Source organism: Sciurus vulgaris (genome assembly GCF_902686455.1).
Source record: "Sciurus vulgaris genome assembly, chromosome: 14".
In the NCBI taxonomy this organism is placed as follows: Eukaryota; Metazoa; Chordata; class Mammalia; order Rodentia; family Sciuridae; genus Sciurus; species Sciurus vulgaris.
The window spans coordinates 24,656,909-24,716,908 of NC_136475.1; the positions used below are offsets into that span (position 1 = coordinate 24,656,909).

Sequence of the window (60,000 nt, forward strand, 5' to 3'; positions counted from 1 at the left end):
GCTTGCCTCCCAAGCATGAGGCCCTGGGTTCAATTCCTAGCACTACAGAAAGAAAAAAGAAAAAAAATTGGAGTTTGCTGCAAAACAAAACAAAAATCTTCAACTGGGTTGTATTCTGTTTTTCTCCCACTTATTTCTATTGCATGGCTTTTATTTTTCTACACATACTTCATAATTCATTTGTTACTTTTTATTTTGCATTTAGATTTCCCCCCATGTTCTGTTATAAAGTAGGTTGCAATGAGCATCCTTACAGCTATTTTTTCACAACTACAAATTTTTCCTTGGGGAAAACATTCTAAGTCAAAGGGTTTGTGTTTTTTAAGGTGTTTGATACATATTATCTAGCTGCTCTCTGAAATGGTGGGACCAACTTATATTTCCTACCATGCTTTTGTCAAGTCTGGGAGAATCACTAAAATCTATTACAATGTATAAATGCATTCTACTGTCATGCATAACTAATTAGAACAAAAAGTTTAAAAATTTAAAAAATGATTTTGGATGTAAAAAAGATCATTGCAGTGACACACGTGTTATAACAAGTTCAAAAAATAAACAAGTGATTTAAGTATAAAGTGAAAACCCTGTTCCTTACTTTGCCACTCATGACCTGAAACTTTGGGTATATTATTAATAGTTTTGTGCGAATTCTGCCAGACGTTCCTCTGTGCCTGTGCAGGTGGGAGGAGGTGATTAGGACATTTTGGCATCTGCTTCTAATGTGTGAAAAGAACCCCGTTGAAATACAAGATACTGGTTTTAACGGAAAACATTCATTTACCCTCTTTAATTTCCTCTTGCATTTTACTCATTTCTGTACTGTTTGTATTATTTTCATAATCCCAAAACCTCACCGATATATTTACAAAATATGTTAGAATTAGGTTCATCTGTAAGAATTGTCAGTTGTTTCCCCAAACAATAAACAGGAAATTTTTTATCATGTTGTGTATGCATATTTCAGAATACTGTTTAGAAATTTAGTTGAGGATTTTTCTGTTGCTGTGTAGAGTTGATAATAAAGGATCACCCTACATTCTTTTGTCTAATCTGCAAGGAACAAGACTTCCATTCACTAGATTACACTGTTATGGGGTGCAACTTAAAAACAGGCTGATCACCACTGAGAAGTCCAAATTTGAGAGTCTTATTAAGCCGGCCAGCTGACTGTCTCACACAATGCCCCCAAAAATGGCTATTGGGAGAACAGCCCTGACCATAGAGTTGTAGAGGTTCTTATACCAAAAATTACATTACTCATAAGTGTCTGTTGCTATGATTTGAAATTACACATTAACATCATGAGATCATTGACAGAGGGGGAAGTGGGTCAAAACGACCCTTACCTAGGTACAAACTAAAGAATGGTTACTAACATCCACACAATCACTGTTCACATGGTACATTGTTTAGGAGCAATAGGAATCAAAAGAGAGCAATTTTTCTTTACATAGGAATTATCATTCTGTATTGTTAAACATGTCACACTAAGTAACTGAGGTGGGGTGTTCCCATGGGAGAAGCTTATTTCCTATACAACATGGAGTCTCAGAGCAAAATGGAGTCTGTGTAGTCATTTCCCTTAGGGTCTGTTCTATAACATTCTCATGGAGCCAGATCTGTCAGCCCATCACAACACTAGTTTAAGAGTCAGAAAGTTGTAGTCCATGGGCTAAATCCAGCTGGACACCTGTTTTGTATGTTGTGCAAACTAAGACTATCTTTTAGAGTTTTTTACAGTCCAGAAAGAATATTTTGTGACATATGAAAATTATATGGGACCCAATTTCAGTGCCCCCAAATAATGTTTTAGTCTGTAAGGGATGCCAGTTGTTTCCCAAAACAATCAACAGGGAGTTGATTATCATGTCATATATGCATATTTCATATGCATATGAATCACAGCCACACTCATTTATTTATGTATTCTTTGGTGACTATTATAGTTTGTATCTTAAATGTCCCTCAAAAACCCATGTGTTGAAGTGTTTGTCCCAGGGTAGAACTGTCGGAGGTGGTGGAACTTTAAGAAGTAGGGTCCAGTAACAAGGAGGTCTTCAGGTTATGGAGGTCATGATCTTGGAGGGGATTGCAGTACTCTTGTCACTTACTTGTTCTATTCTTGCTTCCAGGTCATGAGATGAACAGTTTTGCTCTGCTGTATGTTCCCACCATGATAAGCTACTTCTCTACAGGCCTAAAGCAATCAGGCCAACCAATTATGGGCAGGAACCTCCTTTACCTAAGGTATTTGTTATAGTAACTCGAAGCTGACTAACTCAGTAGCTTTTGTGCTATACTGGTAGAGTTGGGTATAGACCTCATGGTTCTGAGAATCTGAAATACTTATTACCTGGCCCTTCACAGAAAAAGTGCACCAATCACTGATTTAGATTTTCAAATGTAAAAGTTGGACTACTCAGTAGAAAACTCTGTTTATCAATTTAAAGAAGAGGAATATCCACGGTGTCTACTGGAAAGGAATCAGAGACTTTGAGGTGCAGGTCAGAAGTGGAATCTTGGAGACTAAGTGGATACTTAGAAGAATTAATGGTCCATTCTGGAATGTGCAAGTGTGGAAAGTAGATTATCCTTGGGATGAGGAGTGGGTCTGTCTCACAGCATGCTTTTAAAAGTTTGAAAGTTACTAGCACATTGTTCTGCAAAGATGTTTTTACTACTTCATATACTCACTAATAGTAAGTGGGAGTGCCCTTGGATTCTCACTTATATGAAAAAAATTTCAAGTCTGATGGGCAACAAATAGTACATTCTCATTGTTTTAAGTTGCATTTCTTTTATTACTAGTAAAGTGGAGATTCTTCTTTGGCCATTTTGTAAAATGCTTTTGCATGTCGTTAACCCATTTTTCTCTTGGGTCTTCTTTTTTCCTACTAGATTTGTAGGAGCTTCTCATGTATTATAAATAGTAACTTTTTGTATTTGATGCTTATTTCAAATGTGTTTCCAGGCTGCCATTTATGCTTAAACTTCTAAAAGACTAATACTAGCACTAAGCACTAATACTATTTACTAAGCACTTACTATGTACTAGATACTCAGCCGGGAGCTGTGCATATATTCATAGAAACTTGTTGAGGGTGGGACTACTCTTTCAGATAAGGAAACTGAGTCACAGAAAAACCAAATAACTTGCCCAAGGTCAAATGGCTAAGAATAAACAGAACACAGTAGGCTCTTCATGACTTTTCCACACTACCTTCCACAGGTGTTACTCAACATCTCATTTAATCCTTTTTTTTTTTTTTTTTTTTTTTCATACCAGGGATTGAACCCAGGGGCATTTCACCACTGAGTCACACCCCTAGCCCTTTTTATTTTTAATTTTTTTTTTTGGTGCTGGGATTGAACCCAGGGCCTTGTGCTTACAAGGCAAGTACTCTACCAACTGAGCTGTATCTCCAGCCCCTTTATTTTTAATTTTGAGACTGGGTCTCCCTAAGTTGCTCAGGGCCTCACTAAATTGCTGAGGCTGGCCTGAAACTTGAGATCTTCCTGCTCAGTCTCCCCAGTTGCTGGGATTATAGGTTGGCGCTACTGCACCCAGCTTCATTTAATCTTTATAACAATAGTCCTAGAGGTGGATACCATTGTTATTCATGTTTAACTAATGAGGAAACTGAGACTCAGGGAGGTATAGTTAAGTGGTAGAACTGGAATTTAAATACAAGTCTGCATTTGAAAAACCCATTTTCTTTTCTGTATTATAATTCCCAGGCATCTTTCTTGTACTGAAGGACCTTTCCTGAAAGGAGGAGGTTGCAGCTGGGTTGGCTGAGCTGAGATGGGCTTGGGAACAATTGGTTAGGAACTGCTGGAGTCATAGGGCTTTGTGTCCAGGCTTTCTAAGCTCCTCTGGAGATCTGCCCAGTTTTCTGACTGAGCTTATTTAGAATATTCTTTTCCCCCCACCCCAAACCACACATGCGTCATGGTGTGATACAATGTTAGTACACTACGGCCATTCTCTAATGGGACATGAATCTAGGATGCTTGCATCTCATAGTATCTCTTTCCCCTTGCTCTGGACCACATCCTGCCTTACCCACTTCTGTTTTTGCAAACAAGTTGATGTGAATGGGGGAGGATGGTGCTAAAATAAACCAGCTCTGTGACAGGAGACTTTCTGTATTATGGGCAGCCTTCAAGAAAATTCACCTTCTATCAGGACCTGGCCATGAGATGGAAAGCACGTGGCAAGAAGATGGAATAACCAGTGGGAGGGGTCTTCATCCTCGGTACTACAGAGTTGTGTAATGATACCAAAATGCTTTGACTCACTCTGTTATATGAGAATTGAATAAATGTACCTTGTTTAAGCCTCTTTTATTTTTTATGTGTCACCTACATGCGAAGACAGCTAATCAGAATACAGAAAGATGTTCAACTGTATTAGTAATCAGAGAAAATACAAATTAAAACCTTCAGATACAAGTTTACATTCACCAGATTGGGAAAAATTAAAAAGTCTGACAATACTAATAGTTGACAGAAATATGGAATGACTAGAAATCCATTAATGAAAGAATAAATTTGTAAGTTTTTTAACATTTTCTTATAAAATACAATCCAGTAGTTCCAGTCCTTAGTATATCTCCAACATAAATGAGTACACATATGCAAGAAAAGACAAGTACCCAATGTTCATAGGATCAGTATACAAATAAATAAGTGAAAATAACTGCTAATATCTATTAGCAGGAGAATTATAAATTCAGGTGTATTCATATCACAAAATGTTAATCAGAGGTATAAATGAATGAATACACACACAAATACATACCTCAACCTGGGTGAACCTTCAAATTATAATATTGAGTGATAAAAGCAATTTGCGGAAGAGTGTATATGGTATGATGTTTCTATTCATTCTCTGAGTTACTACTTATGATAATTATTATTTTTTGTCTTGCTCCTTGCATTATTCTTTTCCTACAGTTCTTTTAGGATTGCTTGTTTGGTTTCATCTTAACGCTTTTCTTCCTGTGTCTGGCTACCTTTTGATACCATTCATATTCAGAAATAAGGCACAGAAAGTCTGCTTGTGCTTGGGCGGAACCTGTCAACTTATGTCGTTCCTAGTGGTCGGTGGGGCAGAGACCTGGCAGTTTTGTTGATAGTCTCCTCAATTGTTGAGGGCCGTCTTGGACAAGATGGCACCTGGCAGTGAGCCAAAGGGCACTGGCTACCAAAATAAGGAAGTACCCCAAAAGGCTGCTTGCTTACTAGTTCCTTGGAGACTTACAATGTGTTAACGCCAAGCTCAAGGATTGGCTATCTAATATCATGCCGCGTGTGGACAGCTCGTGATTTATATAGTGTTATGCTGGCATTCCTCTGCATGCTGTCCTGCGTGAGAGAAAGCTTTGCTATAATTGGCTGATAAGCTAGGAGGAGAGGGGGAGGAGAGAGGGAGAGAGAGGGAGAAGGAAGGTAGAGAGAGAACAAAGGAGACAGAGAAACAGGGAGGACGCACTAAATCTTGTCAAACTAAAGATTAGTGTTGTCTCCTTTCTCTGCGCCGGTTCTGCTGGACGGAACACTCAATGTCCACCTAATGGTCATTTCCCCAGACAGGAATCCTCCAATCATCTTGCAGATGGGTGTCAACCCAACTGCCAACAGGCTGTGCCCAAGTAGAGGGCAAGAGCTTGCTCTCAGGGGTTGGGGTGCAAACAGTATCCTTCTGTTGTCAGGAAGTGCTCTTTTTCCATTCTCAGCTATGATGGTTTTCTCAGAATCCTCTTGTCTTTCTTGTTCATTCTCAAATGAGCAAAGTATAATCCACAGGCACTTGAAGGGTCTCTCAAACTCAGTGGTCTATGATATCAAAACTATCTTCATAATAATACTAAAAGGCTATTTGACTTTTAAACTGTCTTGACCTTTGCCTTGATAGTACAAAACAATGGTGAGTAACATTGCTGACGCCTTTGTCTGAATCTAAACGGTTAGTGCATTTTCCACCATGATTTAGCCAGGGTGAGAAAGAGAAGAAGGGGGAAAGAGAGGGAGAAGGAGTGGGAGGGGGAGGGGGACGGAGAGGGAGGAGGGAGAGGAGAAGGAAAGAAAGAAATATGATGTACTTAAAGACATTAAAGTTACTAATTTTACTAAATCTTTACACTTGAATACAAGTCTTCTAAATATTCTACAAGGAAAAAAATATTTGTGTGATTCTTGGAGTTGTGAGCTGAACTTGTCGCTGTTTTTTGAGGAACATATAATTTTTACTTTAAAGAAAGACTGGCAAGCTATTTATTCTGATATGGATATTCGGCAGACTTTTTCTTGTAAAATGATTACAACGACCCTGTCACTTTGGAGAAAATGATATTCATTGCCTATGACATAATCCAAACTTTCAAGTGAAAATTGCAGTAAACTTATATCTACGACTATTATCTTGACAGTTTCTCAACAGTTTAGGACTATTTTGACGAGTTTGGTGACAGCATTTTAAAAATGTGATTTAAAAGCATTTTAGAATAAGCTGTAATCACTTGGAAAATCTGCATGTCTTGATAAACCACTATTTTCCAAATCACCAATGCATAATGCTATCAAATTGTGCAGGAATAAAAAAATTATTCAAAATACAAGTTAGACTAATAATTTCAATGTAATAGAGTATCAAAAGTTTATTGGTATGGCTTCAAAATTTTACATGACAACTAACTTTTAAGAAATTATGAGTTTTGGTGTTTGTAAGAAATATATACACGATTTTCTAAAAAGACTGTTAAAATGACTGCTCCTTTTTCCATTTCTATGTGAGGTTGTATTTTCTTCAACGAAGTAACATGTCACAACAGTTCAAACACAGAAGCAGTATGAGAACGCAATGCTATTTTAATAAACTATGTCTTGAAGAGCTTGGAAAAAATACAGTAGTATTTCTCATCATTGATTTTTTTTTTTTTTTTTTTTTTTTTGCAGTGCTGGGGATTGAACCCAGGGCCTCAAGCATGCCAAGCAAGCATTCTAACACTAAGCCACACCTCCATCTCTGATGTTTGTCTTGGAAAACAAAATGCTTTTTTGTGGGGGGCCTCTCTGCCACATCTTGTGGGATGAGAAAAGGGTTAACTGCCGGAGGATGACGTTGGCAGTTTTTCTATTACCCAAAAAACTTATCTACTCAATAAACACACAAGAGCCAATACTCTTTTTAAATGAAAGGGCGCATGACGGGTCTGGCCACACCAGCTCTGACATCTTACAACAACTCACCCAACTCTCTCTCTTTTTTTTTTTTTTTTTTTTTTTTTTTTGCGGTGCTGGAGATTGAACCCAGGGCCTTGTGCTTGACAGGCAAACACTCTACCAACTGAGCTATCTCCCCAGCCACCAACTCTCTTTTATTTATAATATACAGATAAAGGGGGCCAGGACTGGAGGAGCTTCTTCTGTGATGGACAGGATAGGATGGAATTAGGGGAGCCATACTCTTAGGGGAAAATTCCAGAAGGAGACAGGGAACCACTCCCATGCAGTGCCACGTGCTTCCCAGCAGTTCCTAGAAGTCAGGCCTCTGCATCCCTGATTCTGCTAAATAAGGACGGCTTCCCACAACTTTTTATAGTTTAGTATTGTAGCTCATTTAATAAAGGTCACATTTGAGGTAGAGTAGCTCCAAGATTAACAAATATTCTGTTATTTCAAGCAGTGGGAGAGTGCAGAAAAGATGTATCTACAACCTGAAATATATTAGAGATGATGGCAAGAATTCTTTTTTTTTTTTTAAATTTTGATTCATTGTACATAAATGGGGTACAGCTTTCGTTTCTCTGGTTGTACACGAAGTAGAGTCACACCATTTGCCTAAGCATACATGTACATAGGGTAATGATGTTTGATGTTTGATCTTAACCCAATACCACTAGTAAATACAAAAGTTAATATTTATTCATCACTTATTATGTGCCAGGCAGTATGAGCACATTACCTATTTTATTTGCAAAACATTTTTCATCAAGAGATGTCACTTCTGCTATCATGTGATGGAGTTGGGGTTATTATTATTTTTGAACAAGCGAATAACTTTGATTTCTCAGTTTTTAATTTCTAGTTGGTAAATGTCAATATATAGACTCCACATAAAACAAAGCTCTTTGGGGTGCTCCGTAACTTTTAAAGGTATAAAGGGGTAGTAAGATGAAACATGTGTGAGAATCATCGCTCTCTAAAGTAAGCCTCCCAATCCGTATATCCCGGTAGTGGGGGCAGTCACTGGGCTGTGCTGGTTGGGAGGGAGAGGGGCTGCATCTCTTCCATAAATACATTTTTTTGGCCATGGCCCATGTTCTGGGTTTCAGGAAACAGGCTTCTCACTGACTTCACTTTCTACAAATAATTAGGGTCATTTGGATAATTTTTTTGTTAACTCATGTATGTCAAGTCCCTTTCTTTCTCTCTTTCTCTGCATATGGGTATAAATATACTTGCCAAATCCTGAAACACTTGAAAATGTCTTTTCGAATCTTTGAACATATGTGATCAATTGACTGTGAGTCTGGGAAAAATTTTGTAGCTAGTTTTCTGATTCATCAATTTGGCTTTCTCCAACTTCCATCCATTCTTTTTTTGTCAAATTATTGAACTTGCAACATGTTAAATTGAATCTTGGAGATTTGTCAGCAGCTCCAAAACCAGAAAGTATTCCACTGGAGTCAAAAACCTATACATTCTGAGGAACGTTCTAGACCAGAGCCAGCGTACATTTTCTGTAAAAGACATGAGAATAAATATTTTAGACTTTGTGAGTCATATGATCTTGGTCAGGACTACTTGGCTCTTCCATTTTGGTGTGAAAATGGCCATAGACAATATGGCAATGAAGGAGTGTAGCTGTGCTCCAAGAAAATTTTATTTATGACATTAAAATGTGAATTTTGTATAATTTTTGTGTGTCACAAATATTATCCTTCTTTTTATTTGGAAAACCATTTTAAAAGAGAGAACCATTCTTTGTTCATAGACCCTACCAAGACAGGTGAAGAGGGGGAAGTGACCTACAGGTAGAAGTTTGCTGACCTCTGGGAGATCATTCACCATTCCCACAGGACTCGCACAAAGGACAAACAGGCATCACTCAATCATCTGGTTCCTGCTGCACACTGAGATTGGGAAGATAGGAAGAGAATTTCTTTGGAACCTGGTCAGTGTGTTCTTTTACCCCTGTATCTCCTCGTTGGGGAGGGGAAGACATGATGCACTCTTCTCACACCAAGTGAGAGCGTTTTCAGGGAAACATTTCAAGTACTCCCAGACTGGAAGGTTTAAAGAAGGAAGACCTGGGACAGAGCTGTCCTCACCAGGACACAGAGTTGAAAGAAATATACTGGATAATGCTGCTTTCTCACTGCTGGAGGCTGAAAGGTTGGCTTCTGGGACTGCATGCAGACCCTTTGAGGGAAGCCTGCTAGGGTAGGTTTTTAAAAAATTCTCTCCAAGCTGGGCATGGTGGTGCACACCTGTAATCCCAAGGACTCAGGAGGCTGAGGCAGGAGGATCACAAATTCAAGGCCAGATCCTTGACAATTTAGCAAGGTCCTCAGCAACTTAATGAGAACCTGTATCATGTAAAAAATAAAAACAGCTGGAGATGTAGCACAATCTGGATCTGGGTTCAATCCCTAGTACCGAAGGAAAAAAAATTTTAAAAAGGATCCTGTCCAAAGGGTCTAACAGGAGGGATGAGGAACCCCTGACAGCTTGTCTGCTAGAATGCACTCCACAGGCTGAGGGTTAGACAGGAGGCCTGCTTTTGTACATCATGGGAATTGTCATCAGTGTCTGAGGGCAGAATCAGCACGGAAGGAGCTGACCATGGCGCACGTGCCACTCAGCAGCAGAGCTAGCCAGGCAAGACTTCATCCAGGGCTGGCCCTATGGACACAGGCATGGGCAACTGAATAAGTGGAGCTACTCATGATAAGGTCACTTCAAAAGAGTCTGTGCTGTAGGGGATTGTCTGTGGTCCTTTAGGTGATCATGAAAAGCAGAACTTCCTGATGTATGAGTAGTGAAGGCATAAAACTTAACAGATGCCCTTCTCTGCAAGCACTGGAACTTAAAGCAACTCTCCCAGATGTTGTGCCCTGGGGGGAAGGCCTGACAATGTGTCTTTCACCATATTCATCTTCTTCCTGAGACTCTGGACAGATCACCAAAGGCACCTAGCAACGGGACTGGAGAAGGAGCCAGGCTAGTGTGATGAAACTAATTGCAACCTTCTGCCTCTACTCCAGGTTGAAAACTGGGAGCAAGGAAACCCTGGGTTTTTTTAAAAAATATGTTTTCAGTGTTTTACATTATTCTGGACAAAAGTTATATGTTTATTATTCTGATTTGGATTTTTTTAAGGCTATGCGTTACTAAGAAATCTATGAGTCCTGCCCAAGAGTCCATTCAAAAAATTACTGTCCGAGTGAGGAGTACTGAGGAAAAAAGAAAAAAAAAAAAATTAAAAATAGGTGGCTCTCTGGTTGTGCTTGTACAATGAATGTATATGATTCGGGGCTATCAAATCTTTTCCTAACTGCTGATTTTGTGTGTTGTCCTTCAGGAGGAGGATCTATGTATTTCAGGGATAGAGTTATCATAAGTTTTGTCCCTGGTCATGACATTCAAGCCCAAACAAAGAAAGTAGGCAAAATTTTAGTTTCATTATATCTGGGCAGGAGTGCTTCACCGAAGGAAGGTCCTATTGCACAAAAGGTAAAGGTACCCCTTCCCCAGTGCCAGTCTCAACTTGTGCTCAAGTGCAGGGCTGGGGAGCCTCAGCTTGGATCTTGGCGACCCCTACCCCCAGAGCTGGCCATCATGGTGCAGTCAGCAAAACTGCACAAGGGTTCTGTATGCCTGCAGCTCCCCCTAGCATAGCTGTCTTTAGAAAGATCACCCTCACTCCCAGACAGGAGAGCCACCCTCCTCCTTCAGATGGCATGCTCCCCGTGCCAGGTGGGATCTGGCAGGCATTTCCCAGCGGCACTCTCTCGTGGACCCTGTGTGCTGCGCTTCTGCAGATAGGCTAGCGGAACTGACCTTCAGCATGGACTCTCAGCGACCACACCTCCAGCAGGCATGGCTGTCCACTTGTCTGTGTGAATGGAATTCTTCTAGAGGATCCACCCTCTTAGTTTTTGCTTGTTAAGGGTATCAAAATTTTATTTAATAAGACTTTTTTTTTTTCCATTTGTCTTGGCAATGATTTAATGGGTATGACACCAAAAGGGCAGGCAACAAAAGCAAAAATAAAAGTGGGACTACAGCCAACAAGAACATTTCTTCACAGCACAGGAAATAGAAATATGAAAAGGCAACCCAGGAAATGGGAGAAAATATTTGCAAATCATATATCCAATAAGAGGTTAATGTCTTATATATATGGATATTTTATGACTAAATACCACAAAGAACAACAAAAATGAATAGTCTCATTTAAAATGGGTAAAAGATCTACATAGACGTTTTCCCAAGGAAGATATACAAGGAAATTGGTCAACAAATACATGAAAAAGTTCCCAACATCATTAATCATCAACATTAGGGAAATGCTAGTCAAAACCACAATAAGATATCACCTCAGTGCTATCAAATTGTTAGCATGGATATTATTGAAAAGCAAAGAGATTACTTAGGATGAGGACAATAGGGAATGTTTACACATTGTTCATGAGAATGAGAATTGGTATGGCCATTATGGGAAACAATATGGAAATTCATCAAAAAATGAAAAGTTGAACTGCCATATGATCCAGGAATTCCTACCTCAAAGAGTAATTTTCATTCCTGTGTTCATTGTGGCACTATTCATAGTAGCCAAGGTATGCATCAACCTAAGTGACAATCAACAGATGAATGGATAATGAAAATATAGTGTATATACAAAATGGAATATTATTTGGCTTTAATATAGAAATCCTGCCATTTGTAACAGCATTGGTGAAATTGAGTGAAATAAGGCAATATGCCAAAAGACAGATACTGCATGATCTCACTTATATGTGGAATCTAAAAATATTGAACTCATTGTTACTGTAGTTAATAGTAATGTAAGTTTGAAAGGCGGTAAGAGAGTAGATCTTAAGTACTATCACCACAAAACTATAAATGAATAGGTATGTTAACAGCTTGACTGTGGTAACTATTTCACAATGTACACATATATCAAAACAACATGTTCTGCAGCTTGAATAAATATATATACATATATATGATTTTTGTTTGTTAAATATGCCACAATTAAGAAAAAGAAATGTGTCATCTCTAAATAGAGGTAGTTTTATTCTTTCCTATCTGAAAGCCTATTATTTTATGTTATTCCCTAATAGCCCTGTAGAATATCCAAATATGTTTAAATGTGAAAATGACAGATATCCACATTTCATTTATGATGTCAGGGAGCTGACATTAGAAGAGTTAACAAACTCTTTCACCATCGTGCATCATGCCAGCTGTGTTTGCATGCAGGTGTTATTTTTCAGGATGAGGAAGTATCCATCTATTCCTAAGTTATTGAGTGTTTCTGTCCCTTAAGTATCTGAATTTTACCAAATGCTTTTACTGGACCCTCTGAGACAATCTTGTGCTTTTTTGTCCTTGATATAAGATATTTTTAAGTATGAAAACAATATTGCATTCCTTGCATAAATTACACTTTGTGATGTTGTATAATATTTACATATTATTTAATTCCACTTACCAGTATTTTTGTTATTGGATTATTATTTTTTATTTATCCTTTTTGGTTATATACACCACCAGGTCGTACCTGACATAATCACAAAAGCATGGAAAGCAACCTACTCTGATTCAGTCCCCAGCACTTCCCCACTACCCCTCCACTGATGCCTCTTCAGTACATTTAAAGTTTATATTTTTTAAAATTAGTGGCCTGTGGATACACACAATACTGGGACTCACCGTGCCACATCCATGCACGCACATACGAAAGTTCAGTCATATTTCTTCCACTCTTCTTTTAAAAATCTGAAATCTGAATACATTTCACCTCCAGACAACCAGAGAGGTGTACCCTGCATTTAAATCTTGAACTTAACGAAAGCACCCCCTTTAAAAGGCAATCTCTTTTACTTTAATAACTCTCTGGGGGTGAGGAAGAGTGGACCAACGTCCCCACAGCAAAATCCACATTTACTTTGGTTAGAGTCTTGTTGAACAAAGTATTGTAAACATAATAATATGGAAATGTTTGCATCACAGTCTGCAGTTGTATATGATGAAGCTCGAGAAGTTGAAGATGAATCAGAAATGCTTTCTTTTTTTATTAAGATGAACTTTTTATTTTAGAGTAGTTTTATTTATTTATTTATTTTTAGAATAGTTTAGATTTGGGGGGAAATTAAGATAGTACCGAGTTCTTGTGTACCTCAGGCCTTGTAAGTAAAAGAACTCTCTTTTTTGATATTTGCATAATGAACAATCGCTGTTTCCAGACCAAAGAGCAAATTTGTTTACTTTCCAGTGTAATAAAGATAACATGTCCCTAAAAGACAGCACTTGAGGGCAAGGAAACCAATACAAACATTTAACTTATCCTATTTACTGTGCTGGGAGTCACTAAGTTCTTTGTAACATCAAAAATCCTTTACTCCATGTACAGAGAATCAAAATGCATACCATTTGTTTACAATTAAAAAAAAATCCACAAGTCTCTGGGTGTGGTGTGCACACCTGTAATCCCAGTAGCTTCGGAGGCTGAGGCAGGAGAATTGAGAGTTCAAAGTCAACCTCAGCAACTTAGCAAGGTCCTATGCAACTCAGTGAGACCCTGTCTCAAAACAAAAATCATAAAAATAAGGGCTGGGGATGTGGCTCAGTGGTTAACCACCCTTGGGTTCAGTTCTCTGTATAAAAATATCAGACTCTTCACAGGTTTGACACCTTTCCCTTAATTTAGGGTTAGTACTAGTACTGATGTCTCTCAGCTAAATTTAAGTCTTTTTGAGTTGCCAATGCTAAAAAAAAAGTTTTAAAGAGGGATACAACATATAAGAAATTAAAATTTATCAAAGTTTTAACTTCTGAATGGAATAGGGAACCAGTGAGACGTCACAACTCATTGGAAGGAGAGATTAAAGACACATTTATATGAAGTAAATGAATGTTGAAATCCAATTCTAAATGGACACAAAACTGTTTTTTCCATGGGAGGGGCCTAGGGTGGGGAAGAGGGTGGAGGTGATCTAGGGAAATGGAGTTTCCATTCTTGCAAGAATTATTTGCATTGCTATCAGTTATCCACAATTTAGAAATGAAAAATGATTCCAAGACAAGGAAAATTACAAACACTGTAGAAGGTTTGCTGTAAATAATACAGTTTTGCATAATAATCTTTGTTTTTTGCAAAGTCTTACTTTTTCCTTACACCAATGTGCTACAAGAATGTTTCCAAGGTTATTGATCAAATGTGACAGAATTAAAAGGACAGGATGAGGTTTGAAAAACTAAGCTTATCCATATACATAGGAAAGATATTGGAAGAAGTTCTAATGATCAGATCTGGGCCTGGGGTTTGACACAAGAACATTCTAACAGTGGTATTGACTCAGGCAGTTCCCTCTACTGACCACAAGGTGTTGCTAAGCAGGCATGATGACCCAGGGCAGGAGGGGAAGGAGCCCAGTGGCAATATCTAATCCATCTGTTGTTCCATTGATTCACACATTTGGGGAGTCCCAAGATGTTTTTATTCCTGCACCTATTCCAAGGTCTGGCACATAGTAAAGTACTCAGTCCTGTGTCTCTTGAAATGAATTATTCAGAACACAGGGAGTGCTTTTACACTGTAGGCATAAAAAAAATTTAAATCACATGACATTTCTGTGTAAACCTAATATTATGGTTTGTATCTTAAGTGTACCCCAAAGGTCTGTGTGTTAAGGGCCTGGGTCCCAGCAGATGAAGCTATTGTTGCCAGTGAAACTTTAAGAGGTGGGGCCTGGTGCAAGGCAGTGAAGTCACTGGAGGCATGTCCTTGAAGGGGATTACTGGATCTCTGTCCCTTCTCCTCCTTCTGCTTCCTGACTGCCACGAGGTGAGTAGTTTTGACCTACCACATATTCCCTTGCCATGGTGTTCTGCCTCACCACAGGTCCATAGTGATGAGGCCAAGTGACCATGGATTGAAACCAAAATAAACCTTTCCTCTTTTTAAGTTGTTTATCTCAAGTATTTTGTCAGAGCAAAGGAAAACTGACTAATACATTATCTGATCATGCTAGGACAAACGGAGAAAATATTCCAAATTAGAATCAGCTGGTAAATTCAAAGGAGATAAATGTATCCATGAATAAGACTTAGTCAATATATCGATGATGGTTTCTATTGCCTGTACAGATACAGCAAAATACTTGTTTGAATGTAGACACAGCAAATCATCCCTTTAATATTTTGTTTTGCTCAGGTGCCATCAAATGTTATTTCTTCTACTTCCACCCCCAATGCTTTCTAATAATTACTAATGAACTTCAGTGTAATGAGAAATGGGTTGGCAAGTCATCTACAGTTTTATGTGATCTATATTAATATAAAAATAAATTGAAAAATAGAGGAGCCATGACTGGTGGTTAGAAACATAGCTGGAAAGAGGGAAGAGAATGAATTAGGAAGCTCTCAGAGAGTCTTGAGTATAGAACTTCTTCCTTCCCCTAATGCTTCTGTCTCCTCAGAGGCCCTCAAGAACATCTGTTGATTTTACCTGTCTAGGGACCTCTCCTTCTTCTACTAGTTCTGCACCTTCATTTTATTTTGGGGGAAAATTCCCTGCCCCCATGGAGCATGGCCTCCTAGGGCCGTCAATCCACACATTGCCCCTTCGGATTCCTGAGAGGGAAGCCCCAAGTTGAACTAGGCCACTCAGAGCCTCGATACCTGGAGATCGCCACAGGGCCCAAAACCCACTGGAATACTTTCATCGTGGTGCCTTAAAGAGACGGGCTGTTAGCTTCTCTTGGAATCCTGCGGCTGCCCTGCTTCCTGTCCCTCCAGAGACACAAGTCTTCATTTTTCCTTCAAGTTCATGAGTCATCCTATTCTCTTCCAGTAAATTCCTATTTGCCTAGAGTAGCCAAATTTGATTTCAATTATAGTCAAAGAACACTGACTGGTACAAGAAGGAAAGGGAACTAGTCAGAAATCTAGTCCTGTGATTACTTCTATAATCTGTTGAACTAATTTCTGAAAAAGGGCCAACTCTGGGATAATGGAAGATGAGGGATAAATGAAGATGAGGGAAAACTAACATTTATGGACATTTATTATGTTCCCAAATGCTTCTGAACACTTTTGTGTACTGTTTCATTTAATCTTCAGAACAACCCCATTGGCTAGGTGCTATTATCCCCATTTTATAGATGAGAAGACTGAGGCACAGAGCAATTAAATAACTTGCCCATCTTCAATGTCAGGTTTTCAAAATTACATTAGTTTTCTAGGGCTTCCATAACAAATCATCACATAGTGGGTAGTTGAAAACAACAAAACGTATTGTCTCAGAGTCCTGAAGGTTTCAAGTCAGCAGGGCAATGTTCCCTACGATGGCTTTAAGGGGGAGTCTTCACTTGCTTCTTCTAGCTTCTGGGATTGCTGGCAATACTTGGCATTGCTTGGCTTGTAAATTCCTCACTGTGACCCTGCCTCTAGCATCACATGGCTGTTTTCTCTCCGTGTGGCTCTCCTTTTTCTTTTCTTATAAAGAGAAGAGTCCTATTGGATTAAGGACCCATCTGCTCCAGCATGACCTCATTTCAGCTTAACTATTTACGTCTACAGCCACCCTATTCAAAAAATGTTGCTTTCTGAAGTACTTGAGTTAGGACTTCTTTTTTGGGAGACACAATTCAATCCATAACCGAACTGTTAATAGGCGTCGTTCAAAAAAGATTTCTGTGGTCAAGCAAGTTTGGGAAACTATTATAGCAATCATTGATGTTCAATTTGTTAATCTGTAAGATCGTTTGCCAAATTGGAACCATAATGAACAGTTTCTCAAACAGGTTTGATTCCAGATTTGTTTTTTTACAGGCCTGTTTTGGGGCGAGTGTTCACGGTGGGCACGGTTCTCACACCCAGTGGGAGGCAGGGGCACCCTGTTGTGGTTCCTTCGTTCTGTTCTCTTTTTAATTGTTTGTTCCATTTAGTTATACATGACAGTGGAATGCATTTTGATTCATTATATATAAATGGGGTACAACTTTTCATTTCTCTAGTTGTACATGATGTAGAATCACACCATTTGTGTAATCATACATGTACATAGGGTAATAATGTTTGTCTCATTCCACCATCTTTCCTTCACCCCACCTCCTCCCTTCCCCTCATTTCCCTCTACACAATCCAACGTTCCTCCATTCTTCCCTTAACCTCCCCTTCCCCTGTTACATATCTTCATCCACTTACCAGAGAAAACATTTGGCCTTTGGTTTTTTGGGATTGACTTATTTCACTTAGCATGATATTCTCCAACTCCATCCATTTACCTTCAAATGCCATAATTTCATTCTTCTTTATGGCTGAGTAATACTCCATTGTGTATATAGACCACAGTTTCTTTATCCATTCATCTATTGAAGGGCTTCTAGATTGGTTCCAAATTCTAGCTATTGTGAATTGAGCTACTATAAACATTGATGTGGCTGCGTCACCACAGTATGCTGATTTTAAGTCCTTTGGGTATAAACCAAGGAGTGGGATAGCTGGATCAAATGGTGGGTCCATTCCAAATTTTCTAAGGAATCTCCATACTGCTTTCCAGAGTGGTTACAACAATTTGTAATCCTACCAGCAATGTATGAGTGTACCTTTTTCTCCACGTTCTCACTGACATTTATTGTTGCTTGTATTCTTGATGATTGCCATTCTGATTTGGTAAGATGGAATCTTGGGGTAGTTTTGATTTGCATTTCTCTAATTGCTAGAGATGTTGAACATTTTTTCATATATTTTTCTTCTGACACATCTTATTTTATTCAGATAGCTATCTGATCACATATGGTCCAAGAAAACTCAAACAATAAATCAGATATAATCAGATGTTAAAGACTGGTCTTCATGCGTCATAGCCAACGATGCCACGCTTGCCTATGATCTCTTTGATATAAACCCACATCCAACTTCAGTGGCCATCAAACCATTCCTCACAGCTTCCTCAACTGTGAGCTGTTTGAAGCTACCAGTTTGGGCACTGTTGACTTTTTTTTTCTGAATAGCTGTAGAGATCTCAGCAGGGGTTGGAGGAATGAGCTCAGCCTAGCATAATGCTAAAATGTGACCAATCAGGGCTTCCAGGAAGTCCCAGCAGTGTTCACCAGCGCCGGGCCTTCTCTGCCAGGTAACGCACAAACTGGGCCATGGTTCTAGGGTAGAAGGTCTGTTACCCCAAAAGGTTGGCTGAATGTCGCCCCCCTGTATAACTTCTTCTATGAAGTGTCTGCTCAGTTCCTTAGTCCATTTATTGACTGGTTATTTGTAGTTTTGGTGTTAAGTTTTTTGAGTCCTTTATAAATTCTGGAGATTGGTGTTCTATCTAAAGTGCGGGTGGTAAAGATTTTCTCTCCCACTCTGTAGCCTTCCTTCTGTTCTTGTTTCACCTCCTACCCACTATGTCATCTTGAGACAACTGCTTTTCTTATCCGAACCTGAGTCGCCTTATCTCTAAGATAGGGGCGAAAATAGACTTTCCCTACCGGGTTCTTGAGAGGAACAAATTAAATGAAATAGGCTGACAGGGCCTGCAGAGAAGTACATGTTCACTTAACAGTAGGTCCCTCAGGTGTGCTAACCAAAGGGCTTTGGATTTCTTGGTATTGCTATTAAACATTTTCAGGGTCTCAAGAACAATTCCTAAGCAGGATAGTTTCTACCAATAAGGTTTTCTTGTTCATCTTCCTCTTCTTTTCATCATTTAATTTTTCTGTCTAGGAGAATGCTTTTCTTTATGGTAATAAAAATTTGCACCCAACTGTATTTTTAATGTTTCCAGTATTAGCAAAGCATGGACTGTCTGGCCCTACAGTTCCTTATTCTGCCCTTCCAGCCCGCTGAGGGGAAGAGGATGTGATCATGCGATTGCTAGCAAAAGGGAAATTGTGAAAGAGACCTCACTGTGAAAAGGACAACCCACAACCGCCTGGGGTCTCAGAGGAGGGTGAGCTTCTGAGAGCACTTGTCAGAGAGGAGACCCCTCTCTCCTTCTGTCCATCGGCATGGAACCAAAGCAGATCAGAGAGGGCTACCTTGTGAAGAGGGTAAGTAGAAACTCCACTCACAAGTCTGTCACTGGAAACAGGTTAGGGGGAGAATGGTGTCCGGCTTTGAACTCTACGCAATTCCTTTTGGGAATGTTTTCTGCTGGACCTGCTGGGTTAAAACAGGAGCTCACTGCAGCATGTAGAACGTCGGGGTGGAGGAGTCCACACGTATTCTACTCCTTCTGTCTCTTAAAGGGAAATTGACCCAGCTCAGGCTTTAGCACAGTTTAATCTTATTGATCTGAGAATTCCAGACTGCAGGATCAGGAAAGCGGGGACTACTTTCACTCCCTCACAACTTAGAACACCCTTTTTTAAGAGCCAAACATGTGCATTCCGATGAAAGAGCCAAACTCTTCTATTGCAGAGGTCACTTGGGCAGATTTTTCCTTTTTGTAAAATATAAATCCACCTTCAGGGTTTTTTTTTTTTTTTGAGGGGGGGTGATTAGAAATAAATTGAAAAATGATATAATAATGATAGCTTAATTTGGGGGCATCCTCTTAAAACTGATGCATAAAAAAACCCTTATCTTTTAAAAATTGCATTGAAATCTCTTTACTCACAGCTCTTAGTGAATTTGTATAATAGGCCCTCAAAGTGGTAGAAGCATAATTTTAAAAAGTAGGAAATAGAGACCTAGTGTACTCATCTCGTGGTGTGGTATCAGGAACGTTAAATTTTGTTAATGCTGCTGGTCTTTCTTCTGATGCTAGCTGGGTGTGTTCCGGTTTGATGTGAAAAGCCCCTATGTTGAATTCACACATGGGACTTGTTGGCATCCTGTGGGCAACACCTATACACACATGCGTGCTCAACTAACCCACATGAACCCAGCATTTCAGAAGTGAACCGAATTTCAGTACATCCCTTCCAGTGCCATTCAGTTTAGTTGGATGAACATCCAACATGACTCTGTTTTTAGGCCATCCCTTTGTTTCACAGTTTTAGCCTAAAATGGTCTACCTCTTTTTTTTTTAAAGACTACTTTTTTAAACTATATTTTTTAGTTGTGGGTGGATACAATACCTTTATTTTGTGTTTATGGGGTGCTGAGGATCGAACCCAGTGCCTTATGCATGCTATGTGAGTGTTCTACTTCTAAGAGAACTGAACAGCGTGCATTGCTGCCTAGTCCCATTCTGATTTTGTGCTGAAAGGGACCTTGATCAGCTGGCCTCACTCCCTCAATGGCACAAGAGGAGACTGAGATCCAAGGTCACAAGGGTATGACAGAGTTGGGACCAGAAACACACTCTAACTCCTGGCACTGACTCATGGCACTGAGCTCTGTTCAGAAACCCAGGATTTTTGCAGAGCAAATTTAATCTAAGTCAGTGTTTGTAATGTATTTGCATTGGTGAGTTATGAGTTGATGCTGGAGGATAAAAGTGCCCCTGGCTGGTATTCTCTCTGGCTAATTGTATGGAAGGATCCCAAATTTGAAACATCCTTTGGAAAAGACACAGGTTCACACACAGAGATACCGTATATGTAGTTTTTTTATGATAGGCACTGGTCCTTGCTCTGAAAAACCATAATAATCAACGTTGACTGATTTGCCTGATGCACTTGGGCTTTTTGAGAAAAGCAAGTGAATGGAAACATTTTCTGCAAGGTTTTGTTTTTCAAAACAATTTAAGATATCTCCCAATGAAATTTGCTGTTATAAAGTTTGCATGCTTGTATTTTAAATTCTTTCAATTACAAAATATGGAAGATTAAATCTGCAATAAGTGAGGTTGTTTCACCAGAAAAGGAAGAAAATGGAGGGTTATGAAGCATATGAACTTAGATTAATAAATAACTTAATTAGTGAGAATCATTCTCTCAGATTATGGCTCGTAGATACTCATTTAGAAAAGTGCCTGCAGAAAAACATAGTAAAATTTCATACTGATATTTTCACAGTTTATATCTTTCAAATGTTTTATGTTTTCAATTTACATCTTCCCTACTTTTTGTATTTTTATTAGGGTCCACTTGAATACTCTCTATACTAATTCTCTAATTTGGCATTTTGTTTCTGTTTTAAAAACTTATTTTCAGGGCCTCATGCTTGGTAGGCAAATGCTCTACCACCAAGCTATATCCCAGCCCTCTAATTTGACTTTTTTGGGGGTTGGGACACTTTACCACCCAGCTATAACCCTGCCCCCCATTTTCCCATTTTTTTGTACGAAGGGGTGCCTACCCACTGAGCCACATCCCCCAGCCCTTTTTCAAACTTTTTTTTTTTTTTTTTAATTTTGAGTCAGGACCTCGCTAAGTTGCTGAGGCTGGCTTTGAACTTGTGATCCTCTACCTCAGCCTCCTGAAGCTGGGATTATAGACATGTGCCACCTCATCTGCCCCGCTCCCCAGCCCTTTCTGATCTTATTTTGAGACAGGGTCTCATTAAGTTGCCCAGACTGGCCTTGAATTTGGGATCCTCCTGCCTCAGCCTCCTGCATATCTGGGATTATGGTTATGTGCCACCATACCTGGCTAATTTGACATTTTAAAGAAAACTCTGGTTCAAAAATGTTCCCTTTGTCAGTTGTGGAACTAAACCTGAAGCCAGACTTCCCAATAAGGTGCAAAAGTTCTTAACTTCTTTAGGGGTTAAGTTTTTTTTCAGTTATTTCATATGTGGATTAAAAACTGTATTAGGAATCTAATACATAGCATGTACCACGTAAGTGACTATAGTCATTAGTATCAGCACCAGCATGCAATATAGTAAGCCCTCTCTTAGAAGCTAATAGGAATATGTGCTGTTTCCTGGGTTGGTGGCCAAGTTAATCATGAAGAAAGAGCCATGAAAATCTTTCTCTGACGACTGTTTCTCTGGGCCTTGACCAGGTCTATTTGTGTGAAAGCATGATAAGCAGCAATAGTTGAATCTCCCTGCTTTCATCTTTTTGTCTTATGCAGTTTAAGATACCTGGGTAGTAATAAAGGACAACTTTTTTTTAGATCCTGTTTTATGAAATAATTTTATTGAAGAGATGATATTTTGGGTAGAAAAAATATAACATTCCTGCTCACACAGGAATTTTATCAACTTAGAAATCTTGGTCTTGACAGCCAATGGGCTAGTAGACACAAAACATTTCTGTTTTTCTTCTTTTGAGAGGTGATATTTCACAATTTATGTTTCATCTTTGGCCTCTTAACATCTTAAAGAAAGATAATGGTTAAGATAATGGTTGGCCTCTGAACATCTTAAAGAAAGATAATGGTTAACGAGAAAGAAAACACATTTTCCAATCTTTTCATTCCAAACACCCAGATCTCCTTGCCTCAAAGTCTTGTCACTTCTGATATTTCTTTTCCAAATAGCGTTTAGACCCAACTAGTTAGCAGCTGGCTGGTATAAAAATGCAACCTCAATCAGTCTTTACCACCCTGCGATCCCCATCTTACAGTTGAGAAAATTGAGGCTCAAGGAGAATAAGTGACGTGTTTCCCTATGGAGAAGTTGGTTAGAGGATGACCTGGGATTCAGACTCAGGATCATGCAGTGTTCTGAAAGGCAGGCTACTCAAGCCAGCAAAAGGGAGGTCAGATGAACTTGGCAGAATCAGAGTGGGGCCTGGACAAATGATATTGTGGGCAAGACTGGGTTTAGTAACCTCGGCCTCCTTTTCTCTCCGATTAGGGGGTTATTTTGCATGTTTTTGAATACATACTGCTGAATTGAAAATGTCCATATGCATAGCTTTAAAAAAGAGAATGGAGCAAATGAATACAATAAATAAACTAGACTCCTCCAAGTCATTTCCCTCATTGCAGGAGGTTTATGGAGCAGGCCATGGGTTCCACAACGGCCATTCCAGCAACCATTAGGTACAACGGGACTGACTCGGTGGCTTTGGGACTTGGATGTCCTGTGAGACTGAGAGAAAGCGCTGGAATTAGGGAAGTGGGAAAGAGGAGGATATGGGACTGAGGCAGGAAAGAAAAGACTGCAACAAAGTGTGGCAGAGGGGAATAGTCCAGGGCAAAAGAGAGAGCAGGAGAATCTTGGGTCCTCGCCCGGAATTCTTCCTACAGCTGCCTTGTCTTCTGGACAGGATGAAACATCCCAAGAGATCTGCATCCATTGCTTTGTCATCATGGTAACACATGTGGTGTCTGCCAGCAGCAGGGACAGTTCTAAGTATTTAGTGCATTCATACATTCAGGTGACATACTTAGAACAACCCTGCACAATAGGTACAATTATCCTTACTTTGCAGATAAGGAAGTTGAGGTACAGAAAGGCAGGGGACCTCACCCAAAGATCCCCAGATAAAAGTGGCACATCTGGTTTGGAACCTGGTAGTGTGGCCTCAGTTTCGAGAAGAGTTGAGTTTAATCACTTTCCATTTGACCCTCTTGGGTTCATATTGCAGTAACTTTCTTTTCCAAAGCGCTCTTTGCTGTGATAGGTGGGACTCAGAAGAACCTCAAGCCAGAATAATTCCACTGTTGTCTCCAAAATTCTACTTGTTCCCTGCCCCCACCACCAGTTCTGGAGATTGAACCCAGAGGATGAGTCACATCCCCTGTCCTTTTTATTTTTTAAAACAGGGTCTTGCCAAGTTGCCGAGGCTGGCCTCAAATTTGTCATCTTCCTGCCTCAGCCTCCTGAGTCTCTGGGATTACAGGCACACACTACTGTGCCTGGATACATAAACTGCGTTCTTACCTGTTTATATGGTGACCATTTTTCAAGCCCCTGCTCCCAGCTAGTTACTGTGTTAAGTCCTTTATCATCTTCTTTAACCTTTACAATGGGAAGTAGCTAATTTGTTATCGTCATTTTACAGATGAAGAGACTAATGAAAAATTAAGTAATTTGCCCAGGGTCATAGAGCCACTTGAGATGTGAGCTCAGATTTGTTAAGATGCCTGAAATCAGGTTGTTAAGCACTCCATAACCTTTTCTGTAGTACTTGTATTTCTTACTTAATATGTTTTTCTTAAGAGATTGTTCAACTTGGAAGAATTTATTTGTGTAAAAAACATATTACTGAATAGACCAGTTCCCTTGACTTTAAATAATTTAGAGAAGCACAAAATGACCATTTGTTTGGGATGTTATAAGACAGAAAGCTAGATGTCATGATTTATGATGCAACAGAAATAAGGGTTTAATCTGAGCAGCAGCAATTTAAAATGACATGTCCCAGGGGTGTGGGAAAACAGGTGACAGCAATTCATAATTCTGTTTCAGTATGGGATTTTGATCATCTAATTTTTTCATCATATGTAAATTTCTTTGGAACTCCAGCCATACGTCAGTCTATGAAAAGAGAAGTTTGAGGGAAAGAGGAAGTAAAAGAGGTGTCTTCACTCTGTTGGAAGGGTCTAAACACAAAAATTCAATTGCCCCAACTGTCAGCCACGGATTGTGGCTTTTTTTTTTTTTTTCTTCCCCCATTACTGGGGATCAAACTTAGGGCTTCATACATGCTGGGCTAGTGCTCCAGCACTGAGCTCTAGCTCCCTCCCTTATTTTATGTAGAGACAGGATTTTGCTCAATTGTCGAGTCTGGCCTTGAACTTCCTGAGTAGCTGGGATCACAGGCACACAACACCCCTCAGAGTTGTAGCTTCTTTCAGTGGAGCTGGGCATACACAGGAAGCCATGCTCAAATTTGTGCATTTGTCACAACGAATTAGATGTTATTCTCCCCTGCTAAATTATGAACTGAGAGCAGGGACTGGATCTTGTTCATTTTATACCCCCAATACCAGGTTGTATCTGAAGCATAGACACTCTTTTATCTTTCGTTGGGTGAACTTGAAAGAAATTTGCCTAAAATAGACTTACAGAGACCAAGGAATCAGGGTTCAATATTATAGCAACATTTTTTTGTTGGGGGAGGTACCAGGAATTGAACTCAGGGACACTCAACTATGGCGTCATATCCTCAGCCCTATTTTGTGTTTTATTTAGAGACAGGGTCTCATTGAGTTGCTTAGTACCTTGCCATTGCTGAGGCTGGCTTTTGAACATAACAATCCTCCTGCCTCAGGCTCCCAAGCTGCTGGGATTACAGGCATGTGCCCCTGTGCCTTTTTAAGTATTAAAAAAAATAATTTCAGACAGGATATTCATTTTTAGATGATCGTGTAAAATATACTTCTTTTTTTTTCCGTGTGTGCCTCTTTATTTTTTAATTTTTTTAATTTTTAATTTTAATTAAAAATCATAAATTTTATACTTCTAACACTTCTTATTTTTGGACTTGCTAGTGAGCACCAATGGTTGGCAGGGTTATATAGAAATAGAAAAATAAAAGGGAAGTAGGAATAGCAGGCTTTTGGGGACAAGTGTGTAGAATCTCAGGGTAGAAAAGGATGTTAAATGTTGAATTAAATCTCTCCTCTATGGCCTGCCTGTCTTTTATTTTTCTATTAACAAGCATCTTGAATATTTATTTGTCAAGGAACTCACTAATTATTTCCTTTGAGTTATGCAGAAAATTGTTTTCTGAAAATTTCATTCAGTTGGACTCTAGAACAATGCAAGTGTTTCACACCTTTGAAGACAATTCTCATCTGCTCTGCCTGTTCCTTTTGGGGCTAAACATAGACAGTTCCTTCAGCAATCCCCCAATAGAGAAGGTGCCATTTTGGCATTCTCTTTTGAACCGGCTGCAATTTTATCTCAACCCAGTATAGTTCCTTCAGCACCTGACGAATATAGAATTATAGGGAATAGGTAGTATTTAAAGAGTGCTCACTGTGTGCCAGATACTGATTTCAGCAATTTACATGGATTGTTTCATTTAACCTTCCAACAACCCTAAGACATAGACATTATTATTATCCCCATTTGCCAGATGGAGAAACTTGCTTAAAAGTCACACTGCTAGAAAGTGCTGGGGTTGGGATTTGAGCTGGAGTCATCCAGTTCCAGGGCCCCTGGTCACTTCCTGCTATGCCCGTTTAAAGTTAGAATATCACTTCCGTTTTAGATCCTATGCTATTTATACAGCCCACAATGAATGTAGTTTATTTGTTTTGACAGTCCACATCTATGCTGAGTCATAGAGCTTTTTCCCACTCAAATGCCCATTTCCCCGAATCTCATGGAGATTTAAAAAAATTTAGATGGTCCTAAATTCTTTCGCTCAGTCAGACTATAATCACACTACCAGGTTTGCTCCTGGGTGAACACCAAGAAGGTTGAGGTGAGATAGGGAAAAATATAAGAATGGCCAAGAAGATCTATTGTCAGGTTACCAGAGTGAAATATTGGCAAGTTCCATCATCCTAATCTAACTCACCACTATCAGACCTGGAAGAGAGTTTAAGCTTTGTAAGTGGCCAATATCTCTTGTTTTTCAAAGTATTAGGTTCCTTATTTTGCATAATGATCCCAAATCCCAAATGGCACATCCTCCTGGGAGTTTGCTGACAGCTCCTAAAGCTACGTTTGAATAAGGAAAGCACAAACTCACTCTGGATGCTTTAATTGCCTGCTGAGGGACGCAGGACTGACTTCTACCAATTTATCCCAATTCCAAGGCCAAAAGTCCTGAGTGGTTGTGGCAGGTATTATCCTAGATAGGCCTAAAGTTGAATATTACACTTTATATTTGAAAGGATTTTAGCAGTCATCTGATTCAAACTCTGAAACTCTGTGAATACATCTTATTTTTAGTCATTTCAATTTTTATTGAACAGATTTGTCTATATATTTCTATAAAATTATATTCCAAATTTTAACATATAGTAATGGCAAATGTTAAATTTATTTACTAACTATCCACAATTTAAAAAAAAAATCCCAACCTATAGAAAAATGGGAAAACTACTACATTATCCATATACCTTTTACCTGGATTCATCCATTGGTAATGGGAGGGATGCATTTGCTTTTTCTTTCCCTAGCCCCATATTTCTCTACAAATATGCCCATGTATAATTTTATGTCAAGACATTTGAGAGTAATTTGCAAACATCATGCAAACTCACCCCACTACCTTCACACATATCTAGTAAGAACAAGGACATTCTCCTATACAATCTCCGATGTAATCTTGGATGCCATTATTGCACCCAAGAAATTTAACCACTGACACAATGCTGTTACAACTAATCTAACTTTTTACATTCAAACAACCCCATATGACTCAATAATATACACAACTGCTTTTAAAAAGTTCACTATTCAATCGTGGGTTGTGTGTTGCAGGAATATGCTGTTTCTCCAGGGATCAAATGAGAAAGGTAACTAAGGTAGAATACTTCTCTTCCATATAATCACCCTGGCCAGATATGGGTAGCACTGGCCTATAATCCCAATGAATTGGGAGGCTGAGGCAGGAAGATCACAAGTTCAAAATCAGCCTGGGCAACTTAGTGAGATCAGATCCTGTCTCAAAATAAAACATTAAAAGTGCTGTGTATGAAGGTCAGTGGTATAGCCCCTGGGTTCAATCCACAGCACCATATAAAAAGCAACCTGAACAGGACCATGTTACTATAATCATTGTGTATTTTCTCCTTGGAGTTAACTCTCAGACCTGTATACAGCTAAACAGAAGGACATTGCTTTTTAACTTGAAAGGAAATATATATACAATAAAGCATGTAAACTATGTCATAATTTTTTACATATGTATATATCATGTACATTATGCCCAGATCAAGAGGAAGACATTGACAGTATCCCATAAGAATCATTCTCTCCTTCCAACTCTATACTCCCATCGTAGTTTACCATTAGTGTAACTTCTCATTAATTATGCCTATTCTTGAACTTCACATAAATGGAATCACACTCAATTGCATTTTTTGCCTCTTCTTTTTTTCATTTCATCTATGAAATTGATCTGTGGTGTTGCAAGTATCAGTGGTTCATTTTTTAAAATCACTAAGTTGCATTCTGTTTTATGAATTTACTGTATTAATAATAAATTTATGTGTTTTGCACTGCACAATTTACTCATCCATTTTCCTGTTGATGGGTATTTGAGTTATTCTCCATTTTTGGCTATTATGAATGACGGTGCTATGAATGCTATGAATAATCTAGTATGTAACCTTTTTGGCAATATGCACCATTTCTCTAAGATCCGTGACCAGGTGTGGAATTGCTGGTGCAAAGGGCATGTTAACATGTTAACATTAGCTTTAGGATAAACTTTCCAAGTAGGATATAACATTTTGCACTCCTGCTAGCCATGTATAGAAATTTTGGTTATTCTTCCTCCTTGACAATTTTTGCTATTCTCTATCTTTATAAATGTTAGATACTCTAGTGGGTGTGTACAGGTATCTCATTGTGGTTTGAATCCATGTTTCCCTGATAAATAATGATGGTGAACACTTTTTCATGAGATTTTCAGATATCTTTTTTGATTACATGACTGTTTATCACTTTTGGCCCACATAAAATTTGTTTGTACCTTTCTTATTGATTTTAAGAAGTTCTTTATGTTCTGGATATGAATCTAAGATGTAAAACAGGAAGGGATTTGATTAAAATTATTTAATGTGTTGGTATAGTGTCTGACCTTGTCCATTTTTTGAAATGGGAAATAATGTAGTGTTACTCTGGATTAATTATGCCTGGGTAAAAGAGTGATAGTGTATTTTAGTTGAAAAAAAAAAAAAAAAAAGCAAACTCTTTTAGAACCCAAAACAAAGGAAATGTTTGGACAAGAATTTGTGATAGTTCCACAAAACTTTATCTTCTTTGCATAAATAGTCTTCCTTTTGGGCAACTAGACCGTTATATAGAGGCCCTTTGTGTTTGAGATAAGCAGCAGGATCTGCTGGGAGCTGGATGATAATTCTAATTTGTGGTAGTCATGACAGGGTGACATTGTGGGTCAAGGAATAGAGGAAAAGAAATTTACTTTCTTCCTTTTCCAAAGCTCTCTCCCAAATTAAACCAGAAAAAAGAAATGTCCTTAGTCTAGTCAGAATGGTTAATTTGTTGCTAAAGGAGCAGTTGGTGTTACTCCAAACTGAAACTTTGTTAAGTATTGATTTTCCTAAGAACCACATTGACAGCCATAGCATCGCTCATATTATAAACCAATTTGCAAGTGATTTTCATACCACCTAGCCATGCCTGCACACAGGCTGTTGTCTGAGTTTCTTTTTGACAACCATATTCAGATAAAATCCGATTGAACCAAGGGCTGGAAGCTCTGCAGCATGCACAGCACCGTACAGGCTCCATGCTCATGGTGGACACAGCTATTGTATCATGATATTTTCCCATTTTGTCCAGATTCAGGCATCTGCTGCTATTAAGTTTAAGCTAGCACTCAAGATAGAATCTACTTACCATCCTTGAGTTGAATTAAGCACAATCATTGCGGTTGGGAGCAGAAAATAAACCATAGAAAGTCAGCCTGGAATGCACAAGAAGGAGAGCAGAGATACAAATTGATTGTACTTACTTGGTCATGGCCCATGAGGGGTTTATAGGCTAATTATATATATATATGGTATCTTAGTTAAAAAACAATGTTAACAAAATGAAAGTTCCCTTCTCCAATGAAGGCTGCTTTCCTGAGCAACCTGATCATACAAATATGGATCGCCTCCCTGTATATTGACCAAAGCTGCACTATTTATTATTAAGTCTTGCATGTTTCTGTAGAATCATTTCAGAAAACATCATTATACTTTGTTTCTATTCTTGCATTAATCATTTCTTTATATCTTCCTCGTTTATCTTAAATATTCTTTATCACCTAAGGTGATTTTAAATTACAACCACTCATGCCACAAATTATTTATTGAAGACCTGGCAATATCCAGAGGAAGGTTCTTGACCTCCTGAAACACATAGTTCGGTGGCAACTTATAGTTGACAGAGTGTTTTATACACTTTATGTATAAAATGTGCATATGAATACATATATACATTTGTATGCACAATATATACATTGTATAATTCATATATAGATATAAGCATATATGCATGTTCATATATATATTTTATTCATTATGTAAACCTACTTAATACTTAATAATATGATATAAACTAGAACTATTATCTTCTTTTTAAAAAAACACTTGTAGTTCAGAAATTAAACTTTCCCCTTGGACATTGTAGAACTAATAAACTGTCAACTAATAAACAGGTCAAATGCGGGTTTGAGGTTTGACTCCAAGTTATCCTGTATTTTCAAGCACCCTAAATACACACATGCCATATGATAATCTAGGAGGCATGCAAGTCCAGGGATGACCCCAAACCTTATTCTACCAGAAAAGAAACCAAAGAGGTGACTTGTTTGGCTCACAAGTACATCCGTGAACAGGCTTCAGCTTTCCTATTCACTATTGCACCTGGCTTAATGTTCCAGTGCCTTCCTCACTCACAAGATGATAGTGAATCTGGTTCATTACCATTGAGAGAGGATAAAAGAGCAGCTGTGTATTGTGCTAAAACTCAAAGCATGGATGACATACAAATATGGCCATCTTTTAAGGTATTTAATAATACAACCTCCTGTTTATAACCATAGTTGAACTTGAAATGTCCTGTTCACATTATTTCCTTTAATATGTGCTACAGTCCTCTGAGGTAGTCATTGTCATCCCAATTTTTGTACTGGGAACTGAAGCTCAGAAATGTTGAGCATCAAGGATACAGCACAGCTTGGGTTTCAGAGGTTGTCTGAAATTCAGCAATTGCGGCAGCACGAGCTGGCCTTTCAAGTGAAGGCCGAATTGGGGTGGGACCAGATGTTGTTTACAACCATCTCAGGTGGCCTGAAGATCATATTTTGAAAGGGACTAGGAAAATTGCTTCCTATATTTTGACTCTGGAACATTAACTCTATAATTCTGATAAACACCCCAGGAATTAAAATTTTCTAAAAATTAAAAACCTTTCAACAAAATACCAGCAATTATCATTTTTCTATTTTTTTCTCTTCTCAAAATAGGCAGTTAAAAGCTTAAAAATACATGAAGACAAAGAAATATGAACTATGCTCAAAACTGTTCTCAAGGAGCTCTGCCCGTCTTAGCCCTTTCTGTTGTCATTACAGGGGAGCATGTTTAACACCTGGAAAGCCATGTGGGTTGTATTGTTAGAAGATGGAATTGAATTCTACAAGAAGAAAAGTGACAACAGCCCCAAAGGAATGATCCCCCTGAAAGGAAGCACTCTGACTAGCTCTTGTCAGGCTTTCGCCAAGAGAATGGTGAGTTGACATCATGAGCCACAACGAACCTGTGACAGGCACTGACCTTTAAGTCCCTGCACGGCCTGCAGTGTAGGCAGTGCACCCTGGACCAGCCTCTCTCACTACCACCTACACTTCACCCATGGCATTTGGTTCTCTCGTGACCAGAACAGGTTTGGGTCAAGTATTCTCTTCATGATGTGGTCATTTCTCATGGGATGTGTTTGATTTTCAGCTTGTGTTTAAGATTACTACAACCAAGCAGCAGGACCACTTCTTCCAGGCAAGCTTCCTGGAGGAGAGAGATGCTTGGGTCAGGGACATCAAGAGAGCCATTAAATGCATTGAAGGAGGCCAGAAGTTTGCGAGGAAATCCACAAGGAGGTCCATTCGTCTGCCAGAAACCATCGACTTAGGGTGATTTTCTGAGTTTGCTTCTCTCTACCCTTCCTTTCCCCCCTGCCCTCTGAGGGGAAGAACACAGCAGATCCTCTTCCAAGGCTGGCTTGGCCACCTCTGAAGTCTGTATCCACTTTGCCAAGTGGTACTGGTACTTGGTAGACCTAGTTGTTTACCTGGGTCTGAAGAATTGATCGTGGCCCCTCCAAAGCCTAGGAGCTGTGGCAAGGAAGCTAATGGAATAGAAAAGTATAATTTCCCTCATATTGTGTGGACTTGTGTGTGTGTGTGTGTGTGTGAGAGAGAGAGAGAGAGAGAGAGAGAGAGAGAGAGAGAGAGAGAGAGAGAGAGAGAGAGAGAGAGAATGAATGACTCGTCATTTCATTTAGGAAGTATCCATAATAAGTTACTAGTCTTGAAAGGAAACATCAGGATCACTAGGGGGCAGGAATTATGTATACGAGCAAGTGAGTTTTCAAGTTCAAATTCATGCATTCATTCTCACAGTCAGGAAAAGCCAGCCAGGGTGAACACCCATCCTGGATGGAAGCCATTTATTCCCTGCCCTGGTTTAATAGCCTGTGATGACTGGCTAGCTTGGAATTGCAAGTGATAGTTATCACTTAAAGGGGTCAGAGACCAATAGGTAAATCTAGCTGCTGGCAGGGATTGTGAATGGAGTTCTTTCCTGCATATTTCATATCTTCTATGAGCACAGGAATCCTTTTTCTTTCTGGTAGTTTTGCTTTTCAATTGAGCATACTCTGAAACAGGAGTCCTGTTGGGAAGAATCCCAGGATGGTTGTTTAACACATCCAACAAGAATTCTCTTTACAAGGAATGGTTGAGAGATGGGACACATCTACGAGGGGACACAGCTACATGATCAACACAAGACTCCTGTCACAGGAGTAATGTTTGTGCATGGAGCTTAGTGAGACTCAGCAGCTTCCCTCACCATGGGAGCTTTTTGATAAAGATCCAAGAGGAGACACCTGGTCCAGCTGCAGCTGCTGGTTGGGGACATCAGGTCATCACATTCCTAATCAGTGATGTCAGAGCTAAGAGGGAATGATGCTCAAACTACAGAGAGCCACAAGTACAAGAAAGTGGCCTGTTTTGTGTCTTAGAATTTCTCTGATAAGGCTATTTTTGGTTTATTTATTAATCCAAGGACAAGACAAGTGAGAACTTCTATTTTGCCTTATCTCATCATTTTTAGAATAAGAAATAAGTTTAGTGGAAACATTTGCTTTTTTGGAAGTAAATATCTACAAGATGGTCTCCTGAAGATCTTTAAAGAATTGGGGGACTGTTAGTCAGTTTTCCATTACTGTGACAGATACCTGAGATGATCAACTTATGAAACGAAAGAGTTTGTTTTGGCTCATGGTTTTGGAGGTTTCAATCTATGGTCACTTGGACCCATTTTGCTTTTAAGCCTTTGATGGTGGTGGTACCTCAGGCAGGAATAAATAGTATAGCAAAACCATTCACCTCATGATTGGGTTGTGAAAGAGAGAAAGTCTGGGGTACCACAGTCCCTTTCAAGGGCACATTCCCAATGACTGAAAAGTCTCTCACTAGCTCCACCTCTTAAAATTTCCCCCACCTCTCAGTAGGGATAAGCTGGGGCTAAGCCTTTAACACATGGGTCTTTGGGGGAAATTCCAGGGATCTTAAAGATCTGGAATGTGAATGAAAAACTGGGGCTGGGAACCTTTAGTCTTTGTTACCTAGCTCAGGGCAACCTTCCATCTCAGGCACCAGGAGTTAAAAAAAAAAAAAAAAAGCTTAATGAATTTAAGAGACAATATGTATCTTTCTAGAGCATTTTGCTAAATGCTCTGCAGGCAACAGAATTATAAATATATGACTATTTCCCTTTAATTACTTATGGTCTGGTGGAGAGATAGGTTCAGGAGCTACTCAAAGTGTCGAGGGAAGCTTGTGCTTATGGCCAGCCTCTCTAGGGTGGCAACTCCCAGAGAGAACCCACTCTTCTGAAATGCTCCCTACTCATCATCTGTTTTGATCTTTCTGCAGTGCCTTGTATTTGTCCATGAAAGACACTGAAGCAGGAATAAAAGAGCTGAATCTAGAGAAGGACAAGAAGGTTTTTAACCACTGCTTCACAGGTAAAATGATGTCCATGCCTGAAATGGGGTGACAGGGGAGGGAATAGGGAGTTTTCCCTCTGCTGTCCCTCTGCTGTGTGTGTCTGGTGGGGCTGAGAACATGGGGAATGAGCAGCATCACTGAATGCAGAGTGATGGACACGCGAATTGACTTTTTCCCAAGGGGAAAGAGAAAGAAGGGTAGAAAAAACTTTTGTTCAGGAAAACATCTCAAAAGTTCTAGCTGTATCAATTAAAGGATCTTTCCCTCCAATAAATGGCATCATATAATTGTTAGCAATATATACTCAGTTAAATAAGATGCATAGCTTATTATGATGATCAGGGGTAGAGACATATGTCAGAGTTAAGTGGCAATATTAGGATGTCAGAGGCTGCACAGGGAAGGACATTATCTGTTATGAGCTTAGGTAGTGCGGTGTAGTGGCTAAAACATGTTTGTTGGAACCAGACTGCCTCAGTTCAAATCCTGGCTCTTCAACTTACGAGCTATAAAAGCTCAGGCCAATAACTTGGCCTCTCTGTGCCTCACTATTTCTATGTATAAAATGGGAATGTCATAGCCTATGTACTTTATAGGCTTGCCGTTCTGTGTGTAGAACAGTGCTGACACCGTTAGGCACTGTGCTAGGCGGGGCAAGCACTCGAGCGGCTATTATGACTGAAGAGGTCACATGTCTGCCTAACAACAGGTCCCTGAGTTCAGAAAGAAAAAGATCTTAGAGAGTTGTTGGTGTAAACAGGAGGTGGTACCTAAATCGACCCTGAAATGCGGGTATCATTCATGGGGAGGATGTCTGATGAGGAGGCTAGGCAGAGGATGGTAAGGACACAGTTATTGGGCAGAAATGCACAATATGTGTCAAAGAAAAGAAATTGACCAGCCTGGTAGGGCAGATATTTCATTAAGGGAAGCAAAATAAGATGTATAGTTTTGGACTAGGTTTATCAGATAGCAGGTGTGGCTTACTTATGGTGACAAGAGGTGTCAAAGGAAGTAAATTCGGAGAAAATACAAGAGATATCGAATCTGAGATGTAAGTTCAACAGACCATCCATGACGGTGGTCCAGATCAGGGTCAGGAAGGTGAAGGGGAAGAGTGGGAACTGTAGTATCAGGAGAATTATTCCATAGGAATGAGCCTTAGGTAGTTCAGGCAGCAGCCCGGTAGCATCCAATAAGTAAAGGATGAGATTTGGCTAGGGAAAATGACAAGGGCAATGCAGGGACCTGACTCTACAGGACTGAGGTCAGGTCTACAGAGCCTCTGGCAAAGGCAACAGGAAGAGGTTCCAATGTAGATCTGGTCACAAGTTCCAACCCAGACTCACTTCTTGTGTCTATGTGCTCCTAAGTCCCAGGGTATTGGGCTACCACTTCTTAAGTCTTTTCCATTGAAGGTCAAGGTGGGTTCTAGAAATTTCCATGGGTAAAGGCTGCATGGGAGTCAGGTAGTCTCAGTTGGGAGATGAAGACTGAGGCAGAGGCTGGGATCCAGGCAGTGCTGATGTGTGATGGAGGACCTTGAATATCATGTGAAGGGAGACTAGACTGAGCTTGTCTTTCGGGCTTCAGCAAGCCTAGCTGAACAAGCATAAAATGTGAAGGCCCAGGGTTGGGCAATCTAGGCCTAAGGACACTCAAACTCTCTGAGTCTAAATTTTCAAATAAGATCTGTAATTACTGCCCTACCTTTTTTTACAGGGTTGCTGTAGGAATCAAAAGCAGAGATTCAGTATTAATTAGTTTATCCTTAGAGATTTATTTCTTAGAGAAAAAGAAAAAATCAGCAAAACCTTCTCATATCTGAAATTCACAGAAGGCTTCCTAACCAAAAGCTCTCACTGCTGTTGCAAGGGTGGCACACCCCACTACCTTTGCTTGGATGACCCAGGCCTGGCAGTGTTATGTGGGCTCTGTCATTGTCATTGTCATCTGTTATGGATACGACACTTCCTTTGAGCCTGTTAATAATCTAACTCTTAGGTCAATTTCATTTTATTCCCCTCGTTATTCTTCTTGAGGTGAAAATTTGATTAAATGACCTCTTGTGGGACCTGCAAGATCCCATGATCAACTTTAATTTAGGACACACGTCCCATCATGTTATTTGCAACTTAAAAACTTGGAAAGGCCCCTCAGGCCAAATTCTTAAAGCGCCATCAAAGTTCTTCCCACCCATCTTGCACCTTCCTCCTCCTCCGGTCTCCTGTTGCCTTGTCTCACCAACTCCGCCCCCTGCCCCGCACCCCCACTGCAAGGGCTGCTGTATGCTTGTGTGAATCGGTTCACACTGCTGCCCCCTCAGCCTGTGCCGGATCCTCTCAGCCCTGTATCACATGCTTGCAAAACCTACTTCTTTTTTTAGGTTTTGGCCCAGTGTCACTTTCTCTATGAATATTTTTCCTGACAGTGCATCGCAGTCCCCGCCTTCCCCTGCGTCTTCCACACCTTCGATGTGACCCAGTAGTTCCACAGTGTTGACTTGCTTGGTACCTGTTCCAATACTTCTCACACATCTTTTTCTTTTAGATCCTCTAGGTGAATCTGCCCAAAACCCATCAGAGTACCTATTAGGTGCTCAATCAATGATACTAAATGGACTAAATGAGCAGGCTAGGAAAAAAAATGATTTCTTTGACACAGGTGTTGCTTCTTAAGTTGCATGTAGATGCTTTAAAAAGTCTTTTTACCTGATTCTTTTTGTATTTGGGTATCTAGCCCACTGATTTTGTTTTTTCCTTCTTGGAATAGCAGGGAAAATGAGACAAATTGGACACTTGGGTGTTCTGGAGCCAGTGCAAGGGTGATGGTCAGCGACTTGCTCTTTGAGAAGGAGGTTAATGTTCCCTCTCTTGGTCCTTTCCAGGTAGCTGTGTCATCGACTGGCTGGTATCGAACAACTCTGTTCGGAATCGCCAGGAAGGCCTCATGATTGCCTCGTCACTGCTCAATGAAGGCTATCTGCAGCCTGCTGGAGACCTGTCTAAGAACGCAGTGGATGGAACTGCTGAGAACCCTTTCCTAGACAACCCAGATGCCTTCTACTACTTTGTGAGTGAGAAAATCTACCCAATTATTCTTTCCACTGTGGGGCCTGCCCAGGGCAGAGTCTCTGTTGATTTCAGTTCTTAGCCACATATGCAAAAGAAAGTGCCCAGCCCTACAAAAAACTGTTAACTGGAGTGGGTGGAGGGCGAGGTCAGCCAGGGAGAAAAAGGAACTACTCAAAGCCCCCAAGCCTTTCAACCTTGAGGCCCAGGGAGCTTCTACTACCCCAGCAAGTCCCAGACTTGACAGCTGTTCACTCCCTAAGTGAATCAGTTTAAAGGAAATGATGGATTACTTGAATAGTTTTCTTTAAACTGACTTTTTAAACTTTATTATTTTCATTCTTAGCAATAATTTACTTCTTAGGCCTTACTACTACTACCAGCCCTTTCCTAGACAAAGATGATGAACAGTCTAAAAGAAAAGAAAATGCAGCAGAAATGCATAAAAATCACAGAGCTGGTTGTATTTTTTTCAAATATACACTAAAATAGGTGACTCTTCCTACAAAATGTGTCTATGCATGTCACTTCCTACACCTTGTGTACCACCCACACATAGTCTGCTTATTACAGGTTGGGAAACACTATATTACACAATGGGGACCTAACCTCAGGCCACGTGATAATCTGATAACAGTGGATTTCTGGGGGGATTTTTGCAGTTTTGTTTCTAATTTGGATTAGAATAAAGAAGTTAGGAAGTTACTTAAGAGAACCATCCTTCTTACAAAAATGAATTGAACATTCCAAATAGAGTTTCATTTCACTTTGGAGGAAGTTCCTGTCATTTTTTTTTTTTTTCTTCAAACTTTTTATCTATTTATAGCTCTTTAAATGCAGGATCCTAAAAATATCCATCACAGTGACTCTACCCCTATAATTCATCACTTGTTCATAACTGAGCAAGTCCCAATCCCATCTTGACCTGAGGGGCTGGTACTGGACCCTTGCCCTTGGTATTCTCAAAGTAGGAGAAGGGGTTGAGTGATAAAGGTCCTGAAGGAGATGGTGTTGTAAAGTGACTTAATGTCAATCACCCTGTTTTCATGAATGTGACTGTGAGGTTCCAGGAAAATGAAGGCTTCAGGGACAGATATATGCAAGGTGAGAAAGATTGAGCTAGACTTAGACTGTAGCGTGGGGAATCTTAGAAAATGAAAGGATGTTGTCAAGATCACATTTAAGTGGAGATGAGAAACGAATGGCATCTAGAAGCAAGAAAATGGAGAAGAGGAGACTAGTTAACCAAGAACAACCTCTATAGTGTAGACGGGGATATGCCCAGAAGCTGGAAGGAAAAGGAGGAGCCTGTTCCACTGGCTGGAAGGGAGAGGGAGGTGGGGGTGGTACACAGACCAATATGCCTAAGACTGGGGAAGTCAACCTGCTGTCTGGTTTCCCAATAGCCGGACAGTGGGTTCTTCTGTGAAGAGAATTCCAGTGACGACGACGTGATTCTGAAGGAAGAATTCAGAGGGGTGGTTATCAAGCAGGGATGTTTACTGAAGCAGGTGAGTGGTCACCCCTATTTTCTCTTAGCCTTTCCCCCTTATAGGTTCCCCCTGCTTTATCCCTAAATGATGAAATAGCATTTAGTTTATCTGACCAATATTCAACCAGAAAATGAAACCCAGAGAATAAAAGTGAGAGGATTAGCTAAGTCGAAGATCCAAGTGGTTGGGAAGACGGAGTCAGGCAGGGTACAAGATGCCTCTAGAACAGAAAAAGGCCTCCTTTATCAATATCACAGGGAGGAAAAGGTTTTAAGGAAATATTTCCCCTTTCATTCTGGAGGAAATAAATTGGCTAAGAAACGCCATCCAAAAGACAAAGAGGTTTTATGCTAAAGTACTGACATTTTGCCCCTCTTCTTCCTTTCAAAGCAACCAGGAGATAGGTACAGGCCACACCCAGCTAAGAACATCAGACAATTCGAGGGCAAGGAGGTACCATTCCAGATTGTGTGTAAGCCTAGAACTGTCCCAAGGCCAAATCCACAGAAACAGCAGGCAAAGGTCAAATCTAGTCTGAAGGCATGGACACAGCCTTGGGGGAAGTAATATGCAGTTACCAGTTGTCTGCAGATATAGGCCACCATCAGAGATTTCTGTGTACTACCTATAGGATCCATGAGACTGAGAGTTGACTTACTTCATATTGTAGTCCTTAGGTTTCATGTTAGTGAGTAATGGAATGGACAAGGAGAGAAGAATCAAAACAGAGTATATATTTATATTTAAAAATATATCTGGGGGACTGGGGATATAGCATATAGCTCAGTTGGTGGAGTGCTTGTCTCGCAAGCACAAGGCCCTGGGTTCAATCCCCAGCACTGGAAAAAAAAAAAAAAATATATATATATATATATATATATATATTATGGGGCACAACTTAAGAACAGACCAATCACCACTGAGAAGTCCAAATTTGAGAGTCTTTATTAAACTGGCCAGCTGACGGTCTCACACAGTGCCCCCAAAAATGGCTGTTGGGAGAACAGCCCCGACCATAGGGTTGTAGAGGTTCTTATACCCAAAATCATATCAATCATAAGTGTCTGTTGCTATGATTCGAAATTACAAACTAACATCATGAGATCATTGACAGAGGGGGAAGTGGGTCAAAATGACCCTTACCTAGGTACAAACTAAAGAATGGTTACTAACATCCACACAATCACTGTTCACATGGTACATTGTTTAGAAGCAATAGGAATCAAAAGAGAGCAATTTTTCTTTACACAGGGATTGTTATTCTGTATTGTTAAACATGTCACACTAAGTAACTGATGATGGGTACAGAGGCGGGGTGTTCCCATGGGAGAAGCTTATTTCCTACATAACATGGAGTCTCAGAGCAAAATGGAGTCTGTTTAGTCATTTCCCTTAGAGTCTGGCCTATAACATTGTCATGGAGCCAGATCTGTCAGACCATCACAATATATATAAATCTCATTGGCCTCATTGAGATTAGGATTAGGATTTTGAATTGCCCTGGGGAAGTGGAGCATTAGTATTAAAAACATCTTAGCTTTGAGTTTTAAATGAATGGGGTCCTAAGAAACACACAGCAAGGATTTAGAAAGAATTCATGTCCTATTCAAATATCTTTTATGACAGGGTAAACAACCTGACTAGATTAAAGGAAAGGTAGGGAGCAGGGCCAATTTTACACAGGAAAGACTGACAGAATTTGCCCCTTGTTGCCTTCCTCATTGATTCTAGAAAACATTCTTATGTTCCAGGCTCTTTGATTTCAGATGCTGGAAGATGACTGTTAAGACTAGAGTAACTTGGAGGGAATTTCCTTTTTGAACCCAGGGCTTCTTGCATGCTAGGCAAACTCCATACCACTGAGCTACATGGCCAGCCCCAAAGCCTAATCTTGAGAGGATTTCTTAGAAAGCTAAGCATGAGGTAGATAAACATCTGGGATGGACTGGAATCATATTTAGGCGGAGCACCCAGTAGGAGATGGATGATCAAAAATTGGTTAGGAATGTGTACCTGAGTGTGTGTTAAACATGATAGGGACTACTAGTAAACATATGTGTATTTTCTTTACATTCCTTTACCTAACCTTTGATAGGTACAATTTAGATTTAGCTAGCCCGTTGATACACAAATTTGAATCCTCTGGGGAGCTGTAAAAACTATGCCCCAGGCACATTAAATCAGTCTGAATATTTTGTAGCTCCCAAGTGATTCTGACATGCAGCCAGTGCTGAGAACCACTGAGCTAGCCTTTTTTTTTTCTTAAAAGATAATTTATTCTATTCTCAAAATACAACTATCTAAACTGTCATTCTTATAAACTTCCTTTCTACTTAGAGAAAACAGGAATCTGTGTGCATTCAGGGTATTTAGTTCTTTTACACTATTCTTTCTTCTAAATTGTTTTTGGTGGGGGATAGTAGGGGAAAAGTAAAAACCTCTTCTATTTGAATTGGCACTTTCCTTTATGGTTTCCAACCTCTTAGCTCAGTTGTTAGTAACTGTGGTTCATGTCAGAATCACTTGAGGGAATTTAAAAACTTTTTTTTCTATTAGTGTCACGAAAAGTAAACTACTTTTATATTCATTGCTGGGAGTTAGCCAGAGCTAACCTACCCACCAAACTTGTCATGAAGAAGGAACTTGTGTTCCACACTTCAGAGGTAGGAAATAACTTTGTCCAACTGCAGGACTTTGCCCCACTTCCACTTCAGAGGAAATAATTCTACTTTGCAAATGGAGCAAATTTAAGGATGAATGGTCATAGATTAGATTCAGCAAAATTCCTTCTTCTATAATTTCTTCTGTTAAAACAATGAATAAAATATCTAGTTGTTTAAGTCTCAACCAGGTTCTTTGACGGGGAAGGATGAAGCATTACACATTTGTCTTGTTTCTACTGTGAAGTTCAGTATCCTTCTTAGTCCATGATTGGCAATAAACCCTTGTGAAATAAATTAAATTGGATATAATTAGATGATTTTGACAGTTCAGCAACAATACTTGCAAAGCTCAGGCATGTATACATTTCTTAAAATCCCTCAGGAAACACTTCTTATATGAAAGATGACCAGACACCCCCAATTACAGTAAACTTCAAAAATTGCCACTCTGTGATGTCAATGAAGACTTCCAGGGAATGTGGTGACTGGTCAGGGAGGTTGGTTTCCTCTTTCCTGTTACCTTCCTCTTCCAGCAGCTCATGTCCTGGTGGTCACTCAGTAATTGCATAAGACAGCATGACATGAGTGTGTGCAGCTGAAGAGGAAATGGTGTGGGGTGGCAACTGTAGCATTCGTATCTCATGGGTAACGTTAGCTAAGGCCAAGAGTAGGAAGCCATACTTTTAAAAGCTGCTGCAATGCAGATGCCAATTATGATATAGTGGACAGAAATATTTCCTGCCCTTGCATGTGACTCTGTAGGGTTCTTGGCTCCATCCTTCAGGCCAGTAGAAGATTCTTTGGAAATGAGCTTTTTGACCAAATTGTTGGCCATAAAACTTAGACTCCTTCTTGAAAGTTCCATTTAAATTCCTCTGGCCTGGTTTTATGAAGGAGGCTCTGTTTGCTAAAACCACACATGATACATTGTTTTCTAGATAAGCACAATAAAAAATATTGGAAAATTATGTATGCCTGTTGATAATGTGGTACTTTGGAATATTCTTCATTTAGGTAGAGAGTATGTTATCTTCTAATCTAAGATCATTTTAGCCTTCTGGAGTTATTGAAATCGTTTGAAATTTCTGTGGAAAAAAAATCACAGAATCAGATTTACTGTGATTGTTAAGCTTGCTCTTCCATGGCCATTGCAAACAGAGATGGCGTGGTTTCTGTGTGCCAGACACTGTGCTGGGCACAGAGGAACAAAGAGAACATTCCTGTCCTCAAAACTCACAGTCTAGATGATGCCAAGGATTTAATTCTACTGAGAAAGGTCAAGTCTTATTCTACTTTCTTTTTCTTTTTTTTTTCTTATTCTATTTTCATTATGTCTATTACAGACAAGTTCATTTCCATGGCTATTGCTGCTACCTAAAGTTAGTTTCTAATAATTTTATGCCTGGATTATTGCAACCATTCCATAATGACCTCTTTTTTCCTTTATTTTTCTTCCTCCTGGCTTTCCTTTATTCTAACTAGCCGGTCCATTCTGCATCTTGTCACCATATCAATTTTCCCAAAATGCAATTGTAATCTTTTCTCTGTTCAAAAGTCTCAGTAATGATCTCCCATCTTCCTTCTCTAAAGTCATTTTATTTTGACTGAGGTCTGTGGCTTTTCCAGCCTTGCCTCTGCTACTCCTCCTGCACCCTGTGTCTTAGCTGGACTAGTCTCATTCATTGACCTCTGCTCCTGCCCTATGCATCTACACCTGTTTTTGTGTTGTCAATAATCTTTCCACCCATCTAAATCCTGTGTGTCCTACATAGACAAGTCCAGGCCTTTATGAGACTTTGCTTGACATCCCAAACCCATAATTACACATTCCTCACTTCATTCCTTTCAAATCCATTATCTATACCAATTATTTGATTTGGACTTTGCTATTTTATATTTCCACACAGTTGATACTCTTTGAAGAGCAGGTCCACATCTTAAACTACTTCAGATCCCTTGCATGGCCTAACAGTACACAGTACACAGCATGGCTTTACATGATACTGAAGCTGCAAGCCAAGGTTGGAAATAATTTAATTCATCCATTTAATATAATAACATCAAATTATTTATTGGCCTCAATGCTATCTTCCTGAGAATGTTCTGGGTCAGCGCCTGGTTCTCCTAAAGTTCATGTTTCATCTTCTTCTTCTTTTTTTTTTTTTTTTTTTTTTTTTTTTGCCTATTCAGAAAAGACTTATTACCTAGGCACTGGGCACACAGAGTGACACGAGGAACTCATCATTTCTTTTCTTATGTTCCTGGATTTAGGGGCATAGGAGGAAAAATTGGAAAGTGAGGAAGTTTGTTCTGCGAGAAGACCCTGCCTACCTGCACTACTATGACCCTGCTGGGGTGAGATTCTGTGGTCAATAAACCCATTTAAATGGAAATCTCCACGACATTCATAGGCTGGGCTTCTCATTCTCTGCACTGCTGATATTTCCATTTTCTCTTCACCCTCCCACTTCTTTTGCTCCCATCCCTCTTTACCTTTTTCTCCTATCTTCCTTTACCTTTTCCTACCAACTCTTACTGCAATGATCTGAATCCCTTTGAGGTCAATATAAACTGAGGGATGGGATTATAATATCACTATATTTTATTTTATTTGGTTACCTCAATGTAATTTTTTGTTTACTCTAATCTGATATTTTCAGGGAAACACAATCAACCCAACACTCTGCCACAAACTCTTCCAGGTCAACTTGGATGAGTGCATTATTTAAGACCTGCAATTCAGGCTGTTGATTGTTGAAAAGGGTTTTTTCCTCAATAAAAGAGTCAACTCTGGAGAGTAAAGACCCATGTCAGGGTTGAGGCCTTGATCTCTGTTATGGTGCAGGGTTCTTTGATCTGCTCCTGGGAGGGTTATACTACTGTGTCAGGTGCTGTAAACATGCATCTTTGCTTTAGTGGGCAGGCGGACCTCAGCATCTCCACTTCTTCTGCCGCTTTCCTCCAGATCTGAAGTCTAGTTTGACTTGCATCTTTTCATGTAACCTCCCTAACTCCATTGAAGTGGAGAATGGATGATCTGGAAGGGAATGCCTTTAAGCTCCTTCTGCTCTTATTTATTTTGACGTCCTGATGCTTACCAGAGTGGGTCTGTGAGATTTTCACAACATTAGGTTAAGGTGTGTCCATACACTGTACTTTGGAAACAAGATAAACAACTCTCTCCTCTAGGGGGAAGATCCCTTGGGAGCGGTTCACTTGAGAGGCTGTGTGGTGACTTCAGTGGAGAGCAGCCCAGATGGTAAGAATGAATTTCTGTGAGAGATGTGTCTGCTTAGACTCTCTTCCTACACCTGCACATCTGGTGCTAACGTAATCAATTGATCAATCAGGCATAAGCATGCATGAACTTGCTGTCTGAAAATCTTGGAGAAACCAAGAGCTATTCTCTTCCATGAGTGCCCCTGCTCTCCAGGCCTTGGGGAACTGGAGTGGCTTTGTGGATGTCTCAAGTAAGTCCTTGAGCAATGCTGAGAAAATCTATCACTTCCAAATTGGCTTAGATGGAGAGCTTGTTAGCTCCTGACACCATGATATTCCTTAAAGGAAATCTTTTACTTATTCAGGTCAGGATATTCCCAACAACAAAAAAAAGAGCATTTATACAACCACGAGTGTGGTGAGTGGAAGGCACACCAGATTACTGTTAGGTCTGTGCTACTCAGTTGGCCACATGACTCTCAGTGAACCACCCCGCTATGCTGAATCTCAGTTCTTCATCTCAAAATGAGGGACACTAGATGACCTCTGGTCCCTTCCAGGTTACAAGCTTATGATTGACACATGGATAATTATGTGGCTGTGCATTGACTTCTGAGGTGCAGAGGACAAGTGGAATCACTGGGAGATGTGGTTTGGACAGTCCAACTCTGGTTTTATTTTGCCATTTGGGGTTTATGGTATTATAGAGGTGGCAGGAAAACCACATCCACAAAAGTCCATATTTTCACTCTCCTAGGACTGCCCGCCAATGCCACCTAGAGCAATGCCCTCCCACTACCATCTAGAACAATGCTTTAGTTTTGGAGGGGGTCATGTGGCTTTTTGATTTGAGATGGATGTTTTAAGTGGCTCTAACTTAGCCCTTGACAAAAATCACTTCAAACTATTTGTTCAGTACTGGTGGTAGGTTTGTGTTTATTTTTCATATGAGTGTATAAATGAACATATATGTGTATGCATATATTCAAATATATGTGAATATTCATACATATATACATATATATGTGTATATACATGAGACCATCAGTGCTTCATTTATATTATAAGCAGAAAAAAGGTACTCATTAGATACTCTTAGAAGTTACTCATTAAACACTATTGGAATGCAAAGGTGAAAATTTTAATTTATTTACAATCTGTGAAAGAAAATGTTTCTCCTTGAATATTTTACTTGTTTCTTACAAATATACACATAAACATATGATCATACTATGTACCCATCTGCATGAATACAACATATATACTTATGCATAAATATACAATATCATACGGTGTTTATATATTAGAAAACCACATACTTTCCTCAGAATTTTTTTTTTTTTTTTTTTTTTTTTTTTTTTTTTTTGCAGTGCTGGGGATTGAACCCAGGGCCGTTTTACCAACTGAGCTATATCCCCAGCCCTCAGAGTTTTTAAAAAGCAAGCGTTTCATGGCCTGTGCGCAGGAGGGCAGGCCAGGTGACTTCCTGGTGCCCATGTGTGCTACCATTTTTTTCTCTCTTCACTAGGCAGGAAGAGTGATGAAGAGAACCTTTTTGAGATCATCACAGCTGATGAAGTTCATTATTTCTTGCAAGCGGCCACCCCCAAGGAGCGCACAGAGTGGATCAAAGCCATCCAGGTGGCCTCGCGGACTGGGAAATGAAGACACATCTGCAGGTCCTCATGCCCTCCAGAGAGAAGCCCATGGATGAGCTTGGTCCAGGACCTGTCCACTCCTGTGACGATTCTGCTGGAAAGGGCCCCGGGGTGGGAAGTTTTTGCCTGAATGTAACTAGTCATGTGCTGCATGATGTTCACCTGCACTGCCTCTCTCCCTGCAGCCTCTGTCCCACTCCATGTCCCCCCAGACATATGACAAACTGTGTGTCCTGGGTAGGCTGTTAAACCTTTCCAGATCTCAGGGCCTCTTCGGAAAAATGAAGGAGGTGAACTAAGGTCTCTGAAATCCTCCCTAGCTTAAAAAACCAAACCAAACCAACATCATCAAAAAAAGCAATGCTCTGTGATTCTAATCCTCCTGAAAGTGAGAGTACCTCTAGATATCCTGCTGGTGTCCTTCCTGGGCCAAGTCTTGGCCTCCGGTGGTCTTAAGATGAGCCAGAACCTGACAGCCCTTCCCTTTGAAATTGTTGCCCATCTGTACTGAGAGGACTAGGTGCAGACCTCTTCATTTTCTTTAGCCACTTTGCACTGGTTTTTGCCCACAAGAGCATGTCACAAAATGAAGGAGAGCACGCTTCTTTCTTCCCTCCCTTCCCCAGCACTTCCTGAGAGAAGTGGTGCTTTTAGAATTAAGTCTTATATTGCTTTTACCATTGGGAGGTTTTCTCTTCTGAGAGAAAGCCCTGAGGAGGCCAGGAGCAGCTGAGGGTCCTTTCCAGGCCCTGAGGCTGTGGGTCTATCCTACCCCCACTTGAGTCTGATGTGAGCGAGGTCTCACCGTGTTCCTTTCTGGAGTTTTTCTCTACCATTTATTGTAATTAGAGGGGCCCAGATCTATGGATTTCTTTTGAGGTTTAGGGTCCGGGGAAGCCGTATGGGTTCCCTGGATGTGTGAGGCCTGAGCAGCAGCCTGGTTAATGTGTCCCCATCTGTGGAGAGTGGAGAAGCTGGACCCCAGACCAGCTGATTAGATGATGGCTTATACGAAGGCAGCTCTGAAAGGACTCAGACCCTCAGAGCTTGTGGTGGTGGCTGTCACCACTGTGCAGGGCCTTCTTCAGTTCACGATGGCTGTGCCTGAGCCTTTACACACACGGTAGCTGCTCTGACGTGGACTCTGAGGGCTTCTGGCCCTGTCACTAGCCAGAGTGATCCGACCTAGGTCAAAATGAAGACAGGTTTAGGTTTTCATCCTGACTTTTAACTAGTCAACCTTGTCCCAAATTGAGAAAGACAGCACCTATACAACCAGGTATGTGTGTGAAGGTGTAGTGTGTAGTTTTCCCAATCTAGGTTTTAATTTTATGGCCCCAGTAAGGAAAGGCAAGTAGAAAATCCTTCACAATTTGATAAACTCTTCAGTTCCCTTGCCTCGTCCACCAGGTTGTGCGCCCACTCCCAGATTGTTTTATCGACAGCCCAGAGGTGAAGGGCTGTCTTTCTTTCTGATTCTTTAGCACACTGTCTTCATAAAATATGCACAATAGATTTTCTATTTTCAGTGTTAAAAATATTTATTGATATGGTGTCAGCATTATGTTTTGAAATAAACACGACTGGGTGTAGTGTCTTTTTGATTTGATGACTGTTTTGCCTCTCATTAATCATTTTCCTTTTCTACAACTCATTTTCGTTTACTGAGTGATAATAACACCACCTTTTAGCTCTAAAATCATTTCCATGGTTTTATGGTTTTCAAACAAACTCTCAGTCTATTGTTTTGGCAAGAATAGACCAAAACTAAAGATAGGGCATAGAGAACAGGAAAATATGTGGACAGACTATCACTGATTTTTAACATATACCGCCTTGATTATAATGTTCAGGCAAGCAAAAGGATTTATTAAGGGTGCGGAAAACTATTTACATTAAGGAAAAAAGTTTCCAACTGCAGGGCTGCTATATATGGTTGAGCAGGATGTGTATGGTTCAGTCTAGGTGATTGATGCCCCCTAGGACTTGCATTATAGAATTGTAAATTTGTGCACTGTGATCTGATGAGCATTCACAGCATCACTAAGGCTTCCTAAAATAGGTGATTGGTTCTTCCAGGTAGGAAGAAGGTGTCCCTTGACAAAGTGGATATTTATAAAGAAAAGATATAGATGGCATGTCAGAACTTCTTTGACGTATGAAGCTCAGATCCTATTACATAGTAAGGGTCTAAGCCCTGGTGTGACAGATAGTACCTTCAGTGATGTGGGGAAAGGAGTGTACAAACTGTCGATTTCATTTGAAGAACATCTAAAGCCTGAAAGAAAGGGTGGCCAGGTTTGACTTGGGATTCTGGTTTAGAATGATAGGAAAACACATTGTTTAGGAATCCACTGAGGAAGGATTAAGAAAGAAGGTTAAGGCAGGTGCAGTGGCACATGCTTGTAATCCCAGCAACTCAGGAGGCTAAGACAGAAGGATTGCAAGTTTGAGGTTAGCCTGGGCAATTTAGTGAGACTCTGTCTCAAAAAAAAAAAAAAAAGGAGTGGGGGTTGGAGATGTAGCTAAGGGGCAAAGCACCCTGGGTTCAAACCACTGGAAGACAGGAAGGAAGGAAGGAAGGAAGGAAGGAAGGAAGGAAGGAAGGAAGGAAGGAAGGGAGGGAGGGAGGGAGGGAGGAAGGAAGGAGGCGATCCAAGATGGCAGACTAGAGGGTGACTGCATCTCCAGTCACTCCAGAACCCAGGATTCAAGAAGGGGAGGCATTGAGAGACTCGGACTAAAATAGAGCCTCGGGGTGACTCTCCCCCACCCGGTGAAGCGGTGAAGTGCTGCCTGGGCGGCAGGCCCGGATTTGGGTGGCTTATTAGAGTAAGGCAGAACAGCTAGAGTCCTCCCCAGGCGGCCCTGCTCACTCCGGCAGTGGGCTCCTCCCACAGGGCCAGATTCTCCAGCATCTCGGACCAGGCCCCCCAGTGAGAGCCTTTCTGCACAGAACCAAGCTTCAAGTCCCTGAACCAGGGCAGCGAGTTCCTGCCCACAGGTTGCTTCAGGGACCAGGACAGGGCAGCCAGGGACTTCCCCAAGCAGCCTGCAGCCCAGTCCCATCCAGCGGGAAGCACCTTTCCAGGTTAGCTTCTCGGAGCAGAACCCCCAGTGAGAGCCTTTCCACACAGAGCTAGCTCCAAGTCCTGGAAACAGTAGAGGACTAGGGGCAGCTTTCCTTGGAAGCACTGCATTATCAATTTACTCCAAGATTTCAGGCTACTGAAGACAGGAAGGTGATACACTGGAAATCTACAGGGACAATATAAGCCAATAGAAGAATTCTGAAATATCACAAAGTCCCACTGACATCTGACCAATATGAGAAAACAAGGGAAGAAAATGTCCCAAACAAACCTAGATACTATATCAATAAAACCCAATGACAGCACAGCAGAAGAAATATCAGAAAGGGAGTTCAGAATGTACATAATTAAAACAATCAGAGAAGCAAATGAGGAGATGAAAGAGCAAATGCAGGCGTTAAATGATCGCACCAATCAACAGTTAAAGGAGAAAATACGGGAAGCAAGAGATCATTTCAATAAAGAGTTAGAGATATTGAAAAAACAAACAAACAAACAAACAGAAATCCTTGAAATGATGGAAACAATAAACCAAGTTAAAAACTCCATAGAAAGCATAACCAATAGGATAGAACACCTGGAAGACAGAGCCTTAGATATTGAAGACAAAATATTTAATCTTGAAAACAAAGTTGACCAAACAGAAAAGATGGTAAGAAATCATGAACAGAATCTCCAAGAATTATGGGATATCATGAAAAGGCCAAATTTAAGAATTATTGGGATTGAGGAAGGCTTAGAGAAACAAACCAAAGGAATGAACAATCTATTCAATGAAATAATATCAGAAAATTTCCCAAATCTGAAAAATGAAATGGAAAACCAAGTACAAAAGGCTTATAGGACTCCAAATATACAAAATTACAACAGACCCACACCAAGGCACATTATTATGAAAATACCTAACATACAAAATAAAGACAGAATTTTAAAGGCCGCGAGAGAAAAGAATCAAATTACATTCAGGGGGAAACTAATAAGAATATCAGCAGATTTTTCAATCCGGACCCTAAAAGCTAGAAGGGCCTGGAACAACATTTACCAAGCCCTGAAAGAAAACGGATGCCAACCAAGAATCTTATACCCAGCAAAACTTACTTTCAGATTTGATGATGAAATAAGATCCTTCCATGATAAACAAAAGCTAAAGGAATTTACAAAAAGAAAGCCAGCATTGCAGAACATTTTCAGCAAAATATTCCAAGAGGAAGAGATGAAAAACAACGATGTAAATCAGCAACAGGAGGAACTAGCCTAAAGGAATAGCCAAATAAAAGGGAAACCAACTCATGTCAAAAAACAAAAATGAGTCAAATGACTGGAAATACAAATCATATCACAATAATAACCCTGAATGTTAATGGCCTGAACTCATCGATCAAAAGACATAGACTGGCAGAATGGATTAAAAAGAAAATCCAACAATTTGCTGCCTGCAAGAGACTCATCTCATAGAAAGAGATACCCATAGACTAAAGGTGAAAGGATGGGAAAAAACATACCATGCACACGGACACAGCAAAAAAACTGGAGTATCCATCCTCATTTTAGATAATGTGGACTTCAAGCCAAAACTAGTCAGGAGGGATAAAGAAGGACATTACATACTGCTTAAGGGAAGCATAAATCAGCAAGACATAGCAATCATAAATATCTATGCCCCAAACATTGGCTCATCCATGTATGTCAAACAAATCCTTCTCAATTCCAGAAATCAAATAGACCACAACACAATAATACTAGGTGATTTTAACACACCTCTCTCACCGCTGGATAGATTGTCCAAACAAAAATTGAATAAAGAAACCATAGATCTCAATAACACAATCAACAATTTAGACTTAACCGACTTATATAGAATATACCATCCAACAAAGAATGAATACACCTTCTTCTCAGCAGCACATGGATCCTTCTCTAAAATAGACCATGTCTTATGCCACAAAGCTAATGTTAGCAAATACAAGAAGATAGAGATACTACCTTGTACTCTATCAGATCATAATGGATTGAAATTAGAAATAAATGACAGAATAAAAAACAGAAATTTCTCCAATACCTGGAGATTAAATAATACACTATTATATGATGAATGGATAACAGAAGACATCAGGAGAGAAATAAAAAAATTCTTAGAAGTAAACGAGAACAAAGACACATCATATCAAAATCTCTGGGACACTATGAAAGCAGTACTTAGAGGAAGATTTATTTCATGGGGCGCATTCAACAAAAGAAGTAGAAATCAACAAATAAACAACTTAACACTACAGCTCAAAGCCCTAGAAAAAGAAGAACAGACCAACACCAAAAGTAGTAGAAGACAGGAAATAGTTAAAATCAGAGCCCAAATCAACGAAATTGAAACAAAAGAAACAATCGGAAAAATTAACAAAATAAAAATGTTGGTTCTTTGAAAAAATAAACAAAATTGATAGACCCTTAGCCACACTAACAAAGAGAAAGAGGGAGAAAACTCAAATTACTAAACTTCGGAATGAACAAAGAAATATCACAACAGACACGAGTGAAATACAAAACATAATTAGAAGCTATTTTGAAAATCTATACTCCAACAAAATAGAAAATTTCGAAGACATCAACAGGTTTCTAGAGACATATGAATTGCCTAAACTGAACGAGGACATAAACAATTTAAATAGACCAATTTCAAGTACTGAAATAGAAGAAGTCATCAAAAGCCTACCAACAAAGAAAAGTCCGGGACCAGATGGGTTCTCAGCCGAGTTCTACAAAACCTTTAAAGAAGAGCTTATTCCAATACTTCTCAAAGTATTCCATAAAATAGAAGAGGAGGGAACCCTCCCAAACTCATTCTATGAAACCAATATCACCCTGATACCTAAACCAGACAGAGACACATCAAGGAAAGAAAATTTCAGACCAATATCCTTAATGAACATCGAAGCAAAAATTCTCAAAAAAATTTTAGCAAATTGCATAAAAAAATATATTAAAAAGATAGTGCACCACGATCAAGTGGGTTTTATCCCATGGATGCAAGGTTGGTTCAACATCCAGAAATCAATAAATGTCATTCACCATATCAACAGACTAAAAGTTAAGAGTCACATGATTATTTCAATAGATGCAGAAAAAGCATTCGATAAAATACAGCATCCCTTCATGCTCAAAACACTAGAGAAAATCGGGGTAGTGGGAACATTCCTTAACATTGTAAAGGCCATCTACTCTAAGCCCATAGCCAATATCATTCTAAATGGTGAAAAACTGAAAGCATTTCCCCTAAAAACTGGAACAAGACAGGGATGCCCTCTTTCACCACTTCTATTCAATATCGTTCTTGAGACTCTAGCCAGAGCAATTAGACAAATCAAAGAAATTAAAGGGATACGAATTGGAAAAAAGGAACTCAAACTATCCCTGTTCGCTGATGACATGATTATATATTTAGAGGAACCTGGAAATTCCACCAGAAAACTTTAGAACTCATAAGTGAATTCAGTAAAGTAGCAGGTTACAAGATCAATGCTCATAAATCCAATGCATTTTTATATGTAAGTGATGAATCTTCAGAAAGAGAAATTAGGAAAACTACCCCATTCACAATAGCCTTGAAAAAAATAAAATACTTGGGAATCAATCTCACAAAAGAGGTGAAAGACTTCTACAATGAGAATTACAGAACACTAAAGAAAGAAAGAAAACCTTAGAAGATGGAAAGATCTCCCATGTTCTTGGATAGGCAGAATTAATATTGTTAAAATGGCCATACTAACAAAAGTGCTATACAGATTCAATGCAATTCCAATTAAAATCCCAATGGTGTACCTTACAGAAATAGAGCAAGTAATTATGAAATTCATCTGGAAGAATAAGGAACTCAGAATAGCTAAAGCAATCCTCAGTAGAAAGAGTGAAGCAGGGGGTATCGCAATACCAGTTCTTCAAGTCTATTACAAAGCAATAGTAATAAAAACGGCATGGTATTGGTACCAAAATAGACAGGTAGATCAATGATACAGAAGAGAGGACATGAACACAAACCCAAATAAATACAATTTTCTCATATTAGACAAAGGTTCCAAAAATATGCAATGGAGAAAAGATAGCCTCTTCAACAAATGGTGCTGGGAAAACTGGAAATCCATATGCAACAGAATGAAACTAAATCCCTATCTCTCACCCTGCACAAAACTCAACTCAAAATGGATCAAGGACCTTGGAATCAGACCAGAGACCCTGCATCTTATAGAAGAAAAAGTAGGTCCAAACCTTCAACTTGTTGGCTTAGGACCAGACTTCCTTAACAGGACTCCCATAACACAAGAAATAAAAGCCAGAGTCAACCACTGGGATAGATTCAAACTAAAAAGCTTTCTCTCAGCAAAGGAAACTATCAGTAATGTGAAGAGAGAGCCTACAGAGTGGGAGAATATCTTTGCCACTCATACTTCAGATAGAGCACTAATTTCCAGAATCTATAAAGAACTCAAAAAACTCTACACCAAGAATACAAATAATCCAATCAACAAATGGGCTAAGGAAATGAACAGACACTTCACAGAAGAAGATCTACAAGCAATCAACAGATATATGAAAAAATGTTCAACATCTCTAGTAATAAGAGACATGCAAATCAAAACTACACTAAGATTTCATCTCACTCCAATTAGAATGATGATTATCAAGAACACAAGCAACAATAGGTGTTGGCGAGGATGTGGGGAAAAAGGTACACTCATACATTGCTGGTGGGGTTGCAAATTAGTGCAGCCACTCTGGAAAGCAGTATGGAGATTCCTCAGAAAGCTTGGAATGGAACCACCATTTGACCCAGCTATCCCACTCCTTGGCCTATACCCAAAGGACTTAAAATCAGCATAGTACAGAGATACAGCCACATCAATGTTCATAGCTGCTCAATTCACTATAGCCAGATTGTGGAACCAACCTAGATGCCCTTCAGTTGATGAATGGATAAAGAAACTGTGGCACATATATACAATGGAATATTACTCCGCCATGAAGAATGATAAAATTATGGCATTTGCTATCAAATGGATGAAATTGGAGGATATCATGCTAAGTGAGATAAGCCAATCTCAAAAAACTAAAGGACGAATGATCTCGCTGATAAGCGGATGAGGACATATAAGGGGTGTAGGAGGGGTTAGTGTTAGTGTTAGGGTTAGGTTTAGGGTTAGGGATAAGGAGGGTGGTAATAATGGAGGATGGAAGGACTGTATAGAGGGAAAAGAGGAGTGGGAGGGGTGGGGGCAAGGGGAAAAAATAACAGAATGAATCAAACAACATTGCCCTATGTAAATTTATGATTTTTAATTAAAATAAATTAAAAAAAAGAAAGAATGAAAGGAAGGAAGAAGGAAAGGGTAATGTCTTCTTGCTTCATGTGACTGACAGTAAGTCAGAAAACAAAATATTCAATGTGAGAAATCTAACATCCTTCAGAAGAAAAGAGAAGAAGACATGTTAGGTGAGGATCTTACACATAAGTGTAGAACATATTACCAATTTAAGGAGAGATGTGGAGTTTCTCTTGTAGACACACACACACACACACACACACACACACACACACACACACACACACAGAGTTGTTTAAATTCCACCACAGAAAATGGCTTTCAGAAGCAAAATGAGGAACTTGCTTAGATTAAGATAAGAGTTTTTCAAGGCTAGCTGGTAGACATTAAAGAAAGTTAAACAGAGCATCGACATCGGATCTTCTAGGTTTTGTGTGAAGCCTGATGTAGATGCTTCTCAAAAGCTGTAGGGTAAAAGAAAAATCACAAGAGTAATTTTTTTTAATATTTTGGATTTTATGTTCTGAATAAAAGCTTCAAAACTGTACCTGTGTATTAAGAAACGTTATGGAGGAAAGGGTAGTGAGAAAAGAAAGTTCCAGGAAAGCTAATTTAGCCTGCTTTAAAAAATAAACAGTGTGAAATTATAGCCCTCAGTGGTTTTTGCCCCAGTTTTAGAGCAAAGGGAAAATAAAATTTAGACCTCACTGGAGGAGGAAAGAGGATGGGAGGAGACGGCTTTTATGATAGCGCGTTTACTACTTAATTCGAGCATCTGAGAATGCTCACAGATGCTTTTGGGGAGGTCCTTTGACATGGTGGGAAATCTGGTAGTCTTGGAGCTCGGAGCCTGAGTTCCAATCCCTGGTCTATGACCTTCTACATTTGCAACATCTCTAAGTATCTTTTATTGTAACAAATACCTGAGATGATTAACTTGTAGAGACAAACAGTTTTGGCTCACAGTTTTGGAGGTTTCAGTCCATAATGAGCCCCATTGCTTTTGGTGAGGTAGCACATATGGTAGGAAGTACATGGAAGAACATAGCTGTTCACCTCATGTCAGCAAGCGAAAAGAAAGAGGGAGAGGAGGGGCCCTTTCAAGGCCATGCTCCCAATGACTGGAAGACCTCCCACTAGACCCTACTTCTTAAAGATCCCACTACCTCCCAACAGAGCCACACTGAGAACCAAGCATTCACCATATGGGCCTTGGGGGACATTCCAGATCCAAACTATAGCAGCTTCTTTGTTTCTAAAAATGAAAAGAATAATATTGCTGTTGTTGAGAATAAATGAAATAATACCTATCAGTAATGATTCATCACATTCTGACCCCTCTGCCCTGGGAGGCGCTCATGGTAGTCTGGGTTCCTTGGTAGTGTTTTTCAGCTGTTTGATTCAAAAGTTGAATTGCCTGGGAATTCTTTCACTGAACATAGGCCTTGTCCCAACTTCAGAGATTCTGATTTCCTAAAATGTGCAGTTGGCCCTACATATTTTCTCAGCTTCTTTTTCTTTTTTAAATAGATGGGTACTTTTAAAAATCAATATTAATGTTAAGAGCTACCAATAAATTTCTTGACTCTACTGCTTACAGATCAGACATCAATAGAAGTCTGGCACTTAAGACCCTTCACAAAATGGCCCCAACCAACCTTTCCAAAAGAATATCTCCTTTGCCTGTCTTTGACTTCAACCATATTGGCTCCTCACTGGTCCCTGGGAGGAAGGTCACATTTCTGCAGCTTTGTCTTGTTCACTCAGCCTCAAGATCTAAAACCCTGTACCCTCTGGGCTCTCTGGCTATCTCATTCTTAGTTCTCCTTCAAGGACCACATTAGCCCCACTTACCTATTCAATATTTGTACTTCCCCCTAATTGTAGGGTAGACCCTCTGCCTGTGGATTGATTTCTCTACATCTATATGCACCAGGCAGCTAGCAATAGTCACATGACATGTCTTCTGTTTTAGAGTCGTGTTCTTTGATCATGATGGTGTCCATGCTTTCCGGTTTTTTCAGTCTTCCCTAACACCTCGTTCACTACTTGTGTATAGTAGATGCTCTATAAATATCTATTAGAGGAGAACAATTACTAGCTATAGTAAGGTCTTGATACACTGTCACTGGCTCTTTGCGGTTCCAAAATCCATGGATATTTGTCACCGCCTGCAGCAACAACTTGCACGGGTCTTATGGGTGGTGGAGTGGAAACTGAGGCACTTTTATCTTTCTCTTTAGTGCACTGCTTTCTTGCTTGTTTATAGAGGATAGAGGAAATGAGGTTTACTTGCTTTGAGAGGAGAGAGAGAGAGACCCCGCTTATCAGAGAGAAAGAAACTTTGCTTAAGAGAGAAACTTTGAGAGAAAGACAGGCTTTGCTTAGAGCTTAGAGGAAGAGGCTTGCTACACCTTAAAGTCCTGCATCCTGTGAACTAAGGGTACGTCTACCTAAGGTGCCCTAGTGATGCGTCTCTGTTCTCCGTTCTGCGATCTGCCTTCCGCCGCTGCCCCTACTCGCTGCTGCCACGCGTGTTTTTCCTTTCTTCTGGCTGCTGTTGCGTATGTCCCTACTAGCTACTGCTACGTGTTTTTCCCTCTGGCTGCTGCCACACGTGTGTCTTTCTTCTCCTGCTTTTCTGCTAATGGCTGCTGTCCCATGTCTCGATCCACCTAAGCTTATATCACCTCCAGGAGGCGGAGAGCAGGGCCACGCCTCTTACACAAAGATTAGGCGGGTCGCTTGGAGCAGGCAATTAGTGCTGGAGAACACATGCGCATACATTGTGTGCGTGGACGAGAAAATCACCTGAGTGTGCTTATGTTAATTAACCTCCTCGCTGCCGATGTGATCAGGCGCCATTCCGGCGCCGCCAACATGGCACAGCCCCCAACAATTCACCAACTGGAGCTTGGGAAGATCACATCAGCTCTACTCGCACTTTCTGTTTACTACCTCCATTCTAGGTACTTAGCAAATAAGAACTCAGTTAATGTTCACCACAGACCTAAAAGATTTTTGTACCATATTATTCCCATGAGGAAATTGTGGCATAGAGAGGTGAAATGGTGATTTGAAGTACAAGTTGTTATTCAGTGTTCTGGTCAAGTCTGGCTGGTCCCAGATTCATACTCTTAATCTTCTTTTTAAACTTCCTTTTCATAATAACAGAGCTTTAATTAGAGCTGACTACAAGTGCCAGGAGCTTTGCTACATTCCACCCAATTTTCGTACTTAATTTGTACAACGATCATGCAAGGAAGTTTCATCTTCATTTTGCAAATGAAGGAAACAGATTAATCAACTTTCCCAAGAGCCCTGAGCTGGTAGTTGAAGAAAATTCAAAGCCTGGTCTGCCTGGCTTCTGAGTATTCATTTAAGCATTCTGCTCTGTCTGAATGTACTTAGTTCTAGCCACATTTTTGCTATCTTGTTGCCTTGAGAACCTGCAGCTTACTGTGCCTGTGCCTCATGTCCTATCAGCTGCAGCAACATTTCCTGTTAGGCCACAGTCCACCATAACAGTGGGTTTTAAGCTTTCCTTTGCTGAAAAGGAAACCTCTATATTCAGATACAGCTAAGCAAGTAGCTCTGCCCTGCTGATTTTGGTTTTGAGGCTTCTGGGGATTGTATTCACTAAGATTATGTTGCAAAACATTTTTTTTTTTTTGAGGGAGAAGGGACAGATTAGCATGTATACTTGTGCACTTGTGTATGTACTTAAAAAAATTTTTTAACCCAATTGTACAGATGATAAGCACAGAGTGAATACACAGGAAAAACCTATCATATGATCAAAAGTCTTGTTTTGCCAATAATAAGAAAACAAAGAACATAATAAAAGAAAGGAGAGGGGAACTTTACCAAAGATGAATGGATAGCAAATAAACACATGCAAAGATGCTCAAAGAGGGAAATGTGAACTAAAACTACAATGAGATTTCACTGCAGAAAATTATAAAGATTGACTATTTCAAGTGTCAACAAAGGTACGGGGAGACAGAAACTCTCATATCATGTTGATGGGAAGTAAAATGGTACAACCCCTTTGGAGAACAACTTGACAGTTACTTAAAAAGTCAGACATATACCATCTACACCACTTGTAGCTATATATCCAAGAGAAGCAAACGCATGCATGCCTACAAATGTTCATCACAGCTTTATTTATAATAGCCAAAACCAGGAAGTGACCCCAATATCTAACAAAAGGTCAGTAGAGAAACCAGTTGTGTGTATTCATGCAAGGGAATATTAAGAAATGAAGTGAACTATTTTTATATGTAGTATGGATGAATCTCAAAATAACTATGCTAAGTGAAAAAAGTCAGATATAAAAGAGTACACACTGGTTAATTCTATTCATATAAAATTCTAAAAATTATGCGCTAATCTATGGTGACAGAAAACAGATGAGTGAATGCCTGAGAATGGGGAGAAGGACCAAGAGGAATGGATGGAAAAAATTACAAAGGAAAGAGGAAACTTTTGAGAGGCGTGCATTGGTTCATTTATCTGGATTGTGACAGTGGTTTCACAGGTACAGAGATATGTCAAAAAAACTTGTCAAATCAAATATGTGCAGTTTATTGCATGTCAGTTATGCTTTGCATGTAGGAGGGTTTGTATTTGAGGTTTGGCAGATCCAAGTGCTTTGCAGTATGAATAGCGGCCCTTGACTCTCTTTGCCAAGACACCCTGCTGTGTTCTTGAAGATCTGGTCCAGGGGCAGTCAGCAGGATTTAAAGCACCATTCCTCATCTCTGGCAAGATGAGCAGTACCTGAGAGTAAAATACGTATACACCAAGATGCTTTAGGAATGTGATGTTTAGGTTAACTGAGATTTCTCATTGTTTGAAATATTAAGCAGACATTCTCTTAAGATTAAATCTTCAGCTTGACAATTTTCCTAAAGACTTAAGGTCAGGCTCCTGCTTTCTAAAGAGTTGTCCTATTAAAATTCCGATGGCATTCTTCATAGAACTTAGGAAAAGCAATCATGAAATTCATTTGGAAAAATAAGACACCCAGAATAGCCAAAGCAATCCTTAGCAAGAAGAGTGAAGCAGGAGGCATCATAACACCAGACCTCAAACTATACTACAGAGCCATAGCAACAAAAACAACATGGTATTGGCACCAAAACAGACACATGGATCAATGGTACAGAATAGAAGACACAGACAAACCCACATAAATACAGTTATCTCATACTAGACAAAGGTGCCAAAACATTCACCGGAGAAATGATAGCCTCTTTAACAAATGGTGCTGGGAAAACTGGAAATCCATATGTTACCAAATGAAATTAAACTCCTCTCACCTTGCACAAAACTCAACTCAAAGTGGATCAAGGACTTAGGCACTAGAACAGAGATCCTGCATCTAACAGAAGAAAAAGTAGGCTCAAATCTTCGCCATGTCGACTTTCTTAACAAAACTCCTAAAGCACAAGAAGTAAAATAAAAAATCAATAAATGGGATGGTATCAAACTAAAAAGCTTCTTCTCAGCAAAGGAAACAATCAATA

General features: G+C 39.8%; 1 protein-coding gene and 1 pseudogene across 2 annotated transcripts; one reads left to right on the forward strand and one right to left on the reverse strand.

The window, feature by feature from the left end:
• Positions 1-18,002: 18,002 nt before the first annotated feature.
• LOC306644196 (ATP synthase subunit g, mitochondrial-like) lies at positions 18,003-18,403 on the reverse strand (annotated as a pseudogene). The gene has a single exon. The product of its transcript is annotated as an ATP synthase subunit g, mitochondrial-like (transcript).
• Positions 18,404-19,066: 663 nt separating this feature from the next.
• Positions 19,067-47,662, forward strand: PLEK (pleckstrin). Its single transcript, XM_079110871.1, has 9 exons — positions 19,067-19,298; positions 31,304-31,459; positions 31,677-31,858; positions 33,887-33,978; positions 36,849-37,033; positions 38,439-38,543; positions 43,460-43,543; positions 44,378-44,447; positions 45,936-47,662. The coding sequence occupies exons 1-9, from the start codon at positions 19,257-19,259 to the stop codon at positions 46,070-46,072; spliced, it is 1,053 nt and encodes a 350-aa protein (XP_078966997.1). The 5' UTR covers positions 19,067-19,256; the 3' UTR covers positions 46,073-47,662.
• The last annotated feature ends 12,338 nt before the right edge of the window (positions 47,663-60,000 follow it).

What these genes read in the sequence shown, in the direction of transcription:
- PLEK (XM_079110871.1), top strand. Translation starts at nt 19,257, where the DNA reads ATGGAACCAAAGCAGATCAGAGAGGGCTACCTTGTGAAGAGG. An exon ending in AGGGCTACCTTGTGAAGAGG is followed by an intron (nt 19,299 to 31,303) that starts GTAAGTAGAAAC and finishes TTGTCATTACAG; the next exon opens with GGGAGCATGTTTAACACCTG. An exon ending in AGGGATGTTTACTGAAGCAG is followed by an intron (nt 38,544 to 43,459) that starts GTGAGTGGTCAC and finishes TCCTGGATTTAG; the next exon opens with GGGCATAGGAGGAAAAATTG.